Source organism: Hemiscyllium ocellatum, chromosome 17 (assembly GCF_020745735.1).
Source record: "Hemiscyllium ocellatum isolate sHemOce1 chromosome 17, sHemOce1.pat.X.cur, whole genome shotgun sequence".
In the NCBI taxonomy this organism is placed as follows: domain Eukaryota; kingdom Metazoa; phylum Chordata; class Chondrichthyes; order Orectolobiformes; family Hemiscylliidae; genus Hemiscyllium; species Hemiscyllium ocellatum.
Window position 1 is genome coordinate 41325956 of NC_083417.1, and position 72089 is coordinate 41398044.

A 72089-nucleotide genomic window follows, 5' to 3' on the forward strand; every position below is an offset into this window, starting at 1 on the left:
TGGTAAAGGTATGGTGAAACTTCTAGCCATGGTATAACAATGGCAGAAGAGCCACAGAAACCCAAGTCAAGCAGCATCAAAATGGAGCTGGATTTAGTTCTACCATTGTAGTACTAGCTGATGTGCCTGAAAGTCATTGACGATCTGATATGCTATGTGCAGGCCAGTTTGTAGTGACAAGATCATAAATGTGGGTGACTTGGGCTTATTGCTGGCTCACATAGGTGTTGGAGTCCTGGTATGGAGGACGGCTTCAACATTAGGAAGCTTGCATTAATGACAGCCAGTCCCTGAGTTTGAAACCATTGTGCAGGCTTTGGAAGGAAACTCTGCTGCTTAAATCACCTACATCTGGACTGGTATTGTTTCAACACAGAAAGATGTCCCAAACTGAGATGTCACAAGCCAGTCAGTGCATCTTGTTCAGCACTTGAAGATGAAGGAGGTAAAAGTAGATGATTTCTATGCAGCCAAAACCTTTCTCCTTCTTTGCAGGCAGCGTCCTGAGTATTGTCTTTATTGTGATTTAGATCTGAAACCACGTTAAGGGATAGGTCTTCCACACCTCTATTGTGCACTGCCTCTTCAAATTTAGGATAAAATACTCTCTGAGTTATGAATTTCCTACCAAGAGATAAAATCTTCAAGATCAACCCAGTCTCTTCCATGGACTCTCAAATAGAGTCAAGGAAGTTACACAGAATCCACCCACTTTCATCACACCGGTGACTGAAGGCACAAGAACCAAATGGGAGCTTCACTAAATCATGGAGCCAAGAATAAATTGCATCAAATTCCATTTAAATTATATGTAAGTGGGGAATTAAGCTTTCTTATACTCTTTCATGGATGTGGGCTTTGCAGGGAAAGTCCAGCATTTGCTGTGCATCCCGAATTGCCCTTGAACGAAGTGTCTTGCGTAATTATTGCAGAAGACAGCAAAGGGTCAACCACATATTGTAGATCTAGAATCATACGTAGGCCAAATCAAGTAAGGATGGCCAATTTTGCTCCATGAAGAGCAAATGGGCTTTATAACAATCAATTGTAGTTTCAAGGCATCATTACAAAGATTATTTCGATATTCTAAAATTATTAATTGCATCTAATTCCCATCACCTGTTGTCTTTTATTTTAACGTTCTTCCTCGGGATGTCAGTGGTTAGACCAGCATTTATTGCCCATCCATAATTGCCCAGAAGGCAGTTGAGTGTCAAGCACATTGCTGCAGGTCTGGAGGCATTGCCGTCCACAAGCATTCAATAAGTTTCCTGCCATTAATGGGCTAGCTTTGCCTATTTGTTACCTTCCCACCGCTGACTCAATCTCTTACGGGCCGAGATGATATGTAACCGCCTGCTCAATTCTCCGTGTTTATCTGTCACCTTGCTCAGTTCAGTGGTGGTTTCAGCTGTTCTTTCCAAAGAAGTTTCAAAAGATGATGAGAGCAGCTTGTGGAAATACACCACCTACATTTTTAAGAACTGGCATGAATCCCACTGAAAATGTTCAAGTGCCAGAGTCTTTTAATTCATTGATGTAGTTCGTATACATGATACACACAGCATTAGGCACAAATGCAAATGGGTTCAAGAAACACACAACTCGTGGGAACAGAAAATTGCATTAAAGAGTTGGTGATCAATGAAAGATGACAATCCCAACAAGAGGTCAATTTTCACCCTATTAACCACCCCTTCCCGAGCTTAAAGCAGGATTAAAACATTGCAGCACAAATAGAGAGAAATCCTAATGAGACAGGAAAGTGCAAGCTTGTAACAAATCAGCCCTGTGTTTGACTTATGATGAAGCCTGAAACCAAAGGCTTTACCTGCAGCAAGTGGCCCTGTAACAGTTGGCAAGCCCATTCACACAGGTCATTGTTTCAATATGCCTTGCAGCCCACAATTCTGTAGTCATGCTTCAGGGTAAGATGATTGTGCTGTCAAATGCAGCAACAGACACAATGTTGTTTTATAGCCCAGAATCCTTTACACAACAGCTTTGTTCAGTTTAGCCATCAAGCATCACTAGCTCTTGAGTACCCTGGCACATCTTTTAGAAATTCAAGCGCAACACGTCATGATTGAGGCAAATCTCAAGAATTCTCCAGTGAAATGGTTAGTTAGACAAGCACATATCCAAGAGACAAACATACATCTCAGCAATATAATCATGGATTCTCGCTCCTAGCTTCCTTAGGGACAATCAGCCTTCATTCACCAGCACTACATCTGCCAAAGTGAAGTAATTTCACCTGCGAATGGTTTTGAGGAGAATCTGCCAGTCAGGTTGACTTAAATGCATCTGTTCATAGATCATCATTTCTTCACAATACATCAATCTGGAGGGCTCCCATTGGAAAACTGCAATGGTATTAATGGTGCTGAGTGAAACAATAAATAATCAATAGACACTGTTTGAGCAGGAAAATAACAAAAGCTGAATCTTATTTTTATTTTAGCTAAGTATGAGCTGTATTGAGTTTTTTTTTTAAGGGATACCTGCCAAGCGGCTGAGCAGGTTTCTTGCTGTGTCTGAACAAACTTGCCACATTAGTTACCTACCCATCCCTAGGGCATTCCCAAGGCCGATTCCAGCCCCATCTTACCAAACCATTCCCGGAACAACTCACCACTCAGCAGATGTTACAAAATTCACTGGCACGCCTTGGAGCTACACCACTTTCACAAGGCTGTTGTGCACCCAGACAAACACTGTCAGTCTGGAGCTTCCCTGCTCCAATCCTGATGTTTGCCCCAAAACAGCAGACAGAGGGAGATTTGTGCCTGGCCCTGTGGACATGGACCTGAAGGTCTTGATGGATGAGCTGATACAGAGGCAGGTCTTTCTTGTGTCTCAAAACTATCAGTAGAGGCCACAGCACGAGACCATGCCAGTGTGGTCTGAGATTGCTGCTCAGGTTAAAGCAGACTCAGCCATCAGGAGGAGTGCCCAGCCGGTAAGAAGAATGTTAATGAACCTCCCACACCAGCAGCTTGAATGCCACCACCTTATCTCTGATACCTCACAGTCGCTTAACATGTCTGCTACTGTATCCATCTCCTACCAAGGCTCATGCCCCACCACGCTTACCATTGCCTGCAACACCTTCCCTCACTAATTCTCACGCACTCCAACACCTGATACTACTAACACGGCATGGGCAGCATGGTGGCTCAGTGGTTAGCACTGCTGTCTCACAGTGCCAGAGACCTAGGTTGGATTCCAGACTTGGGCGATTGTGTGGAGAGTGCAAAATCTCCCTGGGTGCTCTAGTTTCCTCCCACAGCTCAAAGATGTGCAGGTTAGGTGGATTGGCCAATCTAAATTGCCCTGTAGTGTCCAGGAATATACAGGCTAGATTGATTAGTCATGGTAAAATCCGGGGTTGTGAGGATAGGGCGATGTCTGGATGGGATGCTCTTCTGATGGTCAGTGCAGACTTGATGGGCTGAATCGCCTCTTTCCCCACTGTAAGGATTCTTTAATGCTATGATCTCTGTGCTACCTATTCACTTGCTCGCGACAGCTTCCCACCGACACCAAAAACAGCTGTGCCATCCATTTTCATCTCCTGCGTCTCTCTCATTTTGGAACAAATATAACCCACAATAGTGCAGGAAGTCACAAGAGATGAGATGAGATGCACAACAGTTAGCTCCTCACTTTCTTATACAGAGACGATACTGAGTGCTCTCTGACTGCGTCTAAGTTCCTGCACTGGGATTAGAGGCTGTCTTTGACTTACTGTGCCATGATCCCCTGACTGAAGGCTAACAATGATGGAAAGCTTCCTTCCTTTGCATCTGCACTGGGCAAGAGAGAAATTATATGAGCCTACCATCTCTGGCTAAGAGGGCAAAATGCAAAAATGGAAGGCAAGGCAATGCAATGCAGGGCTGTTGTGAGCATCCAGATGGCTCAGAATGATTGAAAGGGCGAGATGTAGCTGGTCCAGTCTATGAGTTGGGTGCAAGTCCCTGAGTGCACAGTATCCTTGCTGCAGCATTGTAGTGATAGTTGCCAATGTTGCCCGAGGTATGGCATTGAAGTCAAGAAGTGCACTGTAGGCAGATCAGGTATTTAGCATGAGTGTTTTTAGAGGCTGGCACAGGTAGAATGCTAATGTGCATGGACGTGGGGTGAATATGCCCAATGAGGAGCATGCCCCGACATATTGTGCCTGGTATCCAAAATAGAGAACCTTCAGAACAAACAGTGTGCTAAAATATTCAAGTACCTGCTCTGGTTTCAGTCACATTTTCTCAACGTCTAGCTTGTTTATCAAGTTTGGTAAGATAGAAAGATCAATATTCATGACCTGAGTTGAGCCATTAATGTGTAAACAAAGGGTTTAAAAGCTTTAATCACTGTTGGTTGGCAACTCACTGCTGCCTAGCAAGAATCTCACCACATCACTTAGGAAAATCTTAAATGACGGAGCAAGATGCTCCCAATGTTGATTGGGCATCACCTTACTTATCACCTGATTCTGCCACATATGTCATCATAACCCACAATGCTCAGACCCCTATAACATTCTATTTCAAAGTCGAAAGGCCAGGCTTTATACCCCATCCCAATTGCCCAGAGGGCAGTTATGAGTTAACCACATTGGTGTGGGTTTGGAGTCACATGTATACCAGACCAGGTAAGATCACAGCAAGCCAGGCAGCAGCAAGAGTCAACTTCTCCACCTCCCAGTGCTGCCTGGCTTGCTGTGTTCTAGCCTCCTGCCAGTCTATTTTGGATTCCAGCATCTGCAGCTTTTTTTTTGTTTCAGGCCAGGTAAGGTCCGCAGATTTCCTTCACTAAAGAACATTAGTGAAACAGATGGGTTTTTATGACAATGCAACAGTGGTTACATGGTTACCATGAGACTAAGTTTTCACTCAGTGCAAACTTCGCCATCTGCCATTGTGACATTTGAACCCATGCCCTCAGGAAACTATTCTGAGGTTCCAGTTTGCTAGATGAGTGACATTACCATGATGCCATAGCTGGCCCTCATTGAAGCAATAACAGGATGGAGGATAACAGGATGGAGGATAACAGGATGGAGGATAACAGGATGGAGGATAACAGGATGTGAGGAGGACCACCAGTCTTAGGGGGACTAACATCTCAGAGATTTTGTTCCTTCTACCCGGCTGAGGGTAAATAATTGCCTTCATGACTGAGTTTTCCTGGATGTTTGGCACATTGATACCCAAGAAGCACTACATCATCCAAATCAAATAGTCCAGTTGATTAGCAGCTCATCCGTTATCTTAAGAAAGTTCTCCACAGCTGGGAGTTCAATTCTGACTTCGGACCTGGCAGAGTGGTTCTTTTTGTGCTATAATTGTAACAAAGCCTCTGATTAATTCTGTTCCTTGTGTAATATAACTGTGACCCCAGGGTGTTTATCATGGTTAATGTTGGCATCTGAAACACTTCAGTACAGAAACTAAACCCCTGGCAGCTGATATCCAGTTTCAAATTTAACAGCTCAAATCTTATCTGCTTTAACTCACAACCCAAATCTGCTTCTGCTTTTTTTGCACCAAAGTGTATCAGAGATAAAAACAGAAGTTGCCGGAAAAGCTCAGCAGGTCTGGCAGCATCAGAAATTTGAGTTAACGTGACCCTTCCTGAGAACAGCATCCACAGTTCTTTCGATTTTTATTTTATATCATAGATAACTTTTAAATTTATAAGCAGGCATCAAAATATACTAATCTGCACTTGATACATTGCATTTTGCGGCATTTGTGTAAATCTGCAGTTACACATTGCTGTTTGTCAGCCATTATCTGATGCTTAAATTCAGCACAAAATAGGCAAGTCCTTTGAGATTTGCCATGGAGAAGTTGCAATAGATTTATTCCCTTATTATCCACGTGTTCATTTCTATTTGCTCTTCAAACACTTGCACACAAAGTAGAATATTTTGTGCAAGTTAGCTGACTGCGCATTTTAACCCTTGACAATCTTCAAAGTACCTCGAGTTTTATATATAATGTACATTTTTAGTAGCAATGTTGCATATACTGCAGTGGTACTGAGAATCAAAGTAAAGAGGAGATAGGAAAGTCAAACATTTGGATTTAGCAAGCTCATGTTTCACTTCAAAAATGTAATCCCATGAATTAAAGAGTTGCTTGGCTCTCAACTAATGTCCTGAATATTCCCATTTGATCCTTAATTGTATTATTCATAATGCTTGTGAAATGCTATTACATCATAACCATCTGACATGTTTTGTTTTGTGACACACCCATTAATTTCCCAATTGCAAACAATGCAAACTCAAAACTGGATTTCCTTTTTGGCTGAATGGAATTGAAGCTCTGCAGAATGAGTTACGTTAAATTGATAACATGTTAAGTTTTGCTTGCCTTTTTTTATAGCAATGAAGTTATCTTCTACAGCTGTAACGTTTCCCAGTCAATTTCTGTACACAGTGGAAAATGTGTTCAGCTAAAGTAGAGGTTCAGAAAAGAATACTTCACCATTATATACAAGTAAGAGCAAATACTGTTCGAGTTTGACCAAGTTAAATGGGATCAGTTTGGGTTTGTCGTAGATGTGAACTAAGCATCGAGATCGAGCAGAGTTTTTTCCAGTTTCCTCTGTTAATTCTCACACTCAGCAGTCTGACTGGATCAATAACAGCCCTTCCTGGCACTGGCAATGCTGCTTCTGGTGCAAGTGCATGATTTTATTGAAAGACAGAGCAGGCCTGAGGGGTCAGATAGCCTGCTTGTGCTCCTATTTCTCATGTTCACATGTACATGGAAGTCCAGAAACTCCATTTCTTAACAACAAGTAACTTTAAAATACTTGAAGTGAGCTGTTGTTTCTGGTGCAAAACCAAGATAGTTTTGGACTTGGCAACATTAAACAGGGGTTCTGGGGAAGGGTCACCGGGCACAAAACATTAACTCTGATTTCCCTTCATAGGTGCTGCCAGACCTGCTGAGTGCTTCCAGCAATTTCTGTTTTTGTTTGTGAATGTTAAGAGAGGGGTGTCTTCACATAAGGTTTATTGCACAGAATTGTCATGCCCGCACAGTTTAACTGAGCGTCATTATTCAGTGCCAATCTCTTGCTTAATGCCCATACACTTGCACATTGTTTTAAAATCAAAATGATCATCCATTGCCCTCATGAATGACTCAATTGAATGTGCCTCCACCACACTTCCAGCCAATACATTCTGTGCCCTAATTACTTGCAGAGTGCGAAGGTTTATCCTGCTTCCTCTTTCATTTGCAGATCACTTTATATCAATGTCTTCTCATTCTTTGCCAGCAGCAGCTTCTCTCTACCTAATCTCCATCAGATCTCCTCTTAGCCTTTTTCTTATTTCAGGAACTCATTCTTGCAAACAGCTTCTGCATTCTCTCCAGAGCATGTGATTCCCAGAATGGCACACAGTACTCCAACTGAGGTCTAATTAGTGTCCTACACAAGTTCACCATTACCATGTTACTCTTGTACTCTTATATTCCAATGAAACATATAGCGATCAACACTGGTACACTGATCACGGTATTGACTTCCAGAAGTCATTACAATGCATAGGCCTCAGAATCCTGACCGCGGTAAGAAAATTAAAGGGAATGCTGCTCTCTACTTGTCATAGGAGAAAGTGAGGACTGCAAATGGTGGAGATTAAAGTTGAAAAGTGTGGTGTTGGAAAAGCAGGAGAGTCAACATTTCAGGCATAAGCCCTTCATCAGGAATGAGAGGTATGCCAAGGGGGCTGAGAGATAAATGGGAGGAGGGTGGGGGGTGCGGGGAAGGTCACTGGGAATGCAATAGGTAGACAAAGGTGATAGGTCAGAGAGGAGGGTGGAGTGGATAGGTGGGAAGGAAGATGGACAGGTAGGACAGTTCAAGAGGGCGGTGCTGAATTGGGATGCTGGATCTGGGATAAGGTGGGGGTGGGGGGAATGAAGAAACTGATGAAATCCACATTAATCCCGTGCAGTTGGAGGGCCCAAGGCGGAAGATGAGGCATTCTTCCTCCAGACATCGAGTGGCTAGAGTTTGGCAGTGGAGGAAGCCCAGGACTTCAATGTCCTTGGCGGAGTGGGAGAGGGAGTTCAAGTGTTTGGCCACAGGGCGGTGGGGTTGTTTAGTGCATGTGTTCCAGAGATGTTCTCTGAAAAGTTCTGCAAGTTGGTGTCCTGTCTCCCCAGTGTCGATGAGGCCACATCAAGAGCAATGGACACTGTAGATAACAAGTGTGGAAGTACAAGTAAATTTATGTTGGATGTGCAAGGATCCTCTGGGGCCTTGGATAGAGATGAGGCAGGGGGGGTGGGGGAAATGTGTGGGCACAGCTTCTGCTGCAAACCTCCTCAAAAAAGGCTGCGATGTTTGCAATTTACGAATTTCCTGGCACCTCCCTGGGTGTAAGGGGGACTGAAGGATCGTGGCCACTCCCCCACAATATCTACTATTATTTCCTTCTGAATCTTTGGATGTACCTCATCTGGATCCACGCTTTATCAACTTTAAACATTGATAGTCTAACGAACACTTCTGTTATATCAATTTTGAGCTTTTTTAGTGACTGAGTTCCCTACTCTGTCACAGCTCTCTTTTCTGTAAAGACAGAGGTGGTATAATGGTTAGCACTGGTGCCTCAGTGCTGGGGACCTGGGTTTGATTCCAGCCTTGGGTGGCTGTGTGGGTTTGCTCTGGTTTCCTCCCATAGTCCAAAGATATGCAGGTTAGTGGACTGACCATGCTAAATTGCCCTGCAGTGTGCAGGCTATGTGGGTTAGCCACGGTAAAAGCCTCTTTCTGCATTCGAGGGATTCTGAGATGCAAATTATTCATTTTGCACCCCTCCAGGGGTAAGTCCCCTTTTGGTCCATTTTTGACCCTACAGTGTTTTGGTTTATTCAAAATTTAACATTGCATAGTTTTAGAATGAAGAAAAGCTGATCTGTTGTACATGTGCTGCCTGACTGGCTGAGAATTTCCAACATATTCATTTAACTTTCTTTTAGCATTCTGCCACCTCTCAGTATGTGGAGAGAGACAGGAGCAGGGATCTAGCCTGATTAAACCAAACCCATCTAAACTGCATTCCAATTTCCCATGTGCAGTCTGTTATTGAAGGCTAGAGTTATGGCATCCTTTCAAATGATCTTCTTATCCCAGAAATAGCTTGAACTTTAAAAGCAGAGCTACAAAATATTCTCAGCTGCCAAACAGGCAACAAAGCACAATTATAATTTAAACTACAATTCTTAGCACTTGAAATGTTCTAAAAAGTTTGGATTGTTAGTAATATGTATGCAATACAATGGTAACTACTGGTATTGAATTATATAGAGCATGGGATTTAAGGGACATGCCCTGAATTCTAGGGAACTGATCTTGTTTACTTCTCCAAACATCCCACGCTACCAAGGCTACCGAGGTGTTTGGATGGATGCCCAGTTCTATAACTTTTAATGAAACATTGCCCTCTTTTGACTCATGAGCTGTAATGCAAGGCTTGATCAGAAACAGTGATTAATATTCTAAACAGTTTTATTGGAATTATTAACAATATTAGGGAACTCAAATTTTTTTTCTTTGCACCTGAAACATTATGTTGTGATCTTAACAGGAAAGAATGAAGCCATAAAGCAATGATATTTAATTTTTAACCCCTAGGCCTTTTCTCCCCCCAAAGAGAAAAGGTGGTACTTGGGGACTGGTGTAAGATTATCTCCAACAGGGTGATTTATCTGATGCAGTATTGCTTAAGTTACCAATATTGCTTATTTCAATATTTGATATGGATATTGTGATTTTGAAGAATCCAACAGATATTTATTAAACTAATGAAAATGTACTTAGGCATTTAAATGTCTGGGCAATATTGAGGTATTAGGTGCTAAGGGAGTCAGTTAGATCAGATGGCTAGTTTGCAGCGCAGGTTTAATTCCTGTAATAGTTGATTCACCATGAAGGTCCCATTCGCTTGACCTTGCCCCTTGCCTGAGGTGTAGTGACCCTAAGGTTAAACCACTACCAGTTGTTTCTCTGTAACGGGAAAGTGGAACTATGGTGACTTTTTTTTTAAATTAGGTTACAACGGAGGAGCATGTTTGCAGTAGACTGACTTGCTTTAAGTTATCTGGTCAGGATGGAGTATGAACCTTTATAGTTTCAGGTCATACACTATGGTACAGCAATGACATCATAAGCATGTCTCTTAAAGGTATACTGACATACTGAGAATGAGAAACAACACAACTTGCCAATTTCTCCAATAGTAAAAAATTCCAAACAGATATTTTTGTTGTGCATAGGCAATAGTGTGATATTGGTCAGTCCCATTAGTACACCAGCCTGTTGTCAGACATTATCTGGTCTAGGACACTTAATGGCATTGATTTGACGCACATCCATGGCCCTTTTTCAAACTAAAATGATGCCAATTCATGAATTATACAAACAGAGTTTACAAGACTGACATTCCAATCAAATAAAGTATTGGAGGCTTGACAACTCATCCTCATCTGATGATCATATACAGATCGAGAGAGAGAAGTGTTGTGTGTTGTTGCACTTGGTTGATAGCACCCAGCAAGTTATTATTCAACATTGTTACATAATCAACACCAGAGTCATCTTCGTTATTTTCCTGGGTCTCAAAATGTTTAACGCTGAAGGTTGCTTGGCATGTCATTTACAGTTGCCTCGAGAGCAAAAGGTTGCACTGGGGATAGTAATCCCTCCTTCCTTAGTAGTGCATGAAAATTCAGCATTGCAGAACAAGAATCTTGCTTAATTGCCTGATAATTAAAGATCATTGATTTCATTGCATAGATTATATGCTTTGCTAGACAGTTTGAGCATGGATAATAGTGCAATGGTGAGATATCGGTCAGTCCCACTAGGACCCAAGCCTTCAGATTGTTTGTCACCGAATTGTAGTCTGTTGTCAGACTTTATCTGATCTAGGACACTTAATGGCATTGGTTCGATTCACATCCATGGCCCTTTTTCAAACCAAAATGATCTTCCTAAATGGTTTAATTTATGCAGAGGTGATGACCAACTCTGATAGTTCCTCTGAAAAAGTCATGCTTATGCCCTTCTGACAAACCCACAAGTAAACTCGAGCGGTTGCTGCCTGCACAACATCAGGATAAACAGATATCAATTTAAGTTCATTCTTACCCTGAACTGATCTTTAGGAACTTTGCAAATTGTTTCAGGATCTTTCTGGCCAACTCTAGAAAGAGCACTTGGATTAGTAAATCTCTTTTTAGAGCTCTTTTCTCAGGTTCATCTATCACTTGGTCTGAAAAAAATAGAGTGCATATATTCTTTGAACAGCTGTAATACACAAAGGCATCACTGCTTGCCCTGTCTATAATGAGGTTTCTACTGTCCATAATTCCGTTCAAGAATGTTATACTAGACCACCTTAAGACATGTGTCCTTGACTTTATAATAGCACAAGTTAAAACTGTTTCTTCTTAATAAAAAAGATTTTGAAATCGGTGGCATGAGATATTGTCATTTATGTAACAGCTGTCAGGAAAAGAGCAGTCTGACATTGCAACTTCCTATACCTCAATGTATTAGCTTTATGTTTCAGTTTAAGAAGCACACGATCTTTAAATTAAAACATTATAAGCAATCAAAAAACACAAATTCTAAACAAAAGAAAATAAGCTCTATCTGAAGATCTGTTCAGCTATCTGTACTTACAGAAACTGATGTTGCTGAAGGATATGAAATTCTCTCTGTATTTTCTGTTTTCCATAGCTATTGTCCAGTTGTTCTTCCATTAGTTTTCCAAATATCTACAACCAACATATTGAAATCTTTCACTTACAGCCACCACTACTACCATAATGTGAGTTTGCCTCCAAAATGTTTAAATTGATGGAGCAATGCTTGTGCTTACTGCCATAACATAAGAAACTATATGGATAGCAAGGCATTGACGATTCCAATAGAAATTTATTCCAGTAACTATTATATACAAATACGACATTCATCGGTCACTTAAGTGTCAGGGCTAACATTAATTTAGCAGGTCAAAACAGAGAAGCATGACTAAAGTAGTGTGGCATGCCTCAAGTGATAAGAGATAAGATGGAATATGAGAGGTAAGATGGAATATGAGATCTTTATACCCTCTGCTCACATAGTGCTGCAAGTTAAGAGACATCTCATGATATCAAAGGCATATTGACAAACATGACAGGGGCTGCATGTGAGAGCAGCCAATTCAAGACCAGCTACCTAAACATGGCTTCCCTGAAGCAGATGTACTGGGCAGAACCACAGCTAGGTTTTGAGACCACTTTTCACCTGCCAGACTCAATTGCAGCCACACACCATCCTCCATAATAATTGTCCAACTGCAGGTAAAAAAAAGATGTTTGTTACATTAAACCTAAAGAATTTCAAACAGTTCATATATAGTGTAAAATTGTTGAGTTTTGTTTTCCTTTTGTTTGTTGTAAACATTAATGTTTTATATTAAAAATACACAGGCAGCAGCTCGTGAAGATGTTGAGTGACTGACCAATATGGTCAACAAATAACTTTGGGATCTGAATTGTTACAGACATATAGCGATTGAGGTTTTACATCATGGAAAGTAGCCTTTCATGTCCACACCAGCCATCATTCATCCATCAGTTCAATTTTTTTTCAAGCTCTTAGTCCATAGCCTTGTATGCTATGTTGTTTCAAGAATGGTGATTATGATCAGTTGAGATAATAACGATTGAAGTAATAACAAACTAACAGAAGCATCCAAAAATCTTAACACAAGCAGCTGAAAACCCTATCATTATTGCTGCAGATCCAACAGATTATTTGCTTTTACAGGAACTAAAAAAGCAAATATTTTACTGAAAAGGTGGAAACTTTTAAATCTAGACTCATCCAGACATTTATAAAATGCCTTTTCACTTTCAAGTTAATCCTTTAAAATAACACATCATCATTTCCAAACTCTGAATAAAGAAATTCTTGAGAGACCAATAGAGTCCTTATTCAACAGGTCAGCCATTGGGAAGACTGAGCCAAGGTAATGGAATGCCTTTACCGATGTTATCTATTTGAGGTAGTTAAACCACAGAGCAAGCATGCAATTGTCTACAAAATTAATTAGTAAATTTTAATGGTGAATAATAACATCGAATAATAGCATTAAACAACAAAAAATTGCACAGAACCGAAAATATATCATTAACGTCTGCAAGTTAATTGTAAAGAAAAAGAAACAATTGAAGAGGTGAACTATGATTTTAATCTTGGAATTTATTTAAGAAATAGGGCAAATGAAATATTATCAACCGCTTACCTTTGATTTGTCATTTTGACTGTAAAGCTCCTCTAGCAAGGTCCAGGCAGAGGTATACCTTATAATACTCCTGTTGAAGTAGTAGAGTCTCACAATAGGATTAATATAATCACAGGACAGATGGAGCATTGTGAAAGAATCATGCTCAGAATGCATGTATCTAACTTCAAGAAACTTAGACTGAGTACAACCCAAAATGCATTAGAGTCATAGAGATCTACAAATCAGAAAAAAAAAAGGCCCCCCTGGGCCTGTGCCAGTCAAAAACAACAACCTTACTATTCTAATCCCACTTTCCAGCATTTGACCCTCCGCCTTCCATGTCTTGACATTGCAAGTGTACGGGGTGTAGGTTTGCTCACTGAGCTGTAGGTTTGATATCCAGACGTTTCATTACCTGGCTACGTAACATCATCAGTGGTGACCTCCAAGTGAAGCGAAGCGGCTGTCTCCTGCTTTCTATTTATATGTTTGTCCTGGCTGGGATTCCTGGGGTTTGTGGTGATGTCATTTCCTGAGGGATTGATAGATGGTATCTGGATCTGTGTGTTTGTTTAAGGCATTGTGATTGGAGTGCCAGGCCTCTAGGAATTCTCTGGCATGTCTGTGCTTAGTCTGTCCTAGGATAGATGTGTTGTCCCAGTCGAAATGGTGATTTTTTTTCATCCGTGTGTAGGGCTACGAGGGAGAGAGGGTCGTGTCTTTTTGGGGCTAGCTGGTGTTCATGTATCCTGGTGGCTAACTTTCTTCCTGTTTGTCCTTAGTCTTTGTGGCAGTCCTTGCATGGAATTTTGTAGATGATGCTGGTTTTTTTCAATGGGTTGTACTGGGTCTTTTAAGTTTGTTAGTTTTTGTTTGAGAGTGTTGGTGGGTTTGTGTGCTACTAGGATTCCGAAGGGTCTTAGTAGTCTGGCTGTCATTTCTGAAACTTCTTTGATGTATGGTAAGGTGGTTAGGGTTTTTTGGCTGTGTTTGGTCTGCTTGTCGTGGTTAGTCCTCGAGGAATCTGCGCACTGTATTTTTTGAGTATCCGTTCTTCTTGAATACATTGTATAGGTGGTTCTCCTCTGTTTTCCGAATGCGAGCTTGTTCCTGTACGTCACAGTCAAAAGCAAGGACAACGGAGAACTACAAACTTGCATATACAGAAAACCGACAAACACTGACCAAATACTTAACTACACCAGCAACCATCCCAACACACACAAACGAAGCTGTATCAGAACACTATTCCAACGAGCCACCACACACTGCAGCACGATGAACTTCGGAAAACAGAGGAGAACCACGTGTATAAGAAGAACGGATATTCAAAAAGTACAGTCCGCAGATTCCTCAGAATATTATGGGAAGCGAGTGCTGGGCCCCTTGCTGTGATACTTGTATCATTGAGACTGGAGATTTGTTAATCGGATACCATTACTTAAGAAAGGTAGGAAGGAAAAGCCAGGGAACTATAGACAAGTGAGCCTGATGTCAGTAGTAGGTAAATTGTTGGAGGGGATTATAAGGGGTAAGATTTACCTGTATTTGGAAAGGTAAAGACAGATTTGAGAAAGGCAAAAGTGAGTACTGCAGATGCTGGAGATTAGAGTCAAAAGTGTGGTGCTAGAAAAGCACAGCAGGTCAGGCAGCATCCAAGGAGCGAGAAAATTGACATTACGGGCGAAAGCCCTTCATCCCTTCAGATTAGAGATAGGCAACATGGCTGTATGTATGGGAAATAACGTCACATGAACTCAAAATTGAGTTTTTTAATATAAGTGACGAAGAATATTGATGAAGTCAGACCCATGCATGTTGTTTATAAGGACTTCAGCATGGTGTTTGACAAGGTTCCACATAGTAGACTGGTTAGCAAGGTTAGAACACATGGAATACAGGGATAATTAGCCATTTGGATACAAAATTGGTTCAGTTGTAGAAGACAGAAGTTGGTGATGGTGGAGGATTGTTTTTCTACTGGAGGTCTGTGACCAGGAGTGGGCTGCAAGGATTAGCGAATCAAAAACTGGTCAGTAAGGGTGCTCAGTCAGTATGAAGAGATCTTGATTAAGTTAAAATACTTAAGAAAACAGGCAACCACCTGAGTGGCAGTTACCTATCATTTAACTGAAATCTGTCGCAAAAATAAGGTATTAATTACTGTAGTTGGAAGTTCATCTAGAAAGCAACTTATTGCAGTCAGTGAAGGCACATGAACAATGTGAGGGAGACATCACCAGAGTCAGACAGACTGGGTGAGTATAATCAGGAAATTTGGTTAAAAAAATGGCAACTGCCACTTGGTGGTCTGGAATTGTGATTTTTGGAATTTTGTTTGTCCTGTCTAAACTCTTTTCTAAAGTATACATGTTAAATCATTTGACTTCTTCCTTAGTCATGAACGTGTGTTTGGGGTTTATACTTTTCTTATTAAAGTGTGCTACAATAGCTAATTTTACTGATACTGAACAACCTGATACAGTTTGCTTTTGTCAGAAATTATATTCAAAAGGCAAATGAGACTCATCTTGTCAAGTCTCCACCTAGAACATAGAATGTTACAGCGCAGTACAGGCCCTTCGGCACAACATTGAAAGCTGATCTGTGGAATTAATCTGATGCCCATCTAACCTACACCATTCCATTATTATCCATATGTATGCCTAATGCCTATTTAAATGCCCTTAAAGTTGGTGAGTCTACTACTGTTGCAGGCAGGTCATTCCACACCTCTACTATTCTGAGTACAGGAGCTACCCCTGATACCGGTCCTAAATCTATCACCCCTCAATTTAAAGCTAAGTTCCCTCGTGTTAGCCTTCACCATCTGAAGAAAAAGTCTCTCTCTATCCACCCTATCTAACCCTTTGATTGTCTTATATGTCTCAACCTTCTTCTCTCCAACAAAAACAGCCTCAGTTCCCTCAGCCTTTCCTCGTAAGGCCTTCCTTCCATAACAGGCAACAGCCTAGCAAATTTCCTCTAAACCCTTTCCAAAGCTTCCACATCCTTCCTATAACAGTGACCAGAATTGGATGCAATACTCCAGGTGCAGCCTTGCCAGTTTCTTGTACAGCTGATGCATGACCTCATGGCTCCGAAACTCAATCGTCCTACCAATAAACACCAACACACCATACGCCTTTTTGACAACCCTATCAACCTGGGTGACAACTTTCAGGGATTTATGCACCTGGACACCAAAATCTCTGTTCATCTACACTATGAAGAATTTTACCATTAGCCCACTACTCTGCATTCCTGTTAATTCTTCCGAAGTGAACTACCTGACACTTTTCCACATTAAACTCTATTTGCCACCTCTCAGCCCAGCTCTGCATCTAATCTATGTCCGTCTGTAAACCACAATATCCTTTGGCACTATCCACAAATCTGCCTTCCATAGTGTCATCTGCAAATTTACTAACCCATCCTTCTATGCCCACATCCAGATCATTTATAAAAATGACAAATAGCAGTGGACCCAAAACAGATCCTTGTGGCACACCACTGGTAACTGAACTCCAGGAATGAACATTTCCCATCAACCACTACCCTTTGGTCTTCTTTTAGCTAGCCAACTTCTGATCCATACCATTAAATCACCTTCAATCCCTAAATACTGTATTTAGGGCAAAAACCTACCATGTGGAGCCTTATCAAACACCTACTGAAGCCCATATACACCACATTAACAGCTTTACCTTCATCCACTTGTTTTGTCACCTTCTCAAAGAACTCAAAAGGTTAGTTAAGCACGACCTCCCCTTCACACAACAATGTTGATTATTCCAAATCAAAGCATTCCTTTCCAGATGATTATAAATCCCCACCCTTATAATCTTTTCCAACAGCTTACCCACAACCGAAGGAAGGTTCACTGGTCTATAATTGTCCCGACTCCCCTTCTTAAACAAGGGAACAACATTTGCTATCCTCCAGTCTTCTGACATTACTCCTGACGACAATGATGAAATAAAGATCAAAGCCAAAGGCTCTGCAATCTCCTCCCTGGCTTCCCAGAGAATCAGAGGATATAAGTCCCATCCGGCCCAGGGGTCTTATCTATATTCAGATCTTCCAAAATTGCCAAGACCTCCTCTTTGTCAATCTCAATCTCATCCAATCTAGTAGCCTGTATCTTGGTATCCTCACTAACATTGTCCTTTTCCAATGCGAATACTGATGAAAAGTATTCAATAAGCACTTCCCCATGTCCTCAGATTCCACACACAATTTCCCACTACTGGCCCTAATCTTATTCTAGTCATTCTTTCATTCCTGATATACGTATAGAGGCCTTAGAGATTTCCTTGATCCTATCTGCCAACAACTTCTCATGTCCTCTCCTGGCTCTTCTTAGTCCTCTCTTTAGGTCTTTTCTGGCTAACTTACAACTCTTAAGCCCCCTAACTGAGCCTTCTCACCTCATTCTCATATAAGCCTTCTTCTTCCTCTTGGCAAGAGCTTCAACCTCTTTAGTAAACCATGGCTCCCTCTCTCAACAACTGCCTCTCTACCCGATAGGTATATACTTATCAAGGACCCACAGTAGCTGTTCCTTGATAAGCTCCACACGTCAAGTGTGTCTATCCCCTGCAGTTTCCTTCCCTATCCTATGCATCCAAAATCTTGCCTAATCACATCATGGTTACCTTTCCCCTAGTTATATCTCTTTCCCTGTGATATATACCTATCCCTGCCTATTTTCGTCACCAACCAAATTGTGGTAACTATCGACAAAGTGCTCACCTACCTCCAAATCTAATACCTGGCCAGGTTCATTCCTCAGTACCAAATCCAATACAGCATCACCCCTTGTTAATCTGTCTAAATACTGTGACAGAAAACCCTCCAGCACACACTGAACAAGAACTGACCCATCTGAACTATTTGAACTTTAGTATTCCCAGTCAATGTTGGAGAAGCTAAAGTCCCCCATAACAACTACCCTACTACTCTTGCTCCTATCGAGAATCATCTTTGCTATCCTTTCCTCCATATCTCTGGAACGATTTGGAGGCCTATAGAAAATTCCCAATAGAGTGACCTCTCCTTTCCTGTTTCTAACATCAGCCCAAACTACCTCAGTGGATGAGTCCTCAAAAATCCTCAGTTGCTGTAATATTACCCTTGATTAACAATGCACTGCCACTCTACCCACACCACCCCCCCCCCCCCCCCGGCTCCCCACACCCCCCAATCATCATCTCTAATCTTAATGAGACATAAATCCTGGAATCTGCAAAGACCATTCATGTCCCTGCTCTATCCATGTCTCCAAAATGGCCACATAATCGAAATCCCAGGTACCAACCTATGCTGCAGGTTCACCCACCTTATTCCGGACACTCCTGGCATTGAAGTACTCACATTTCAAACCAACATCTTGATTGCCCTTGTAAATCTATCCCTGACCTCATTATGGGAGATTGAGGGTACACTGGAACTACAGTGCAGGTTCCCACCCCACTGCTGCATTAGTTTACCCCCGGCACCGAAGAGCATTAGCAAATCCTACCGCCTCCCCCTCTCCCCGCCCCAGGATATTGGTGCTGATCTGAATCAGATGAAGACCGTCCTGATTGTAGAGGTCCCACCTTCCCCAGAAAGAGATCCAACTATCCAAAAATCCCAAACCCTCCATCCTGCACAATCCCTGCAGCCATTTGTTCAACTCCGCTCTCTCCCTGCTCCTCGCTTCATGGGCAACAAACCAAAGATAACTCTTTTTTTCTAGCTCTAAGCTTCCATCCTAGCTCTCTGAATTTCTCCCCAACCTTCTTCCTACATGTGTCATTGGTGCCTATTTGGACCACGAATTGGGGCAATTCCCTCTCAAAGATCCTAAAAACATGATCAGAGACATCATAAACCCTGGGAGGCAACTTACCAATTGTGAGTCTCTCTCTCTCTCTCGTACCCACAAAACCTCCTATCTGTTCCCCCAATCATGGAGTCCCCAGTGATGAACGTTCTGCTCCTCTTCCGCCTTTCCCTCTGAACAACAGGGACAGACTCTGCACCAGAGACCTGTGCCCCATTGCTTACCCCTGGTAAGTTATCTCCTCAACAGTATCCAAAACTGTAAACTAGTTGTTGAGGGGAACCACCACAGGAGATCCCTGCACTGACTGCCGGTTCTCTTTCCTACCTGATGGAAACCCATCTACCTTCTTCACGTGGCTGTGGAGTAACTACCTCCCTGTAACCCCTCTCTATAACTCTCTCCGCCTCCTGAATGATCCCAAGTTCATCCAGCTCTAGTTCCCTAACACTGTTCTCGAGGAGCTGGAGTTGGATGCACTTCCCACAAATGAAGTCAGCAGGGACACAAGAGGTGACCCTTATTGCGCATATATTGGAGGAGGAACATTCAACTGTCCTAACCTCCATTCCTACTATTCTAAATTCCCAAATAGACTGCTGAAAAAAATGAAACATGAAAGAAAACACTTGTCACCTTACCAATCAACGCATAGAACTTTTCTTTTGGTTAGAGGAGGATGGGTGGGAGACACTACCCGAGTAGTGTTTCGGGTAAAGCAACTGCCTGAACATGTAATCTTGTGACCTCTCCGACTGCCTCCAGGAATTGGTCAACGCCAAAGCTAAAAGCAAGTGATTTACATCATATAATCATGTTTCCCGACAGACTCCGCTGCTCCTTGGCGACCTCTCTGACTGCTAGGAACGGATCAACCTATACACATTCTCTAAATGCAGGATCCACATCTTGACAAGCAAGGGAGGATGAGTGATGTTGCAAAAGCTGAACTTCCTCATCTACATTTTGAGAGGGGAGCCTATCATCATCTTCTTAAAGGCAACAGATGCTGGTCCCACCAGTGACACCAAATTTCATGTGTGTTTCATCACTCCATAAATTTAATTAAACAATTAGTTTGACAGAAAGTGAGAAGTTATCTACTTTGCTACGGGGAGATGCTGAAAAAAAAACTCCTGGTTAGAGAACATACCATTCAGGGACAGCCAGTACAGAGATGAGGACAATAATATTAATTAAAAAATAGTTCAGAGTTTTAGGAATTCTCCATGCCAGAGCTGTGGATGGACCATTATTAATTACTTAATGTTGAGAGATGTTTTGGATGTGCAAATGGTAGAATGAAGGTAGATCAGCCATTCACAGAACATAGAAAAGTACAGCACCGCAGTCTCACGTCTGTCATCTGCAAGGGGTTAGAAAGGATTCTGAGGGATAGGATTTATCACCATCTGGAAAAGCATGTCTTGATTAAATGCAGTCAACGTGGCTTTGAGAGGGGCAGGTCATGCCTCACAAACCTTATAGAGTTCTAGTCACATCCTCAAAGAAAAGTTGATGAGGGTCGAGCTGTGGATGTGCTGTACATGGACTTCAGCAAGGCATTTGATAAGGTTTCCCATGGTAGGCTCATTCAGAAGGTCAGGAGGAATGGGATTCAGGGGAACATTGCTGTCTGGATACAGAATTGGCTGGCCAAGAGAAGACAGCGAGCGGTAGTAGAAGGAAAATATTCTGCCTGGAAGTCTGTGGTGAGCGGACCCAATATATCGACCACTGCAGCGGACAGCTGAAACTGACAACCGGAAGCGGCAGATTCAAACCACTACAAATGCCAGAGGAAAGATCACAGAAGCGCTTCACAGGAGGCTCCCAAGCACTGAGGATGTCACCTAGACAGGGGACGAAACGTCTGCAACACAAATTCCCAGCTCGGCGAACAGAATCACAACGAGCACCCGAGCTACAAATCTCCCAAACTTTGAACATCCAAGTTATGGCAATGGTAAAGTCCATAGCTTCAAATTACAAAGTAACTACCATTTATTTTTAAATACTGCATGTTGAAACTAAACCTCATCACACAGAATGAGTTGAATGTGACCACTCTTTGCTGTATTAATTTGATCAGTTATCTTTGTAATTGTACATATACTTTAAAAGGAGGTAACTAGCTATGCACAAAGCACCAAACGTCAAATCCTTGAGGTCCATCAATTTCAACTTCTTCCAATTATTATTGTTGCTTCTCATTGTCAAATAAAAACACCTCAAAAGTATCAGAAAATCTTGCTCCTTTGCCACACAGCATAGGATCAGGTAATCTACATACTTGAATGTTGCTGAAAAAAAAATTCTGCTGAAGCTTCTCATCTTGTACTCAACAGATAATTTGTAAGAATACCAATATTCGAAAAAAAATTATACAGAATAAGAAGAGTGTTGATAGGTTAGCAAGTGGATTGTGATTCATTGAAGCATTGGCATAGAGAGTGCAGCAGCTAACGTTAGTGGTACAGTACAAATGCTTATTCCCTTTTATTGAAATCTTATGAACTGTCTTGGTGAATTCAAGATTAAATGCTTTGAATGGTCTTTCTCAGCAATACTCAAGTTCTGTACTACCAAATGACCAGTCTTTTACATAACTGTGCTTGATGAGAGTTGGCATACAGATCATAACCCTTAAAGAATTGAGACACAGCACTTTTGGAAACTGGAAATTTGGGACTTCCTTCAGTTGAATTCAGTAAAGTGCTGAAGAGATAAAACTGTCAGATGGTGGTTTTAAGGGAACATCCAGCAATCCAGCTAACATACACAACAGGAAGTACTATATCTTACTCAAAGTGACTGAGTTGACTTTGCCCATTAAGGATACAAATTAAACTTAATGAATTGTAAAGTATAGCATTTGTACAACACTACAAAATAGGTGAGATTTTAAACTTAAAAATAATTTAAAAATGTTACTGAATGCTTTGGTTTCAGATCAAATACACAAAATTGAATGAACAGCCATACCATAAACTACCCTATGAAGCAACAGAATCACTTTCAGAAATGTAACAGAAAAAGCAGTTTAAAATGTTTCTCATTTTGGCACTTGTTTTAGTTAGAAAATAAAGTGCTAAAATTATTTACAAACTTAACAATTTTACAACCGGTAAGAGGTAATAAACACCATACATAATATTGGGTAAAGAAACCAGTTTGATGAATATCCTAAATGAGGCGATGATAAAATATTTGAACTATCAAGATTTTGTTGATTAATCTGCCTCAGATAATTGTAAGGACATTTCAATGCACATTACTCATTTCTTTAAAAAATCCAAAATGTAATGGCAAATAATTTCATTCTTTCTAGAGCTACAAAAGCATTACCCACACTCCATTATAGCAAAAATATTATCAGTTACATGAACCCACAATATGACTAGTTAATGCAAAGATCAGAAGTCAAAACTCTGGATTATCCTAGTCTGTGTGGTTCTGTTACTGGATACATGTCAAGATTAGAGTGGTGCTGGAAAAGCACAGGTCAGGCAGCATCCGAGGAGCAGGAAAATAGAGATGTTTCGGGCAAAAACCCTTCATCAGGAATGAGGCAGGGAGCCTCGGGGGTGGAAAGATAAATCTGCTGTGCTTTTCCAGCACCACTCTAATCTCAACTTTAATCTACAGCATCTGCAATACCCGTTTTTGTCTCACTGGAAAGATGTGCAGAGATAAGAGAAACCTCCCATTCAATTACCAGCTACTGTCCACTGACAACGTTGGGTGATGCTACATTTTAAAAATTGGTTGAGAAACAAAGAACAAGCATACTAGAAAATAAAGTATTAAAGTACAAATTTAATTGGATTTTTGGCATTTGGTAGTGATTGATTTTTGACTTTTTCAATAGTCATGTTTATAGCTATGGTTTTAACAGATTCTATTTAACAAAATACATTCTCAAAAAGTTTTGCCATCCAATCAGAACCTTTGAAATTTACACTTGAATCTGAACAAAAATATATACTTTTTGTAATATTTACATATTCCTTCAGCCAGTAGTTAAATAAAATGTCACCCAGTTTATACACTGCCTTTCTATAAATATTATGTCAATGAATATTGAATATTTGCAAATCTATTACTAAAACTTATTTTGTAAATATTCTCTCAGTTCTTACTATGAATAGCAATATTGAAAGGCTAAGTGAAGAACATTATGGCTTCCCCACACTGTTCTTTACGCTATTTCCGTCACCCCGGGTCCTTAACTGAAAAACATCCAATAAGATAAAAACACGTTTGACTCCATTACTTCAGCTGTGACAGAGGACGACTTATAAGCTGAAGTAGATTCATCAAAATGAGAATCGTGGCAGCTTCTTCTGTCCCACAGAAAACAGTCAAACCACTGTATTTTTGTCGTAAGGGAAATTTTCTACTTCAACTGAGACAAGCCATTGTGTTGGTACAAAAAGAAAAGTACCTTGCCGTTCGACAACTGATTTGGGACTCCCAAAATATTCTAACATTATCAACACTTCCAACATTCATGACAAGTTATTCTTGGTCCAGCACCATTGCAGACAGTGCATTAGGGTCCCTCATGTGTGGGTGTGCTGCCAAAATCTGATCAATTTTCTGTCTTTGACTGACTTCAGGAAATATCTTCAACAAGTTTTGTTTTAGTTGATCAGTTTCCTCTCTTGTTCGCAAAGGGGGCATTTCAGGTCGTCGCGATTCAAATGTAAAGGTGGCACGTGGTACTGAAAATGGTACACTTGGATGAAATTTGACATTTGTCTTCTCTGGCAAAGCCCTAAAGGGGAAAAAATTGTGAAGAAGGCATTACTTTTAGTTTAAGAATTGCTAAATCTGCAATTTGCTTCGTTATGGATTATAGCATCCCATAAGCATATATCGGCATGATCATGACTTTAAGCCCTTCAAAACTCTTTTGGTTGAATGACCCATTTTCAATTGAATGTAATCTCAGACCCACCATTTAAATTTATAATGAAGTAATACAACATAATGTAAAAGCTTCACCTTCCCTTCAGATGAAAGGTAACCCACCCTCAGAAAAAAAATGATTTGCTGGGCTGATTCCTGGAATCAAGAGGTTGGCTCACCAAAGATGGCAAAATAGGTAAGATCTTAACAGAATAAGGTTTAGAAGAATGAAGGATCACCTTAGTGAATATAAAAGAGAGACTTCACAGGGTTGATGTTGAGATCATGTTTCCACTAGGGGGAAATCTTAAACTAGGTTGAATATAGTTACAGAATAAGAGACACTCATTTAAAACGGAGATGTGGAGGAATTTGTTGCTCTCAGAAGGCAGTGAAAGTTTAGAATTCTCGCCCAGAGAGTTGTGGTGGCTAGATCACTAATGTATTTAAAGAGGAGGTTGACAGATCTTTGAAACACAGAGGAATTGAGGACTATGAGAAGAAAACACTAGAGAACTTGAGGCACAGGCCAGATTAGTCAGAGTTTTAGAATAGCAAAGCAGGCGTAATGGGCTATCTTTGCTCCTATTTCTAATGTTTTTAGATCCAAAGGTAAAACCTCTCACAGGTCTGGACAACACCCATGGAGAGAAAGAGAATTAGAGTTCAATGTGACTCCTCTTTGGCTCCGAACAGTCATATTGACTCGAAACATCAATTCTGCTTCTCTCACCACAGATATGGCCACATCTGTGGAGTTTCTCCAACGCTTCCTGTTGTTTTTATTTCAGATCGCCAGCATTATAGCAGCATAACAGTGCATGTGTGAAGTAAAATAGACTCCTGATGATCCAGTGCTGTGGTACAACATATCAGGGTCTACTTAAATGCAGCATATAACTGAACTGAAAATAAACACAGATTATTACAAAAACGGATGACAACTTTGCATTGGCTCAGGTGGTTTAAACATTAAACAGCTATGAAAACAGTTTCATAGCCTCTCCTTGAACACTGCTGACTCAGTATTTTTGAAAATTGATTGGCCATAACTAGAGTCAATACCTAAGGAAGACAAAAAAACTTCAATGTTTTGTGCGGGAACACGAAGGGATAATCAGGCAAACATACAAGTGTAACTCCCACTGTTGCAAATATGACAATATCTAAATTAAAGCAAAAAGAACTATGAGCAAATACTGCATATTCCTAGTGCTATATTGCAGTGAGTTAGTACCGACAGCACAACAAAAAAATCAACTACATAAAAAATACTTAATTTACTCCACAATTTTCTTATCAGCCAAAGTAATTCGTTATCTAAACATGTGATAAGTAGTCTAACTGTGACAAGTACCTTGAAACATCCACTTGATGCAGAAAAGCCTCCAATCCAGGACCATGCCTTCCAAGGGGATCATCTGGTAACATAATTAAATCTCCAACAAATGTATATTGTAGTAACCTAATTTATAAAGAAAGAGTTCAGAGCTTATCAAATCATACCAAGTGAATATTAAAATAAAATAAAAACAGGAATATTTCCAGGTGGATTTCAGAAAAGCAATTGCTCATTTCTTCTTCAAGGTGGTGGTAAGGGGTTGTTTTTCAGACTAGACGCCTGTGATCAGCGGTGTGCCACAAGGATCATGCTGGATCCACTGCTCTTTGTCATTTTTACAAATGACTTGGACGTGAATTTAAAAAGGTATGGTTAGTATGTTTGCAGATGACACCAAAACAGGTGGGGTAATGAACAATGAAGATCATCTCAGATTTCAATGGGATCTTGGTCAGATGGGTCAATTGGCCAAAGAGTTACAGCTGGAGTTTAGTTTAGATAAATATGAAGAGTTGTGTTTTGGTAAGGCAAATCAGGGGAGGACTTATACAGTTAATGGTAGAGCCTTGGGAATGTTGCTGAACATAGAGGCCTAGGAGTGCAGGTGAATAGTTCCTTGAAAGTGGAGTCGCAGGTAGACAAGGTGCTGAAGGTGGTGTTGGCACTCTTGCCTTCATCGACCAGAATATTGAGTATAGGAGTTGGGATGTCATGGTGGAACTGTACAGAGCATTAGTGAGGCTACGTTTAAAAAACTGCTTACAGTTCTGGTTGCCCTGCTAAAGGAAGGATGTTGTTAAACTGGAGAGGGTGCAGAAGAGACTTACAAGGATAATGTCAGGACTGGAGGGTTTGAGTTACATGGTGAGACAGACAGACTGGGGCTTTTTCCATATGGCAGAGGCTAAGGGGTGAGTTTATAGAAGTTTATAAAATCATGAGGGGCATGGATAAAATAATAGACAATGTCTTTTCCCTTGGGTGGAGGGAGTCCAAAACTAGAAGGCATATAGGCTTAAGGTGACAGGGGACAGATTTAAAAGGGACCTGAGGGGCAACGTTTTCCATGCATGCACCACCATCTAAGTGAACGGGTTGCCAGAGGAAGTGGGGGAGGTGGGTACACCTGTTATAAAGGCATCTGGATGGGTATATGAATTGCAAGGGTTCAGAGAAATATGGGCCAAAGGCTGGCAAATGGCTCTAAGGACAGATTGGGATGCCTATTTCCATGATGACTCTATAAAGTATTAGAATATCTTTAATTTCACCATAAAGCTAAACGTCTAACATTATAGCATTTTACTGGGATTCTCTCAAACATTCAAAATTGTATTGATTGAAATTATAAACATTAGTTTCTAAACTTAAAAACCAAACTTTTAAAAAGATAGCTCCTAATTATATAACTAGCTAAATGCACCATTTAGAATGGTCCTATACACTATATTACTGTTACTGTTGTATCTGATGCCAAATTATTATGGTCTGCAGAGCTATATAACCTTAGTCAAACAATGATCACTGCACTACAACTGAAACTTACGACTTTGAGCAGTGGAGAAAGTAATAAAAATATAAGCCCAGCTCATCAGAAACTGACATGCAAGTCTGGAGACTCTCAACTCTCTGATCAGCTGACATTTCTCAAGGGGTCAAGGGTGAAGTCCACTGAACTAAAACTTTGTCCACCAGAGATAGCCTTGCTGATTTCCATTAGGGCGCTTAGCTTCTCTGTCCTGTCAAGGAACACCTCTGTTGACAGAAAGCATTAGGCCCCAACCTTGACTTGGATGAAGCACTTGCAATATTCAATGTTATGGACCTAGTGAGAGCAAGTGGGACTAGTGTAGGTAGTAGTATATTTTTGGTGGTGCAGATTTGATGGGCTGAATGGACTTTTCTGTACTGATTGATTCTATGATACATAGGCAGTTTTCCTGCTTCCAATTACAGTTACTTCTGCTTGAAAGTGTATTTGCATAGTCAAACCACAAGGTGATGCTGTACTTTGTGATAAAGCCAACTAACATCAACTAAGTCAATCACTACGATCAGAGGACTACCAGTGCCTGTAGAACAATATCACATTATCCTTTTAGAAGGAAGGAAATGAGGAGCATTGAAATTCTTGCATATCACACAAGAATATTTCTCCACAAAGCTTAATGATATTAATTTTGAGCTTGGCTTTTTGCAAATTAGAGCATTTATTTTGAAAAATCAATACACTATACAATGGAGGAATTCCACTGAAAGGCAGAATCATACTTCTCAAATTCAGAGAGGAAAAGAGAATTTATTTGCCATTTCCAAGTTTTGAAAGATACAGGAGTACTCAAGGTAATTATCAAAAAGTAGTTTTTCTTACAACAAAAAGTGATCTCAGCCAAGAGTTGCAAATTGTTAATTTTCAATAATATTTTTATTCATTTTAGTTAACTTATTCTAAACCAGTATTAAAACATAAAGATCTTTTTGCAAATAACAAAATGAGAACTATATAAATGAACTTGTGATAGGACTATTCTTCATGGAAATTAGTCTATTAATAATGGAGAAAGTCAGCCACTTATCTAACAATAGCACACTAAAATTGTCTATTTTTTGTACTGTTGAAATCATGAAAATAACAGTTCGTAAGGTGTATTTGTGGTTTATAGTTTCTAAAGACTTAATTTTGTAGTAACAAGGAACAGAAAAGAAGGGTCCAGGTTTTTGGCGCTGAAACTGGCTGCAGACACTGGAGCATCTACAAAGCCAAGAGAATCGTAACAGCACAAAGAGAACTGGCTACACTGCAGGCTAAGACTCCACAGTCAGAAAGGGAACAGGTGACCATGACGCAGATTAAAAGGATTAGGCAGGGAGTGCAGGAATCCTGTGGCCCATTCCCCCGGAAAACAGATATACTACCTTCAAGTGTTGAGGGGAATGGTTTCTCAGGGGGAGAACTGTAACAGCTAAATTTGTAGCACAACAGATGGCTCTGCTGCACAGGAGAGGAGCAAAAAGTGTGGAAATGCAACAGTTGTAGGGGATTCAATTGTAAGGGGAATAGATAGGTGTTTCTGTGCCCTCAAACAAAATTTCAAGATGACCTGCTGCCTCTATGGTACAAGGGTCAAGGATGTTTCAGAGCGGGTACAGGATATCTAAAGGGAAGAACATGAATAATCAATGGTCAAGTACACATTCATACCAATTACATAGCTTAAAAGGTGGTCTGAAGGCAGACAACAGGAAGATAGGAATCAAACTGAAAAGTAAGATTTCAAAAGGCCATGATCTTAGGATCACTATCAATGCCACATGCTAATCAGAGTAGAAATGACAAGATATAGTGGCTGAATATGTGGCTCAAGTGACAGAGTAAAAGGAATGACTTCAGACTCTTGGGACATTTGGCCTGGTTCTGGGAGAGGTAGGACTAGTATAAATTGATAGGTTACACGTGGCCAGGACTGATGCCCTAGGATAATATTTGCTAGAGTATTTGGGTAGGGTTTAACTAAATTGTCAGCGGGGTAGTAACACATGCAAGGAGTTAGAGGAAGGGAAATTAAGGACAAGAACAAAAGACAGCAAGGGCAATACAGAAGTGATACACAGAGCAATCAAACACCAAAATCAAACAAGGCCACAGTAAAACATAACGTGGGAATGGGACAAGAAATGTTAAAAAGACAAACCTTAAGGCTTTCTGCCTGAGTTCACAAAGCATTCAAAATAAAGTGGATGAATTAATGACGCAAATAGATATAAGTGGGTAGGATACACTCAGAGTGATGAGCCTCGGAAATTCAGAAAGTGTCTGCAGCCCAAACATTGTTTTCAGCAAGGTGTTAGATATAGCTCTTGTGGCTAACTGGGTAGAAAGATATTTGGGGGTGGGTGCAGGAATAGGGTACCAAGCTCAACGATCAGCCAAGATCATATTAAATGGCAGAACAGGCTCGCGGAATCACTGGCCTACTCCTGCCTCCATCTTTTATGTTTCTATATTTCTATGTAAATACATAATCAATACGATCCAATTATTTTAAGCAGGCGGCTGGTACTTATAAAGCAGATATCATGAAGACAGAAACTGAGTTTAGGAAAAATGATGGACAAGACATTCAAAGAAAATTATGAATGGTTTACGAAAGATAGGACAATAATGGCAGTACACAGAAGGCGTTGGGTCTGAATGAGAGCAAAACAGAGTCAAGAGTGTAGTGCTAGAAAAGCACAGGTCAGGCAGCATCCGAGGAGCAGAAGAATCAAGAAGAAGGGCCTATGCCCGAAATGTTGATTGTCCTCCTCCTCTGTTGCTGTCTGACCTGCTGTGCTTTTCCAGCACTAAACTCTTGACTCTGAGCTCTAGCATCTGCAGTCCTCACTTTCTCCTGGTTAGAAAACCAGCACTGGCAATTTGGGTCAAAGTCTTCTAGCATTGTTCACTGGTAACGCTGTTAAACCTTGCTCCACTCAGTGCCAGCTACACCAAATAATGTCACCAGGCATTGTGCCTTACTCAGGTGTTCTAAAATTACTGCTGGACTCGAGAATCACTTTCTGGGACTTTGTATGTTAGTACTCAAATTTCTAGACTGCTTTCTCAATATTCCCAAAACTTGCAATTGCCTCCAAATTTTTGAGACCAAGCTGCCTTCTTAATGCTATCAGATCCGATGATCCCTCTTGGTAACTCCTCATGCCAAGGCATGCCCTGACATAAATAACACCCTTTACTTCAAGACATATCTATCATGGTAAATGGATTAAAGTGAAATAATAAAACTGCTACATGGTTACCTGCCCTGAATTATTGCTTTCCAGGCTGGAGACTCATACACAAATTCTTTGAGGTTGTCATTGGTAACAATAATCCCACCAGTTTTCTCAGCAAGATGCAATAAAAACCTGTAAAAGGGCAAACAAGTATTTTGGAAATATTAGAAAAGACTGTCAATTACAGTAACAGAAGATGGGAAATAGTTCAATATACCTCAAGTTTTGGACTTTGATAATCTACATTCAACCCATCACCATTCTTCAAATTTCCAACTGCTTTGTCACTACCTCAGACTTGAACTTCCTATAAAAACAGGCCACCGGCAGTGAATCTCACAGCAAGTTATTTCCACAATGCCGGAATAACAAACTTCAGTAATCAATCACTATTTGGTTTGGTGCAAGGACTTCTTGTGACATTTTGTTAAAGATGGAATATGAAATGTCATTGCATTAATACAGAAGCTATGATAAACAGGACGTAGGAACTATATGAATCATAAACATGAGAAAAGTTTGACCTGTATCAATAATGGTCTCTAGATCACACTACAAAATTAATAAATTTCTATCAGAAATGAGAGAAGGAAAATAGAATAGCTCATACCACTGCAATTTCTAATATTCCATTGTGACTTTTCTCACTCCACTACATAAGAGAAAATTAACTGCTGCCAGTTATTCCTGCTGTTGGTCTTGGATGCTGCTTTTCTCTGGCTACAATGTCATCCATTACAACAATCAACTTTTATTATATTTAATTACACTTTAAGACATCCAATGTAATTCTTATTTCATAATTTGGTTGCAGCCAGCAGTTGCATATATTTTAAAAAGAGAGTATATACTTTTGGATGTAGGTGTGCACGCTGAGCTGAAAGGTTCATTTCCAGATGTTTCGTTACCCTACTAGGTAACATCTTCAGTGGACCTCATGTGAAGCAATGCTGAAAATTCCTGCTTTCTATTTATATGTTTGGGTTTCTTTGGGTTGGTGATGTAATTTCCTGTGGCGAAGTCACTTCTGGTTCCTTTTCTCAGGGGGTGGTAGATGGGGTCTAACTCGATGTGTTTATTGATAGAGTTAACACGTCGAGTTAGACCCCCATCTACCACCTCCTGAGAAAAGGAACCAGAAGTGACTTTGCCACAGGAAATTACATCACCAACCCAAAGAAACCCAAACATTTAAATAGAAAGCAGGAATTTTCAGCATTGCTTCGCATGAGGTCCACTGAAGATGTTACCTAGTAAGGTAATGAAATGCCTAGAAATGAACCGTTCAGCTCAGCGAGAAAACCTACATTCAAAACTTCAACCTGAGCTACAAATCTTCTCAAAACTCGCAAAGAATATAGTATTGACAGGTGATCAAATTTTACATTTTGAATAGCCTGTATCCATTGTCATGAAGTTGCAGAAGGGCCAAGTTTTATGTTTCTTTACTTATATTTATTTCTCACCTTTCTTTGTAGTTTTCAATCAGTTCAAATTACTTCTCTGTTTCAATATATTTACTTTATGGTTTCCCAGTTTCCACTGTTTGCTGTAGATGGATCTTTGCATCTACAACATTTTTACATGATTCTTCTCAGGACTACCGTGTCCACATAGCAAATGAAAAAGCATGACATGGCAAATGCTATTTGCCGCCAACTCAATAAGTAAATGCTAAAATTAATTGTCTGTCATTATGGGCAATTGGTTCAGAGCACATTTTATTTGGTTGATGGGTGGGCAGGAAGCAGTGAGACATGGACATTTGTTTTCAATGGAAACCTGAATAATAGTTATTTTAACATTGTTATATTTGACTCATTTTAATACAACAGGAAGTTCAAAGTTAAAAATCAGTGTAACTGTTAATTTTTAATATAACAGATTTATTGCAGATTTGTATAGTATATGAAACATTATGTTAATACTAAATGTGCAATACTTCAATTGATTCAAACCTTGTTCTATTTTACAGAATTTTAAAAGCTGCAATTAAAAGAAAGAAAAATCAATACCACAAAATAACCAAGTTCCAAAACCCAGTTTGTCATCAATGGTCTGAAGTAAAGAACACAGGGCACATATGTTGGACATGTAATTTTACCTGTCATCATGTGATGCAATTCTTACTCCACATACTGTTCTAGCTGGTGTAAAAGAAAGGACACCAAGATCTTCAAGCTCAGTTAAGAAATGCTGCTCTGTTAAAAAAGAGAGAATACGTATACTAACCTTGAAATTTGGAGACCAGTACTTCAAAATGAAAAGCAAAAAATTATTCTACTGAAAAATCAATGACTGTCAGATTTTTAAAAAATTTATGCAGGCACATACATACATGAAGCTTTGAGAAGCCAGAGATTAAAAATAAATAATGGCTCATTCTGTGCAAGTCCGAATAGAATCAAGAATATTAATTTAACTTTAGCTTAACTTTGAACTGCTCATGAGAAGTTCTAAAGAAATAATAACTCTTTACCTCAAGAAAGTCAGCACAATTATATTAATTTTCAAATTACAAATATCCCAACATTTTCAACATTTATTGCAAGTTTAATTTTTCTTTTGAAACATACCTGTAATTTTGGTATCTCGCTTGGTTCTCCACTGAGGAACAAACACAGTTATATTTCGGTGACCACGATTCCAAAAACATTCTACTGCAATTGCAATACCACGACAGGAAAATATTTTTTTCATTCCATGGCTGTGAGAATAAAAAATATAGGATACTTGTAAGTCTATTGGGACTCAAAATACATAACTGTGTCACATTCTTGCAATATAAATTCAAATCAACCCTAATTGATGCATAGGAGAAATATCTGGAGATTCTCCATTTAACCATAACTATCTCTCCTATAATCCCATTTACCTTGAGCCCTGAACTGCATTTTTTTGCTATCTGCATTAACTACTGTGTGGTAGACAGTTCCCCATTCTAACTAATCTCAGCTAAAGAGATGTCTCTTGAATTCCTTATTGAATTTATTTGGGGTTCTCATATTGCTGACTCCTAAATTTGGATTCCCCATTAGTGGAAATACCTTCTGTGCAAATATTATTTTCAAACTTGAGAATTTTAAAGAGATGAATATGGTTGCTTTTCAGTCTTTTATTTGTTGAGAGATGCCAAGCATGTGTGGTGTTTTCTGCCAGTTTCTAATATCGTCCTTCTTACTAAATCCTTTCAGCATCCTCTTCAGTGCCTCTAGTCTTTGTCCTCTCAGCAATATGGAGAGCAGGCCGCAATCTAAATATGATCTAACCAAACTTCTGAACAAGCTTAGTTTTTCCAATTTTACTTCTTTTGTTCTAATTTTTTGAATTTTCTTACATAAATTACATAAAATGACAACCATTTTGTCTTAGAAAACAAAATTGGATACATAACTGAACTAAATATGAAAACTAAGAAACAGCAATGACAGATAGGCACCAAAGAGTGAAAAATGTAAAAGGAGTCAGAGAATAAGTGGTACAGAGCTGGAAAAGGTAAAATCATCGAGCTATTGTAAATGACGTGATCAGAAAAAAAGAACAATAAAGTGGTGATAAAACGCGATGCATCATAAATGGTCTTACTTTTAATCAGGAAAAAGGATGCAGTCTAGAGGTGCATGCATAGAGATACAAAAAGAAATGCATGGGGGTGGGGGTCAAAACTTCTAGGTTGTTCTGGATTGAACTGCTCAGCTACAGTTGATCACTGCCCTTTCATTATACAGGTCACTTCTTAAACATGACCACTTTGGCCTGAAGTCTCGTGTGTTTACACAAAAAAAAGGCCTCTCAATACCCTTTAATCTCTGTACCAAACCAATTTAATTGCAGCTGGGAGCGTTTATTGCCCTCTGAGAAAAACCAAGAACACAGTATCATTCAGAAAAGAAACATCTTTTAGAAAAACGGGACCAGCTTTGTAACACATCAAATACATATTCCTCTTGTGTTTTAACAAATGATAGTGGAAATGTAATAGTGCATCAGAAGACATGGAACAAATAAAAAGGGAATGGTTTCTGGATTTTTCTTTTTTTTAAAAAAAAAGACAGAACTCCAGATAGATAGGTCACAGGTCCAGATGGCATGCTGCCTTTGCTGATGAGAAACAAAAGGGAGATGAAACAAAAGCAGAAATTGCTGGAGAAACTCAGCAAGTCTGGCACCATTTGTGGAGAGAAAATAGAGTCAACTTTTGAAGCTCTGCAGAAAGATCACTGGACCCAAACATCTATTGCTTTTTCTCAACAAATGCTGCCCAACCTGCAGAGCTTCTCTAACAACTTCTGGTTTTCTCTCAGATTTCCAGCACCGCAATTCTTCATTTTTAGAAGGGAGATGACCAAGCTTTGGCCAAAATTTGTTCATCTTATAATTTTCTAAATTATGGAGTCAGACATAGATGTGGTCAATGCAAGGAGGAAGAGAAGTACAAGCCTGGTAACTATTAATCTGCTATGATTTTGAATCTCTGTAAAATTAACAACATATGATTTGATAATATTACTAATCTCAAGGATTCAATAAAAGCAAATTACTGCAGATGCTGGAATCTGAAACCAAAGAAGAGAAAATGCTGGAAAATCTCAGCAAGTCTGGCAGCACGTGTAAGGAGAGAAAAGAGTTGATGTTTCGAGTCTAACTGACCCTTTGTCAGTTAGACGTGAAACATCAGCTCTTTTCTCTCCTTCCATATGCTGCCAGACTTGCTGAGATTTTCCAGCATTTTCTCTTTTTTGGTTTCAAGGATTCAATATTGACTTGAACTGTTTTTTTAGGATTTTACCTGAACCTTTAAAATAGTCTAGGCAGATTTGTTTTCTAATCAACTTGCTCAGAGATGTTATGAGACACTTTTGCATCAGGTGATGCTTGAAGCCAGGCCTCCACAGCCTAGAGGTAAGGATACTACCACTGTGCCACAATGGCCCTCCAATAGTTTAGTCTGATTTCCTGCCTATTGAGTGAGACAATAAAACTGTCAAAACAACTCAAGAACAATTCTCCACATGTGAGAAACTACTCTTCTTGATAAGCTAATGACTAAGTAGCTGTATCAGTCTTAACTACAGCATGTTCAATTCAAGGTCACTCATTTGGTTTTAAAGATATAAACAAATTTCTGGTGTGCAGTTTTATCTTAATGTAGCTTACTGACTGTAACATTCTTGCTGGATGGGAACCATGCATTTAAACTCAAGTTAGGGTCACTAATACTTTACAATAGATATGGTTAGTAGATCAAGGTAAGGTAAAAATTGTCATAGTATACCAGACCATAGGACTATACTCTCACTAGAAAGATAAAACTGGTGGTGATTTAACTGGAAGTTATCACACCTCAAGCGAAGGGAGAGGTTGAGAAGTCTTTAACCTTCATTTGTGCAGCCATTGAATCAATGCTGTTGATAACACACTGCATCACAAACTGGCCATTCAGGCAAATGAGCTAACCAAACTCCATCTATTGCATAAAGGTATCAAATCTTCATGAAGTTATCTTGCGTTAGTTTACTTTCCTTTGTGATTTTCACAAGTGTACTTTACTAATATCTGTTATGTAACCTCAGGAAGACTGAGGGAAGAGATAGATATTTGTCTCTGTCTGCAAGACGCTGGCTATACATGTGGGGTGACAAGGCGATCCTTGAGCAAAGAAAGGGTCAATTCAGACAATTGCCTAATTTAGACTCTTGAAATTGGGGATTAAGACTGAGAACACGAGTCACTATTGACACAGTTTCACCATTGCTTCAATGGTCTCACCGCTCTTTCACACAAGATATCATTTCAAAGAAACAAACAGCACTGCAATGTCCACAGGGTGGGTGGATGAGGAGGGGTGTGAATAGGCGTAAAAGAGAATATCTTTGCTGTTTGCAGTGCCATTTTGCTGAGAATAGCTAACATCCTGCTCAATAAAGCCTACTTTATTTCATCACATCTGGTTGCTCTGAACCTTGTAGATCATATTTGACCCATAATGTTGCAAGTTAGCAATTTTGATATTGGTGTTTTATCTAAATTTTTGACTAGAAAGCAACCAAGATATCCTACCTAAAGGCATCAAAATGGCTTAGAATTCCCGCAGTCATTGCAATAACTTGACTCAAAATTCACAACCAGTTTGAAACATATAGGCTTATCAAAAACAGCCAGAGATGTGTTGGACATCGCCTTCAGTCAAGTTTTCGTTTGAAGACAAGACCAATTAAAGTCAATACAACAGAAGCAGAGTACAGCATATAGAATGACATCTGAAAACCATTAAGATTTTTGCTCACTGTCCAACCATCACCATCTTATTCACATTGTCACACTTCCTCTCAGATTGCATATTTATAACAGCATGAATGGAAGGTTTGTTGGTGCACAGTAAAACGTTAAATGGGCATTACTATGTGGAAGAGAGGAGTAAAAAGTGGCATTAGAAAGCAATCTGAGCTGGGTACAGTTATTTTAGATACAAATTTGAGAATAAGGAATACATTTTGAAATCTGATGAGCAAACAAAAATTTGAGAATTGTCAAATAGTGCAGAGACCAGTAAAAGTCGAAAGGAATGACTGATGGGCTTATGCCTGAAACGCCGATTCTCCTGTTCCTCTGATACTGTGTTTTTCCAGCACCACACACTCAAATCTGATCTCCAGTCCTCACTTTCTCCGAGAAAACGATAAAAGACTAGCTAGTAGAATGGTAAACCAAATTATGTGGCAAAGTATATTTTGAGAGATAAATCAAGGAACAAGACTACACCTAAAATGAAGAACTCCACAAATCCAACTCAGTATCTTTCCAATAACCTATAAGCAACTTCCTCCTCCACAATCTAACACTTTATAACTATCATCTTCTCAAATGCAAGTAGATGCGTACAATAATTTGTGCAACGCCAATGATGCTAGTTTCTCCATGAACAAATAACTGTTCCTCCACCTTTCAAAACCTCCAAGTTAGAATCCTGCAACCTTCGAATTATTGCAGCAAACCAGTCCTGCTTCAACTATCCAGTGACCATGCACCTAAGTAAGTAGAGTAACTCACCCTTTTAGCCCTGAACCTCACTGAAACAATACAGCAATTTCATTTCTCTTGGATTCATTATAGTGGAGGTCATTAATTTCAGCAGCACTTGTGTTGTAGGTTTGAGATAGAGAAGCATAAAGAATATGTGGCATATGTCTCACTGGTGGAACCATGGTACTCATTAGCAGTAAAGGAATGAAGAAAACATGCATCAAGCAGCATTGTTGAGGAAAGTTGGGGCCAAGTTTTACACATTTGGGAGTATTATTCATCTCATAGTTCACTTGTAGTGAGGTAAATCCAAACATTAAATCCGATGTCATGGGACTGCAATTCCCGGTCAAGGTTTCACTAGCTTTCAAACTTTGAACGTTTTAATAAATGAACAGAACTTGAGGCAGGACACAGCATAAGTTATATGTGAATTAAGCTTGTGAAAGCTGCCCTTGTGCTTGATATCAAATAATTTTGATAAGCAAATGTCCTACAGGAGTCAGGTAGAAGCACTGTACAATTTGTTGATTTAAATGCTACTGTACTCTTGGGAAACTGCTTAATCCACTGGCAGACTGCAAGATTGGCCTCAAAACATTTAGCATTCAAAATCCCATGCTATCAAGAAAGACATAGAATATACCAAAGATGTAATGAGAACTTTTAAACAAAACAACTAATTTACTTTGAAATATAAGAGCTATATTTTCATTAAAATGTTATTTTGAACATCAAAAATATCATACAATCCATAAATTGTATTGAATCATTTTTCCACCCCAGAAAGCACGGATTGGTCCAATGACCTATTCACAAACTGCGTCCTCAAAATGGATGTGATACATTGATGCTTTCTATTGCCCCAGATATAGGAGATAATGTTTGTGAACAAGGAAAGCTTGCATTTGCAAGGTATATATCCAGAGTTCAGAGGCTCTTTTATAATATATTAGACAAACTGTAGGGCTAAATAAACACATTTGTGGAAATTCCTCAAGTACGTATCAATCACCACTTTTAAGGTAATCTCCATTTATTCAGCATGGATAGATTACATTTCCTTAGGTCAAAACTACACAATTGTGTTCATTACCCATAGTTTAAAATTGCAGCTTTTATGGAAGAACCACACAAGGGTGATGTAAATAAAAGGTAATATTATTTCCAGCATTGCAAATCAGAACTCTCTTCCTTTATAAAACAACAAAAATCAGTTCCCCAGAAACTCAGTGTTAGAATTTCAACAGGTGAGTGTAATAGGAAAACTTGCAAAGCCAAATAAAGGTTTTAAAAACATTTCTCATAATTACAACCTACGGAAGCAATTGTCAAAAGTTGTCTCATCTAATTGTGGGGAGGGAAGGAAAGTACAGAATACCAAAGATTACCATAAATATCACTGTTTCACAGTAATGTGGTAATACGGGAATTCCCTAACCAAAATACCAATGGTGACCCACTGACTCATTCCACAGAATACCAAATAGTTTATACCTGCACTACACAACTACGTGACACAAAGAATCGAGTTATGATTCAGACTGACATGACTATCAGCTTTTATTACTATGAATACTACCTCTATGTATGAACTTATACTGTGGATCAATACACCAACGCCACTTCTTCACAATTATGCAGAGTGGAGTGTAAAAAATGTTAGTCATGTTGAGGTCATCAAAATATTTGGTAGAATTTGTTTAAAAGGTAGGCTCATACCTCAGTTGAGACTCAATGTAGTTTTAGTTGGGTAATGGAGAATCCTTTTGGTTTAGGATTTTGAGAAACTGAAAATCGCAAACCTGACTCAGGCAAAACAACTAGACAGCTACACAGACCATGACCTGCAAAATTATAGAAATGAATTGAATTTTGAGTAGTTGATAAACAAATGTTGTTTATGAAATAAATGATTGATTTTGGTCTTGTCTGAAATAGTTGAAAATTAAATGACAGCTTCTTTTTGCAACAAGTGAGAAATAGGTAAAAACAATGACTGCAGATGCTGGAAACCAGATTCTGGAGGAGAGTGGTGCTGGAAAAGCACAGCAGTTCAGGCAGCACCACTCTACTCCAGAACAAGTGAGAAATAGCAAGTAGGAAAACAGGATATTCCAAGTTTCTAATTATCCTTAGTTGGCATTTTTCCACAAACACACTAATGTTGTTAAAATGTTGAATTAAGCAGTTTAACAGGAAACCAAATGTGGCATAGCACAAAATAAAAGAATATGGAATTACTACGTCTGAAAATTGAAATAGTTGAAAGCCAGGAGATATTTAAACCTGTAACGAAAAAAAATCACGATTTCAATCTACATAGCAAATGTCACTTGCACATGTTCAATTTACTTAGTAAGTATTGGCTTTAGCGAGATTCATTTTTTCCTTAAAATCATCATGCTTGCAGATGTTATACTTACTTTTCAATATTTCATCTCTCTCAAAACAATGCACCTAATTTCAAGTTGCCAGTTAACTTTTTTTTAAAGTTCTTGACTTTAGCTGACAATGTAAATTATGGCTCCATTGATCGGTTTTAATTTTCACAGGCAACAGAAACTTAAATAACATTCATAGCAAATGGGATAAAGTATAAATTAAATGATAAGTGGAGAGAATGAAAGTAACATGATTAGATGCTCTTAAGAATGTCAATGGAATTGGGATTTACCAAGAAAAGGAACTGAAGAACTCATGCAGCTCTTAAGAAAAATGAACAAGATTCCAATATTTTCTGGGAATTTCAAAAGTAAATTTACACTGGTTCTTCCAATTTCCTCTTATGTACTAAAAACTCGCGATTCCATCGTGGAAATGTTTAAAATTTTAAATATTTATAGTAAGTTCAAATAGGTCGGATATTATAATTTAATAATCTAATCTAAAAATGTATGACAAAAATTTTCAAATAATTTAAATACATCTTAACAGGCAGATTAACAAAATCAGAAGGACTGCAATGAAATAGTGTGTGTAATTCTGGTCACTTTCCTATCGGAAGGATGTTGTGAAACTTGAAATGGTTCAGAAAAGATTCACAAGGATGTTGCCAGGGTTGGAGGATTTGAGCTATAGAGATGCTGAGTAGGCTGGGGCTGTTTTCCCTGGAGCGTCAGAAGCTAAGTGGTGACCTTATAGAGATTTATAACATCATGAGGGGCATGGAGAGGGTTAATAGACTAGATCTTTCCCCTGGGTGGGGGAGTCCAGAACTAGAGGGCATAGGTTTAGCGTGAGAAGATATAAGAGGGATCCAAGGGGCAACTTTTGTCACACAGAGCGTGATGCATGTATGGAATGAGTAAACAGAGGAAGTGGTGGAGGCTGGTACAATTACAGCACTTAAGAGGCATCGGGATGGGTACATGAAGGGGAAGGGTTTAGAGGGATATGGGCCAAGTGCTGGCAAATGGGACTAGATTAGGTTAGGATATCTGGTCGGCATGGACGAGTTGGATCGAAGGGTTTGTTTCCGTGCAATACATCTCTATGACTTTTTAAACCTTAAACAAATCATATGCCATCATAAAAAGAGTGCTCAGAACAAACACCAAGAATGAATCTCGGGAATCAAGTCAAACACCAAAACGTTAGTCTAAAATTAATGATAATATCAGTTCAAAATTGTTAAAAAGCATTACAAAAGGTGATTTTGAATTCTATAAATTGTGCAAGACTAAGTCAATACAGTGAACTTAGGTGACTGGTATCAATTTCTTGAGATTGTGGCAAGTTAACAATGCTAGGAATTGATAAAAGATCAATTTGCAAAGCATTTAAATAAGTAGTAACAAACACTTCAAATCTCTAAACTTACACGCATGACATCTTATTCGACAGAAAATGTTGAAGTCTCATATATAGCTAATTTGTTTGATGACAACCTGTTTGTGCTTCTCTATACTGGTCAGGAAAGATTTTGGTATGAGACCCACTATCTGGGATGGAGTTGATGCAAGTCAGCTGCAAAGGTGAAAGCGAAATTCATGCACTTCAGCTACTGTGGAGAAAAATCTTTCTGTAAAGCTGGAAAAAACTAGAGGGCTATCATCTGGTGAACTCTGTAACTCAAGGTCTGTTGTGGCCTTCATGATGTCCAATAGCATTATTTTCTATAAAATGGTGAGTTAACTGATTCCTGGTGTAGAGAGAATAGCCACAAGCTGTTCTATAAATAATAATTAACAAAAAGACATCACACATGGCTAAGAATATTAGGGGAGGGTTTAGGGAAAGAAAGTTGATAAAACTCAAATCACGTAAAAGAAAGTGCTGCAAATTAACCTTGCTGCCTGTTCTTTCAAATTCACCCCAGGGCTTACAAGGAGTACATTACATGTCCAGGGTGCATTAACTAAAACTTAAAAGAAGATAAGGGTAGTCTAATCAAGAACTAATACATTAAATTAAAAAAAATAGTTGAAGAGTGGAGCTCTCCTGTGTCAAAGCACAAAGATGTCAGATCAAAACAAAAGTCAAAGTATTTTTAGTAGGGGATCAAGGGGTTTCAAAAAACATGGAGCAATGGTGTTAGAGGAAGTGAGGAAGTCACAATCTAAATGGTGGAGAAAATTCTTGGGGCTGAAAAGTGTCTTTGTTCCTAAGTATTTCTAGCACATTCCACTGTTGTTTCATGTTGGCTGAATTGTTTAAAAATTCATTTGTAATGGGTTCCAAATTGGTGTTGATCTGCTCATATGGGAAATTGAGGGTGATTAGAGTGCATCCAAGTCAGATGTGTTTGTTTACTGAAGTCAGCACAATCATCAACTCATTGTCTGTACAGTTGTAAATGGGTTGTTTTCTGGAGTGTGTCTGCAAGTCTAATTATATTCAAGTCAGAACAAAATGCAGGACAATGGCAGATGTTTGTAAATATTAGAAATGTTCATTTGTTGAGTTGAGTTTTTAAAATTATCATGTATGGGATTCCCATAAGCACAAGCTTAAGTTAACGGTCATAAATCAGAGACCTACGTTGGCTAGGGTGACAAGCTAGCAATGCTTCCTAATCCAATAACAGGAACAGTGTGTCAAGGGCATATCAGAAGCACTTTCAAAAGTTCAGATACAAACAGTCAATCATCAGCAGAACACATAACCAAGCTAGCATCCTAGGAAGTACATCTCAGATCACAAACTATTCTGTGCTAATTAATGAATAATTGCTTTTCCTCTGTGGGGAAAATTAATGCAAAATGGGTGTATATAGAGGGAGCAGGTGGAGAGATACAGGTGAAAAGGGACTTTATCTGGAAAGAAATTCCACCAGGTTTATTCTCTTTCAACTAAAGTGAGGTTTTCAACATGAGGTTACCCCCCACTCCCTGCTTGCCAGTCCAAAACGAAAATGGTCAGTTGTAAAATGTCAAAACTGAGATTTGATATTTGCTGGGGAAGGCAAATAAAGGGTATGGAACAAAGGCAAAAAGGATGGATTGAAGATACAGATCAGAGAGTTAAATTGGTTGGCATGGCAAGTAATGCAGCCTTATTCTTGTTCAAATAAAAATTAACACTCCCCAAATGGCTCAAGGAGGGACTGCAATGACAACCAATACGCCACAGCTTCCAAGAAGGTATCCTAGGACAAAGCCTTTTATACTCTAATTCTAAAGCATGACAGAACAAGTAATGAAAAGAGATTTGACATGATTCTAAAATTGCTTTACAAACCAATCTTTAAATAATTAAGAATGAAAATCAATGAAAGATCAAAGAGGGAACTGCCAAAGGACAATTTTTCTAAAAATCTCAAGAAAACTCTTGTCTGTCACAAAATGAATTTGCCCAATGCAAATATGGCACCGTGATTCATCTGCACTTGTTCAGTTGTATCTGTATCATCAGGTAAAAAATGAGGTCTGCAGATGCTGGAGATCACAGCTGAAAATGTGTTGCTGGCTAAAGCACAGCAGGTCAGGCAGCATCCAAGGAATAGGAAATTCGACGTTTCGGGCATAAGCCCTTCATCAGGAATCATCATACTAGATCCGCAATCCATTTTATGTCAGGAGACTCAACTCATTAATTTTATGACAGTGAGAAAGAAAGATAGACTGTCCATCTAACATTTATACAAACAAGAAAAACTTAATTCACAAATTATTAAATTGATCAGAGGTTCCTTGCATTTTCTCCCCCAATGACTTTTCAGACAGCAAATACTTTTAAACAATAAAAACATCCCATGTCATCAAAAACAAACAGTGAATCAAAAAGTGCTATCGCACAAGTATGCAAGCTGCCACGTATTCTATGACAATTGGCTGTACATTTTTTCCATATTAAAATCTATTTCTTATCCCTCACACATCATATTTCAAATGATAATTAGGACATATTAAGAGATCAATGATTTAGTAATCAGTAGTTGCACTACAAGCGTCCTCTATTTTTTGGCTTAATTTTTACTTTGCACTTTGACATCACACCACTTATGGAACTAAAGTCACCTTGCCTGCAGGTGCAGTATTGCTGTTTTTGATCAGCTACCAGGAGGCCCCAGAAGAACTGGGTACCGATTTTGCTTTTCTTTCTTCAAATTGAATAGTTCTTACGGTACAAGCTTCAGGTGTGTCTACTTGTGGATTTTTATTTGATTCTTGTATTGAACTTACACAAAAGCTACTTGAACCAGCAGCCTGAAAGACAGATGGGAGTCGCGCATTGAGACACTGCAGAATCCCATTGCAGGAGACGCTAAAGGAACTGTCTCGGAAATTGAAAAACATGTGGGCTATTTCCTTCAAGCCAAAGACACCACCAAAAGTATCCATTTAATGGGAAAATGTGGAGGGTTCCACAGCAGTCAAGCAAATAGGTACTCAGGGAAAGTTGGACAATTAACTCTAACTAACTATTAAATACACACGAAACCATCTCATTACCTGCCATCCATTCTGACATGGGATCTGACACCACACCTGGAAGCAGAGCTTACCTGACCCAAGCACCACTTTTCCCCTACTCCAGACCAGATGATCTGCCATCTACTCTGACCTACACTAAACAATTTACCGCATAGCTGGACCCCTTGCAACTTAACCTCATGTTTATCTTATGAATTTAACATTTCACAGCAGCTGTCAAAAAGATTGCCTGTGATTCTGGAGGTCCTTTAAATTTCAGAACTTGACAATTACTTGCTGTGAAAATGAGGGCATAGTTCGCCTTCCTCGACTGTCCTACGCTATGAGATTAGGCAAAATATATGTATATCCTTTGCATTTCTGATCAGAAGCTCCTTTCAGAAATGTGGAACTTTTTCTTGTCAGCACACAATTTCTCAAGTAACAGGGAAAATCATAATTTAAATGTAGCTTGCTTATGGGAGCCATTTGGCCAAAAGAACACACTGCACTTCTTTGAATAGTGCCATGGAATGTTTAGTATTAACATGGAACCCACCGGCCTCTGGTGAGTATATCGCTAGCAATGTGGAATTCAATAAATAATGTAGTAGAATGATTAAATGCCACAATATTATTCAAAGCAATGTTCCATAACTTGGATAAACAGCTGTCTAAAATCTTGCCAAATGCTGCATAATGCACAAATTGGAAGGCAATTTAACAATACTCACGCCATTGCAACGTTACTTCCATCAATTATAATGTGCTTCAAATTTGGTTTCCCAGGATCACTTGTTAGGTTTAGTTTGTAAGGGCTTTTCAGTAAATCATGGAATCGTTGAAATCCAGTCACTGAAGCACTCACTTGACGATTGGAAAACACTGGCAATAGTGGCTGTTCAGAGCTGCCTCTTGCTACAATATCACTTTCATTTAACAATTTCCTCTCATTAACTAAGGCATGGATGAAATGCTTCGCTGAGTAAAAATTCGCAGTGTCGTTAATTAACTTGGCTGCAGGAGGCTTTATTAAGACTTCATCTTTGTTATCCTGGGCAATGACAAACATTTCATCTACAGGCTGACTGCGTTTTTCAAGTCTCTCATTTTTCCATTGATCTTGTGACGAACTGGGTACCGATTTTGCTCTTCTTTCTTCAACTTGAACAGTTCTTACAGTACAAGTTTCAGGTGTGTCTACTTGTGGATTTTTATTTGTTTCTTGTATTGAACTTACACAAAGGCTACTTGAACCAGCAGCCTGTTGTACGCAAGTGGTTTGTTCATCCTCTATGTGTTTACTTTCTTCAACAATTCTTTTAAGCAATAACATAGGTTCTTCATTCTGCCCCATTTCACCAATAACTCTTTTTATTACATCATTGGAATAACCCATTGTTCTAAAAAATTCTACAAGCATGTTGAACTCCATTTCTGGGGTAGTAACTGTTGAGTCCTCTTCAATTTGATTATCCTGCTGTCCAATTAAGGGAACATTGCATGCAGGGGGCTCATCAGTGACCACGTTAGTACAAAGCACTTTAGTTGTGGTATTTGTTGCAAACTCAATGTCTCCCGAAAACTGGCGCTTTGTATGTCTGTCCTCGCTGTTAGATGATCTTCTTTTGCATGACAGTCTCTCCTTTCCTACTGATGCCGCCTCACAAGATGGTTGTTCTATTTCTGGAACAAATGATTTTTGACTTACTTGTGTAAGCATAGTGTCCATTTGCTGAGCAAGTTCAGATACAGGCGTGCCAGCCTGTCTTCTAGCTTCTTCAAAGTAGGGCAGATCTTTAGATTTTCCTTCAGAGGAAGAGTTAAAAGTATCATGATTAACAATTTGGGAATTACCATCAAGTTCTAAAGTCAGATCTATAGATTCTTCATGACACAGTGCATCTTCAGCAAGATTCACAAGTTCCTCCTTTACAGCGCTAGGCAAGAGTAGCAAATCCATTGAATATTTATCAGCATTTAATTCTATAATGCGCTTAAAGTTTCTTTTAATTGAAGATTCTCTTTTGTTAGGTATGCTTTGGTTATCTTTGAACAGCTGCACAAACTGCTGTATTCGGGTTTTTGCCATAATCACTGCTTCTGTACCTCCTATGATGCTAATTACTCCAGCACTTGCCATAGAGATATCAGCACAGGTATCTTGTATAAGACACTTGAGAAACAAGCCTTTAGCTCCTGCAAAAATGCAATGCATCTCCTTTGGATAACACTCAATCTGACGAAATTCTGGATTACAAATTCCCTTGATATATTCCTGCAAAATGTAAAAGAAAATATTAAGCAGTTAGCTGTTAATGAATAATACACAATTAAATAATACTATGACTTGTTTTCAAAACTTTAATGGCATTGAGGTGGGCTGTGCAAAAATCAATTAAGTGCAGAGAAGACTTTGAACCAATTGTATGGAATTAATGGAATGATCCTTGCTGATTCTGCTGACCAATTCAGAAAATAATTCTGAAGAACAAAAACAGCAGGAAAAACATAGATCAGGTAACATCTGTGAGGAGAAAGACAGTAAATGTGTGAACAAACAAATTAGGAGAAGACTGCTTGAGCCTACAACCATTGAATAAGACCCAGATATGTAGAGTAAAAGATGCCAGTGACATCCACACCACTCAATAGACATTGACGACATTGATCCCATTTTCCAGTCTACAGACCATAACCTTGCAGACTACTATCACTTTCTGGATGTGAAACTTTCTCCCAAACATCCCTCTTAAGTCTTCTACCTCTTTCCTTAAATATACGATGTCCCTGGATTATTGATCCCTCCAGTAATGGAAAAGTGTCTTCCTATTCACTCTACTCATGCCCTTCAATTGTGCACACCTTTATCAGGTCCATTCTCAAGCTTCAGTATTCCAAGGAAAATAACTCCAGTCTTTCCAATCTTTCCTCATGACTCAGACCTTCCAGTCTAGGCACTATCCTGGTAAGTCTCCTCTGCACCATCTGGTATAACCTGCTTTTTTATACAATTCCAGTACAACCTCCCTGCTCTCGTATTTTATGTTTTTGTTAATAAAGTATAAGATCTAAGGCAAAGAGGCACGGTGAACCAAAAATTTTCCATGACTGAAAGTGTTTTCTCCTTGGAATTCCTTGTTGGGGGGCTATGCTGGGGTCTTTGCAGTTTTGACATGCATTTTAATGATTTAGACTTGAAAGTCAGGGCTATGATCAAGATTTTCTCGACCAGTCTGCCATAAGAAAACTAATGTGAAGCCTTGCTAAAATTCATGCAGACTATATCAAATTCATTACCCTTATCAACGCTTCTGGATAACCACCCAAATCTGATCAAATTTATCAAACATGGCCTTCTTTTATGAAGGGCATACTGGCAAACCCCAATGGCTCATCAACTGCAGATATTAAAATTCTGAGGGACAGCATATAATTTAATCTTATAACCATTCAGGTTGGACTAAGCAGCCAGCGATTTCCTGGTCTATCCCTTCCTTCCTTTTTTAAAATGACATGACAGCATTCACAGTCCTCCCGTCCTCTACCATCTCACCTGCAGCTGAAGAGGATTTGAAATTTCCATCCTTCCCTCACTTTCATCTTTTTCTCTCCCCTTTCTTAGCAGAAAAAGGTGACAGTGAGGGAAGAATGGCAATCGTGAATAAAGTCTCTGCAATTTTCCAATTCATTGCAAGAACCAGGGGAGCACTGAGTGCAAGTTCATAGCTCCTTGAAAGTGCAGTCGCAGGTAGATAGGATAGTGAAGGCGGCATTTGGTATGCTTTCCTTTATTGATCAGAATATTGAGTCCAGGAGTTGGGAGGTCATGTTGCGGCTGTACAGGACATTGGTTAGGCCACTGTTGGAATTTTGCATGCAATTCTGGTCTCCTTCCTATCGGAAAGATGTTGTGAAACTTGAAAGGGTTCAGAAAGGATTTACAAGGATGTTGCCTGGGTTGGAGGATTTAAGCTATAGGGAGAGGCTGAACAGGCTGGGGCTGTTTTCCCTGGAGCATTGGAGGCTGAGGGGCGATGGGGCTGTTTGTGTGCATGCGTCCCAGAGATGTTCTCTGAAATGTTCGGTGAGTTGACGTCCTATCTCCGCAATGTCAAGGACATAACATCAAGAGCAACAGACACAGTCGATGTGACGTTTGGATGTGCAGGAAAACCTCTGCCGGATGTGGTATGATCTTTGAGGCCTTGGATAGAAGTAAGGGGGGAGGCGTGGGTGCAGGTTTTACAAGGGAAGGTGCCGAGAGTGGAGAGTGGATTGGTAGGAATCATGAACCTAATGAAGGAGTTGTGGAGGGAATGTTCTCTGCAGAATCCTAAAAGGAGTGTGGAGGGAAATATATCTCTGGTGGTGGGATCTGACTGTAGGTGGTGGAAATAGCAGAGGATGATGTGTTGTATCCAGAGATTGGCGGAGTGGAAGGTGAGAACCAAGGGGGTTCGATCCTCACTGCGGTTGGATGGGTGGGGTTGAAGGGCAGGGGGACAGGAAGTGGATGAGATGTGCTGGAAGTCATTGCTGACCATGTGGGAGGGGAAATTGCAGTACCTCCACCTTGGGACCCTCCAACCGCACAACATCAACATCGGCTTCACTAGTTTCCTCATCTTCGCGCCCCCTCCCCACCCTCCAACTCAGCACCGCCCACTTGAATTGTTTTCATTCCCACCTATCTGTTCCAAACTATCACAATCACCCCCTCTCCCACCTGCATTTACCTATTGCCTCTCAAGCTACCTTTGCCCCAGCCCCAACCCCTCCTGATTATCTCTCAGACTCCTTCCCCCACACCCCCTCCATATTCCTAATGAAGGACTTATGCCCGAAACATCAATTCTCCTATTCCTCAGATGCTGCCTGACCTGTTGAGCTTTTCCAGCACCACATTTTGACTCTAAAATATTGAGCCAAATATACTTTGTATGTAATTTTAATTTGTACTGATAAAATTTCCAATTTAGATGTAGATTTTATTTTCTGCAAATTGACATTTACTCCCTTATAGCAAAGGCAAATTAATAAATATTAATAAATGTCACTGTTCTTGATAGTGGTCTCTCAAAATACTTACATTTATAAAGCTATTTCACATTATGCATATGGTCAATCAAATTTGAAAATATGCATAGTACTGAGGTAACCGCGATGCAAATTACATGTCAACACCAGCATGACAATTCAGCAGAAATACTTATTTTGCAATTTCAGATACCCAGCCCAACCAAATTTAGATTTACACTAAATGGTTGGCTAAGACAAAATATGTTCTGCCTACTTCCTTTTGGCTACTAGACAAATTATTCTCCAAATGAAGATATATGATCTTGGCTTTCAAATGTTGCAACCATGGGATTTTTCTGTCACGATCAAGTAATCCAAAGACAACTCCATAGAATAGATTTGAAAGGCATTCAACATTTCACATCGGGAGATTTAGGACTTTTTTTCCCACGGTTCAATTTAGTTACCATCGGTAATGAGTTAGGTTGAAATTCAGCAAAATAGTAATCAGTTACAACATTTTCTATGCTTCTGTGATGGGTAAAAAACTGCACCAGAACTTAAAATCTTCAGGTTGGGAATAAAGGCAAAGAAACTCGTTACAGAGTTTGCATTCATGCTCACATCCACAAAAACACTATTATCAACAATGCCGGAATTTTACCGTGTAGACACACAAATTAAATGTTCTGGAGTAAATCGAAGTTAACATAGAATTCACCCCACTGGACACGATTATTGCATTCTTAAAGTAAGCGGAGCACCCACAATTAAATGATTCAACCGTTAAGGGTCCTTCACTCCCAAAAGTAACCCCTAACCCAAAAGTCCCCAATAAGCAATATCTCCAAGTCCGGGGAAACACCAGTCTAAATTTCCTGCTCAATACGGTCACTGCACGACGACCGAAAAAATACAGAGAAAGAGCTCATTCTCTGCACTGTTTACTTTCAAAGCTTTCACAACTCCTGCCTGAACCTGACATGTTTCCGGGCCTGCTCCTCCCCCGGTATAGACAGACCCAGAGATGGGGGGGGGTGTTGGCCTTTAGGCCCACTCCAGTCCTCCCCCAAGACGTACCTTGGCTTTCTTCACATGTTCCCGTCTCCCCTTCAGCTGCACCCAGACTTGCTGGGGGCCAGGAGACGCCGCCGCGTAACGAACCATCAGGGGTACCGAGATGACCAGGACCACTTTGAAAAGCTCCTGGATGGAGGCGGTGCTGCCCTCCAGATAATCCTTCTTGTCGCTGCACACCGCGAACTCGTCGCTGATTTCCCCCGGGCCGCCGGCGTCCGCTTTCCACCAGGGAGCAGCGGGGCCGGCCGCCTCGGGGACAGCGAGAGGCCTACTGGCCTGTGCTTTGGCTCGGTGACCGCTCGAAGCCGCGACGCCGGCCATGGCTGGATCCGATGACTGAGGGAGGGTGGGGGAGGTGAGATTACAGGGAAACGAGGAGGCCCCGACGAGACGCTGCGCTGTTGACCGAGCCGTCCACTCCGACACAAGTTCCGCCGTCTCCAGTCTCCAACATCCCGGCCCGCGGTGGGGAGGGGGGAGGGGTGCGAAAAGTCCCCAGCGCGTGACGTCACCGCGCCGCCGACGTCACGGCTGATGCCCCGCCCCAGGAGCTGCAGCAGGGACTTTCCAGTTACTCAGTGCATGCATGACAGTGACATGGTAGGGACTTTTTCAATGTAGTTATACATGCAAACAGGACTAAAGCTACAAATGACACAGTCTGTCACGAGAGCAACAAAGTCAGACTCAGTCTGGTTATTATTAAGTGGAGAGTGTATGAAAGACTGCATCTTAAATAAAAATACACTGTGAGAGTGTCATCAGGTCGCATGGGGTTCCTTATAGACAACTCTGCTGGCAGACATCCCTTGAGGTTTGATTCTTTTTACTATTCACTCTAGAGATATGAGTGTCGTTGGAAAGGCCAACGTTTTACAACCCTAATTTTATGTGTCCTTAACCCTGACTTAGGGGTGAGCTTGCCACAAGGAAGGGGATGCATGATGAATGATAGGAACCTGGGAAGTAGTGGTGCCCATGCACACCAGTCCCATAAGGTATAAAGACATGTGGATAAAGTGGGTAAAAAGGCATATGGAGTCTAAGAGCAGGAAGTTATGCTGGAACTGCATAAATGTTAGATCGGCCACAACTCGAGCATTGTCTGCAGTTCCAGAATCCATATAGGAGAACTGTGTTAGCACTGGAGAGGGTGCCGAAGATATTTACAAGGATATAGCCTGGGTTGGAGAGTTTCAGTTATGAAAAGAGATTCAAATGGTTGGGGGATTTGAGCTATAGGGAGAGGCTGAATAGCCTGTGGCTGTTTTTCTGGACTGTCAGTGACTGACAGGTGACCTTATAAAGGTTTATAAAATCATGAGGAGCATGGATAGGATAAATAGACAAAGTCTTTTCCATGGAGTGGGGGAGTACAGAACTAGAGGACATTAGTTTTGGGTGAGAGGGGAAAGATATAAAGGGACCTAAGGGGCAACTTTTTCACACAGACGGTGGTACATTTATGGAATGAGCTGCCAGAGGAAGCTGGTACAATTTTAGCATTTAAAAGGTATCTAGATGGGTATATGAATAGTAAGGGTTTAGAGGGATATGGGCCAAGCATGGGACTAGATTAGGTTAGGATATCTGATCGGCATGGACACGTTGGACAAAAGGGTGTGTTTCCGTGCTGTATATCTTGATGACTCTATAACAGACTGGGTTTTTTTTTCAGACCAGAGGAGTTTGAGAAGGGATATGATAAAGATGTGTAAAATTATGAAGAGCATAGACAGACCGAAAGAATGTTTCCCTTGACTAACAGATTAATGTCTAAGGGCATAGGATTTGCTATTTACTATTCCTTCTGACCTTCTGCCCTCTGATGCTGAATGTTCATTACTCAGCAAAAAACCTCAGTTTTACCCCTCTGCATCCATGGTGGGACCTTAATGAATTTTGGACACAATATGATAGCGAACTCTTCATCCATCGCAATTGCCTCTGTGCCAATTTCTTTGGACAAGAATCATCTTCCTGTCCCTCAAACCCCTTCACCCACTTCCAACACTCTCCCTCCACCTGGACCACTCCCTCTGGTCTTCTACTTGCACTCGACCTGTTCATCGAGAACATTCAACGTGACATTGGTCACTTCAATTTTTCTATCCCACCCCTCACCCATTTCATCCTGAACTGACTGCACCTCATGTACTCAGATCCAATTTTGACTCTGAAATTAAGCCTGCTGACAAGGATTGTGCTGTTGTTGGCTCCAAACCACCCTCTACATTGCAGAGGCTGAGCACCAGCTCTCAGATACCTCTTCCTATCCCTCCCTGGACCATGACCACACCATGGCACATTAGACCATTGGGTCCACCAACCTCATTTCATCTGGCGATCACCCCACTGCCTTCAACCTCATAGTCTCTCAACCCCTCTCAGCTCGCTTCTACCTCCTCTCCAAAATCCACAAACAGGATTGCCTGGGCAGACCCATTGTTTCTGTCTGCTCCTGCTACACGGAAATTACTTCTTTCTACCTCTACTTGATTTTTGTCTCCCCTTGTCCAGTCCCTTCCCACTTTAATCTACAATTTCTCTGACACTACAGTTTCCGAATTTCCAGTTTGCGGGGTCCAGCCGCCTCCTCTTTATCATGGACATACAATCCCTTTACGCATCTATTCCCACCAGGATGATCTCAGGGCAGTCCACGTCGTCCTGGAGCAAAGGCCTGAACCATCCGCATCCACTACCACCACCCAGCCTGACCGAGATCGTTCTTACTCTGAACAACTTCTCTTTTAACTCCTCTCATTTTCTTCAGGTCAAAAGGGTGGCCATGGGTGCTCACATGTGCCCCTGTTGGGCCTGTCTCTTTGTGGATTTTGTGGAATATTCCTTGATCCATTCCTATTCTAGTCCCCACCACAATTTAATGATATCATCAATGCTGCTTCCCTCTCTCATCCAGAATTCGAAAAGTTTATCAATTTGCTTCCAATTTCCACCCTGCTCTTACCTTCACCTGATCCATCACTGACTCCTCCCTTTCATTCCTTGACATTTCTGTTTCCATTTCTGAGGAAAGGCTGGCCACAAATATCCACTCCAAGCCAACCAACTACCACAGCTATCAGGACTATATATCCTCACACCCTGCTTCCTTTAAAGGATTTGTTGAATTATCCCAGTTCCTTTTTTTCTGTTGCATCTCCTCCGATGCCAAATTCAACAAGATGGCCTCCTAAATGTCCACATTTATCCTCAACAAAGGATTCTCCAGCACCATAGTTGACGGGGTCCTCAACCAAGTCCAACCCATCTTCCGTACTTCTGCCTTCACCCCCTCTAATCCCTTCCACAATAGTGATAAGGTTTCCTTCTCCTTACCATCCCACCAGCATCCACATCTGAAGGATTATTAGCTGCCATTTGTGCCACCTCCAGTGAATGTCACCACCAAGCAAATATTCCCCTCCTTTTCCTTGTCAGCCTTCCACTAGGACCATTCCTTCAGTACACCCTAGTCCACTTCTCCTTCACTTCCGACACCACACTCCTCACACATCCCAACAAAACCCTCCCCTGCAACTGCAGAAGGTGTCACACCCTCCTGTTTACTTCCTCACTCTTCAGTCTCTAAGGGCCCAAACACACCTTTCTGTTAAAGCAATCTACTCAACTGCACTCATTGCTCACAATGTGGTCTTCACTACACTGGGGAAACAGAGTGTAGACTGATTGACTGCTTCGCAGAACATCTACGTTCTGCCCGCAAAAAAGACCCTGACCTTTCAGTTGCCTGCAACTTCAACACACCACCCTGTTCTCTGGCCTACATCTCTGTCTCAGGCTTGCTGCAATGCTTCAATGCAGCTCATCACAGGCTGGAAGAGCAGCACCTCACTTTCCACTTCAGAATTCTCTGGTCTTCTGGAATCAATATCAAGTTCAACAATGGCACCTTCTCCCATGTCCTTACCCCAACCCTCATACAGCAGGCCTTGTTATCACATGGTCTTCTACTACACACACACAACCTATTGTAAGCCACTATTAGTCTGCATTAATAGCTACTAATTCACCTAGGCTGACCATTATCCATTCCTTTGTCTGTCCAACTGTTCTTCTTTCTCTTGGGGCTCTACTGTTTACTCCTTACCCCCTTGCCCACCAGTATAAAATACTTCTGCATAAAAAACATCATTTTTCCTAGCTACCATCAGTTCTGAAGAAAGGTATTAGGACCCAAAACATTAACTGATTTCTCTCCACAGGTGCCACCAGACCTGCTGAGATTTTCCAGCAATTTCTGTTTTTGTTTAAGAGTCAACATTGTTTGTTTTAGGTTGGGTGTCACATTAAGGCCTTGCTGGAGAAAGGCAGAACAACCTGCCAAATCTTCTTGTTTTCTATTAGATTTGAACAGCAGAAGAATACAAGATCTATCAGACTTAGTTTTACTAACAATGAACAACTTGAATTACTGTGGCATCTTCAATATGTCAAAGTGTCCCAAAACTGCAAGTCTGTTAGAAATTAGGAAAATGCTAAAGATAAACATATGTTCAGTGGTAAGCCAAAACTTAACAAAGGGAAATGTCAGTGGTGTAAGTACTTTCTTTCTTCACTTTCTTGGAAACTGCTCAAGTTTTTGTTTTCATAGAAAAGAAACTCAGTAGAATGTTTATTCCTCAGTGACAGCTGTGGCTCATCCAAAACTGAATGTAGTCAGTCAAGGCCTGAGTTCAAGTTCCGTCCATTCCAGAGGTGTGTCACAGCATGCCTCAACAGGCTGTTTAATGTATGAGAAGCACTGAAGGAGAGTCACCATACCGAAATGTTCACTCTACTTTCTCTCCACAGATGCTGCCAGAGCTGCTGAGTTTCTCCAGCAATTGCTGTTTTTGATTCAGATCTTCAGCATCCGCAATTCTTTGTTTTATCTAAAGTGAGAAACCTTGTGGGATATCAGTGTTATATCAGCGGACAGAAACTTCTAAGGTAGATCCATGGTAACAATATGGGATAGTTTGAGAAGTCAGAAAGAAGGTTTTTTTTATATATATTGTAGCCATCCTGCTTGATGTGCAATGGGTCTTAGTATTTGATATGCTGTCTTCAACTTTGATAAAAATCAAATTGCTGACAATATTGCAATTGATTCCAATTGAATATCATTATTACACATTGTGGTCAGACAAACCTGTAACACCAAGCCAAAAATGAGGTATTCTGAGGAATTTCTGCAATCTGGTTAAAGAAGAGTCTTAAGGGGAAGTGGCACAAAGATACAGCAGTTTAAGAAGGAAATTCCAGCTCTTAGGTTCAAGACATTCGAAGGCACTGATGGTAATACTGGATAAGTTAGATCCCAGTGTGAGACCAGATTTGGTAGATGATAAGTTTTATCTTTCTTTCTCTTGTCTTCCCATTTCATGCTTTCTTATTTTTATATCTCTTTTCAGTTCTCTTTTTTTAACTCCCTATACTTCCATTTCTCTTTTGTCTTTCCATTTCTATTTGTCTCTCACTCTCTCTTCTCACTTCTCTTTACTTTTCTTTATCCTATAATTCAAGTTATTCCTTCATTTCTAATTGAATTTTAGCTAATCCTAGTGATGACAGGTTTCCCCTCCTTTAACTCTCAATGGTAAATAATCACTTTAAGGATCTCATAAGATGTTTTTATTTACATCTCTCTCAGGCTAAGCCTTGGTCATTGACCTAAAATAATGTACTGTTACAATCTTCTACTTCCAGAAAGGTCAGCAACTGTCAAAGTGTTCTGCTGGGCTTAAAGTGATATGTCAAACCAGATCATTAAGGTTTAATTGGATATGACTGAATAAAATGGAAACACATAAACAGGTCCAGGCAGCGGGCCGTGGAGGGGGTCGTTAGGGCTGACTGCCTACCCCTCTTCCGCGATTACGTTGGAACCCGGGTGTCCTTGGAGGAGGAGCACGTGGTCTCCACCAACACCCTGGAGTTGTTCAGGGAGAGGTGGACGCCGCAGGGAGTGGAGTGCATTATTTCCCCCTCTAACTCTATTTTGATTTAATCCCTGCCCTCCCCTTCACTGTTTTGATCACACAGCATTGCCTTTTGTGAAGGGCACTGCTTGTCACTGACATTTCTTCCTGGTGGTGGAAATTGAATAAAGGTTCGTACACCTTGTCTCTCTCACTGTGTTTCACACCTGCACACACACACAACATGGGTGCTGGGGAAAGAATAAGCACTCCAAAAAAAAGAGAAAAGAAAAGAAAAAAAAAAGTAAAAAAATAAAATGGAAACACAGCCTAGGCATAGGCCAAGTGCAAAAACAGCCTGTGGTGGCTGGGAGTAACTGAATGACCTTGGTGGGTGGAAAACATTCCTTGTTGAAATGCAACAACATCTGGACAATAACCTAGCTTAGGCTGACAAGTGGCAAGTAACCTTCACACTACATAAATGCCAGGCAAAAACCATGTCCAATGAGAGGCAATCTAACCATCACCCCTTGACATTCAATGGTGTTACCATAACTGAATTCCTCACCATCAACCTCCTTAGGGTTACCATTGACCAGAAACTCAACTGGACTCACCGCATAAAAACATTGGCTACTAGAAACAGGTTAGAGGCTCGGAATACTGTAGTGAATAACTCACCTCCTGCCTGCCCAAATTCTGTTTACCATCCACAAGGCATAGGTCAGGAGTGTGTTTGAATATTCCCCACTTGGCTGGTTGAGTGCAACTTCAACACCACTCAAGACTTTTCACACCATCCAGGACAAAGTAGCCGGTGTGATTGGCACCATATCTACAAATATCCACTCCTTCCACCACCGACACTCAATAGCAGCAGTGTGTACTAACTACAAGGTGCACTGCAGAAATTCACCAAAGATCCTTGAAAAGAACCATTCAAACCCATGACTACTTCCATCTCAAAGGACAAGTGCAGCAGATACAAGGCAACACCGCCACCTGCAAGTTCCTCTCCATGCCACTTACCATCCTGACTTGGAAATATATCAGTGTTCCTTACTGTTGCTGGGTCAAAATTCTGGAATTCCCTCCCGAACAGCATTGTGGGTCCACCTACAGTGAACTACAGCAGTTCAAGAAAGCAGCTTCTCACTACTTTCTCAAGGGCAACTCAGTATAGGAAATAAATGCTTGCCAGCCATCGAAGCCTATATCCCATGACTGAATAAAAAATATTTGTGCAATTAACACAAGGCTATCTGGAAATATTTTTCAATTTGTTTTATGCACAATGGAATGCCTTGAAAAGTTTTGAAAGTTCCAAAATGGCAATAAGAGACTTTGCCCCACTCATGGAACCTGGAGTTCACGAGACTGGTCCCACAGAATCTGTGATAGGATTCAAAGTGCTGCCATTGCCAAAGATCCCCAGTGTGTAAAAAGGCAGTCTGAAACTTATTTGTTTAAATTTATATCAGTGCTTAAGCCTAACCATTCAGCTCTGATATATACTAATAATGTAAATTAACAGCTATTCATTCAGATATGTATTAAGTATTTTAACTCCAAATATTAGATACATTTGGAGTGCACATCTTCTTAAATTCATTTTGATCGACCATAAAATATCCATCATGCACTTTTTGCACAAAGCCAATATGAAGTTCTAACCCATGTAATATATTTCACAATGCTCCTGTTTCTATGACCAGCGCTTCCATGTTTTTAAAGCTTCGTGGATCCTGCTTCAATCCGATATATTTTTTTTAATCCCATAAAGTACTTGGTTATGATCATAGCTGATGACAATACTGGACAAGTCAGATCCCAGAATGGTATTTGGAAGTGAATAAGTTTTACTTTTTTCCTTTTTGTTTACCATGGAGGGTAGCCAATGAATTCACCATCCAAGCTTGCAGAGTCATAGAGTCAGAGAAATGTACAGCATGGAAACAGACCCTTTAGTCCAACTCGTCCACGTTGACCAGATATCCCAACCTAATCTAGTCCACCCTGCCAGCACCTTGCCCATATCCCTCCAAACCCCTCTTATTCATCTACCCATCCAGATGCCTTTTAAATTTGCAATTGTAGTCAGGACAAATATCTTCAAGTTATCAGAGCTGAAGAAGTTTAGGCCATCAGAATTGTGAAAGGCTTATGCCAGTGGACCCAGAAAGGAATTGTAAAATTGTCTCCTTGGGGAGGTGATGGCATAGAGGATCTGAGTTCAACTTATAGCAGATGGTAGAAGTTGTTTTTTTAATTATAGAATTAAAACTGTAATGATAATCATGAATCAATTGTCATAAAAATCATTTCATTCATGAATATCCTTTAGTGTAGGAAGTCAACCATCCATCATCTGACTTACATGTGATTCCAGACCCATTCCTGTGTGGTTGTCTCTTAATTTCCCACTGAAGTGGCCTTCCAGGTCACTCTGTTGTATCAAAACCACAAAATGTCCCAGGAAGGAATGAAATCAAATGACCTGCAATTGACCTAGACACCAGTAAGAGCAATGGCAAACTCAGCCTTGTGAACTCTACAAAGTCCTCTGTCCTAACATCTGAGGGTGAGTGCCAACACTTGGAGGACTGTCGCACAGACTAAACAAGCAATAGCCTTACGTAGTCAAACTCACAATATCATTCCATATGGATAACCTCATCACTCTGGCTATATACCTGTTCATTTGGAGGATGATCTCACTAGAAGGGACTTCACCATGGCAAACAATTGCAGGGAATTGCCCTGTTAATCCACGACCTTGACTCTGAACCTCATGAAGTTTCATAGCAACAAGTTAAATATGGGCAATGAAATGTCATGCTGATTACTATGTCCTGCATCCTCTCCCAACCCACTCAGCTGACACATCAATATTCTTGATGAAGGACTTTTGCCTGAAACATTGATTTTCCTGCTGCTCGGATGCTGCCTGACCTGCTGTACTTTTTCAGCACCACTCTAATCTCCAGCATCTGCAGTGCCCACTTCTGCCTGCATTAATATTCTTCCATATTGAACAGCACTTTGATGAAGCACTGAGGGTATAAGGGTATAGAATACACTTTGGTTTGAGGGACTTCAATGCTTATCACTAACAGAAACTCAGCAGCACCATTACTAACTGATCAAGTCCTAAACGATGTTGCTGATAAACTGGATCTGTTAAAGGTGTTAAAGGAACTGACAAGGGAGAAAAATTTGACCTTATCCTTAATAATATCGATTCCAATGCGATGTAGTGCATTATGGGCTGTCTGTTTGAGGTTACAATCCAGGAAACTTTTTGTGACCTTCAGATTGTTATTTGAGGTAGGCTTCCCATGTCATGAAGAACTTTTACTTTTTACCCTTTTCATAGCTTGCATGGTATATATTAGTTATGAGCTTATTACTATGTGATTTAAGATCTTGAATTTATTCATTTTTCTAGGTTTTCTTCACCTCCAACATTTGTGTATTACTGTCAAGTGAGTTTGATGAAATTGTTACATTCTATGTTGCATGTTTGGAAGAAGTAAATACTCTCCACGGGGAGGCTGTTATATAGCGGCTGTGTCACTGGGCTAGTTAGTGATTCAGAACCTCAGGCTAATGTTCTGGGGTGATGGGTTTGAATCTCTCCATAGCAGATGGTGAAACTTGGAGTACAGAACCAATTTAACATTAACTATTGTGACTCAATTCCCACATCTGTATGGTGGAATCTTAACTGCCCTTCGTTAGGGATGGGAAATAAGTGATGCTACATCCTATGAATGAATAATAAAAGTGCGAAAATATGAAATAAAATTCTGCCAGATTTGTATGAAGAAATGTTTCGTCTATCAGAACAAATTGCATTAATGTGTAATAATGTTTCATCTACATCACTTCATCTGTATCCTTATACCATGAGATCCCAGAATTGTTTTCATTGAGAAACTAGGCTTTGGGGGAAGGATAAATTTGAGAATCATGAGGAACAGGGCTTTGTTTTATTAAAATTTGTAAAGATAGAACTTTCAAACTACTTCCTAGACTTTCAGAATTATGATAAACTTTGATACAGCATATGGAAAAAACCTTATTTTCACTAATTGGTCAGTCATATTTAAACTAATTGCATTTACTGAGCACTTTTATGACCACTGGATTTCCCAAAGCGTTTTACAGCTAATAAATTACTTTTGAAGTAGGATTAATGTTGCAGTCTGAAAAATGCAACAGCTATTTGTGAACAGTAAATGCCAAGAAACAGCAATGTTATGATGGCCAGATAATCAGTTTTTGCAAAGTTGATTGAGGGATAAGTAATGAACAGGATACTTGGGAAACTATTTCATTAGATCTTTTACATGTTGGTACAAACATGACATTTGTATAATCACAATATTTTGGGACTGTGTCTTTAATTTAACGTAAGCTGGAGGAATGAAAGACCCTTGTGACCTGCTCTGAATTCATCTGACAATAACCTGTGTTGTTTGGCTGTTAAAGTTATGGGGAGGTGTGGTCTCAGTCGTTTCACAGTCAGAAAGTGCAAGATAGTCACATTTCTAAACAATAACCGGAAGAGTTGTGCTGATGATGATAGATTGCTGATCTCCAGGTCCCAGAGAAGTGTTTGGATTTCAGGTTTCGGAGATGGCTATACTATAAATTGTCCAATTAATTCTAATTCTGGGTGCTCCGGTTTTCTCCCACAGTCACAAAGATGTGCAGGTCAAGTGAATTGGCCATGCTACATTGCCCATAGTGTTAGGTGCATTAATCGGAGGGAAATGGGACTGGTTGGGTTACTCTTCGGAGAGCTGGTGTAGACTGGTTGGGCCGAAGGGCCTGTTTCCATACTGTAGGGAATCTATCTAATCTAATAATCCAGTCCTCGATCGTATAGTGGTTAGTATCCCCGCCTTCATCCAGGCGACCGGGGTTCAATTCCCTGCCGGGGAGTCTGTGGTATCTGGGTGGTATGATGGCACAGTGGTTAGTACTGCTGCCTCACAGCACCAGTGATCCGGGTTCAATTCCCACCTCAGGCAACTGTCTGTCTGGAGTTTGCACATTCCTCTGGGTGCTCCAGTTTCCTCCCACAGTCCAAAAATGTGCTGGTTTGGTGAATTGGCCATGCTAAATTGCCAGTAGTGTTAGTTGAAGGGGTAAATGTAGGGGATGGGTCTGGGTGGGTTGCTCTTCGGAGAGTCGGTGTGGACTTGTTGTGCCGAAGGGCCTGTTCCCACACTGTAAATAATTTAAAATAGATAGAGTTGGAAGTGTTCCAAGAATACCCAAATAGAACTTCTCTCTTGGTGCAATGCTGATGTAGTTTATGTTGTAATAGTAGTGGGCTTTCCAATGAGAAGTGTCCATTTGAAGTCATTGCAAGTTTGTGTAAATATCACTAAACCTGACAGAGCTGCAGTTTAATGTTTCATTGGAAGGAGAATACCTTTAACATTGAAGCTGAACCTCAGCACTGCACTGAAATCTCACTCTAGAATATTATGTTCAAATCCTTGAGTGAGACTTAAATCCATAGTCTTCTGATGCGGACTTGGGACTACTACAGCTGATTCACAATGGACACATTAAGATTGCACATTTAGATATTAAAAAGAGATAAATTTATATTTATGACCAAAAGAACAAAGGTAACACTTTCTTTAAACATAGTGTTGTGTCTGCCACACAGTATGTTTAAACTCTTATTCAGAGCCAAGAACTGCAAATTGACTCTTATAAACAATAATATTCATTTATTGGGCACAATTAATGTGAGAACAGCAAATATACTATGAGCTAACGATATACACTTCCACTCTACTTTACTTAACTTTATATGATCGTATACCACCACATTAAAACTTGGCTGGGCTCCATGTGGTGATGTCTTCTTCTTCTTCTGATGGTCTTGGAGGTGTCTTCTCTTTTGGTGGTTATTCTCAAGTTACCTCACTGAGCAGGATTTGGAGATGATTCTTATCCTTCTGAGTCTTCACACCCTTTTGGGAATGTCTTGAGGATCTGCCAATGGATTGATCAGGTTCGATTACCCTGATCAATCAGATCCATCCAGGGGTTGGTATGTTGATGGCAGGGTAGCCCTTAGGTGTCCAATATGGTAGGAGCTGAGTGCACGTAGCCTCCTCCAAATCAGGGTGCTAGGTGCCTCCATGTCTGACAAATGACTCAATGCTTCCAATTGTTCCATGGGCAACATTCCATTGTCCCATTCAAGTCCAACTTAAGGTGTACAAAATTAAAAATCACACAACGCCAGGTTATAGTCCAACAGGTTTATTTGGAAGTAATAGCTTTTGAGTGCTGCTCCTTCATCAGGTGATTGTGGACTCAACCACCTGATGAAGGAGTAGAGCTCTGAAAGCTAGTGCTTCCAAATACACCTGTTGGACTAAAACCTGGTGTTGTGTGATTTTTAACTTTGTCCACCCAGTCCAACACCAGCACCTGCAAATCAAAACTTCAGGTGTGTATTGCGGGATCTGCAGCTATCAAGTTTGTTTGCAAACCGACTGTGGGCAGCTGCAGCCTATCTGGATTCTGTAACTTGTGGATTGGCACAGTCACATTAGTCAAGGCTTGCTTCCATGTCCCAGCATGCTTTAATTTATGGCCAGTTTATCGAAGTTCATCATAAATCAATTATTTTGGGTGGCCTGTCCAGCCACAATAGAGATGATTAAAAAAAGGACTGACTTAAGAGAAATTAGGGAAACCAAGTCATACAAAGTTTTTCAATATAAAAATTGAAAAGTAAAATTAGCAGGAAAATGGGGCCGTCAGTGAACCTACATAACCTTGATGTGGAGGTGTTGGTGTTGGACTGGGGTGGACAAAGTTAAAAATATCAGACGACACTAGGTTATAGTTCAACAGGTTTAATTGGAAGTACTAGCTTTCAGACCACTGTTTCTTCATCAGGTAGCCATAGAACAGGATCATAAGACACAGAATTTATAGCAGAATATCACAGTGTCATGCAACTGATATGATATATTGAACACATCTAGATTGCTATTAAGTCTTTCATCTTTTAGAATGCAATTACAATTCTGCAAATGCAAATTCATCCCATAGGCTTATGTGTGTGTGTGTGTGTGTGTGTGCGCATACAATCTTGATAAGCCAAATGATGCCCTGACAATAAAATTGTATAATTTTATAGGACATGATTTGTAGTCAAAATAAGCGAGACGCATATAAGTAGCACAGGAACTTCAGACATATAAAAGATGTATAATTAACCCAAATATCAAAAAAAAAGTTCTGAGATGCATCGTTTCACAATTACATTTTGCTCAGCAGTGTCACCAGCAGATGTTCACTAGTAGTGCAAACATTTCTGTCAGCCTCACCATGAAATGCACTGAATGGTTTGAAGTGGCTGTATTTTCATTATAAGTATAAACTAAATTCACATAAAAAGTTGTGTTTTCTTCCTAAACTCCCATTTATATTGTGGTGAATATTAATTACTACCAATCAAACTCTCTGGTACTAAAAAATATAGTGCTGATATGCATTTTTGTTCTTTGCGGTTATAGTTACGAGAGAAAACAGAGATTTTTTTTATTTTTTCACTCTCTGACTCCAACCTTTATCTATCACTTTTACTTTTCTTTCTTTATTTGATTCTACTTTGAATTCACCCATTCTAATTTACAGTTTCCACTTAATCCATGCATCGTTGATTTCACAACCTACTATTCAGATGCTTACTTTGTTCACTCAGATCCCAATGCCCTATTTCCCTTGCTGTGATCAGTTCACACTTGCAATGTAGCACCCTAAGTGAGCAAAGCAAGTTGAGATAACAACAGAAACCATTAAATGCCCTGCCAAAGCAAAAACTGGCTCTGTCTGTCATGCTGTGTGATCTTATTTTCTATGTGTGATCTTATGTTCTGAGACCATAAGATTGAAAACCTTAGATTAAGACAGAAAATGCTAGAAATATTCAAGATATCGGGCAGTTGCTGTGCACTGAAAATCGCTTAATATTGTTGGCTTACTGTCAGAAGACTTTATCACTCCAAATATGCTACCTGACCTCAGTATTTCCAGTATTTTCTTCTTCATATTACGTTTTCAGTATTCACCGTACTTTGCTTTTGAAAACCTTTGGCTACTAACCTTAGTTTGTCAATAATAATAAGGTTCAGGCCAGAAGAGAGAGAGGAGCCAACAATATGAAAAATAAAGCATTATTTTGATGTTTCTAATAATTTGAGAGTCAAACAGAAATCCAGCAAACTCCATAAATGTTTCTTTGCATATTTTTGATGACTTTTGCATTTTTGAATATTAATACAATTATGATCCATACAAATATGCAATGGAATATGCCATTAAATAAAAGCTTCAATACCACTAGCTTCCTACTGGTGGTGCGCTTAAGCACCATAATCAGAATTGCTCAGCAGTGTCACCAGCAGATGTTCACTAGTAGTGCAAACATTGGCAACGTTTGTCGATAAAATTGCCGAGTTGTTGCAGGCTGCAAGTTTTAACAGCTTTTTCCTCGAATATTTCTCCAAAACTTGCTCGCAAACAATTTTATTTATTTTATTTAAATAAAGGAGGTCAATTTACATGCAATCTTTCAGTTGTACTTCTCAATTAAAACTTCCATTTCAAACATACTTTTATTTGAGTGTTGAAACATTGTTTTACATGTATTCTTCCTACAAGCTTTACAACTCTTAGTTTTAAAAAGTACATATCTGGTGTTTCGAGAGTTAGGAGAAGTTTCCCTTGACCTTCCTGAAGACAAGTTGCATACAGATTTTTGACTACTCTTGTAAATACTTATATCAGGCAAAAAAAATTTGCAGTTATTAGTTCAGGTCTTACATAGAACATAGAACATAGAAGGATACAGCGCAGTACAGGCCCTTCGGCCCTCGATGTTGCACCGACCGAGTCCTACCTAACCTATACTAGCCCAATAACTTCCAAATGCCTATCCAATGCCCGCTTAAATGAACATAAAGAAGGAGAGTTCACCACTGATACGGGCAGGGCATTCCATGAACTCACAACCCGCTGTGTGAAGAATCTACCCCTAACATCTGTCCTATACCTACCACCCCTTAATTTAAAGCTATGTCCCCTAGTAACACCTGACTCCATTAGCGGTAAAAGGTTCTTAGTATCTACCCTATCTAAACCCCTAATCATCTTATACACTTCTATCAGATCTCCCCTAAACCTTCTCTTCTCCAATGAGAACAGCCCCAAGTGCCTCAGCCTTTCCTCATAAGATTTTCCTACCATTCCAGGCAACATCCTGGTAAACCTCCTCTGCACTCTTTCTAAAGCTTCCACATCCTTCCTATAGTATGGCGACCAAAACTGCACACAATACTCCAGATGAGGCCTCACCAGAGTCTTATACAACTGCAACATGACCTCAGGACTCCGGAACTCAATTCCTCTGCCAATAAAGCCCAGTACACCATATGCCTTCCTCACAGCACTATTTACCTGGGTGGCAACTTTCAGAGATCTGTGTACATAGACACCAAGATCCCTCTGCTCATCCACACTACCAAGTAGCCTACCATTAGCCCAGTAATCCATCATCTTGTTATTCCTACCAAAGTGAACGACTTCGCACTTAGCTACATTGAATTCCATTTGCCACATTTCCGCCCAGCTCTGCAACTTATCTATATCCCGCTGTAACCTACCACTTCCTTCCTCACTATCCACAACTCCACCGACTTTTGTGTCATCCGCAAACTTGCTTACCCAGCTTTCAAGTCCTTCCTCTAGATCATTTATAAAGATAACAAAAAGCAATGGTCCCAAAACAGATCCTTGTGGTACACCGCTAGTAACTGCGCTCCAAGATGAACATAATCCATCAACTACTACCCTCTGTCTCCTTCCAGCCAGCCAATTCCTAATCCAAACCTCTAATGTATCCTCAATGCCATACCTCCGAAGTTTTAGCATTAGCCTACCATGGGGAACCTTATCGAACGCCTTACTAAAATCCATATACACAACATCTACTGCTTTACCCTCATCCACTTCCTTAGTCACCTTCTCAAAGAACTCAATAAGGTTTGTGAGGCACGACCTGCCCTTCACAAAACCATGCTGGCTATCCCTGATCACGTTATTCCTACCCAGATGTTCATAAATCTTATCCCTTACCATTCTCTCTAAGACTTTGCCCACCACTGAAGTCAGACTCACTGGCCTATAGTTACTAGGGCTATCCCTACTCCCTTTCTTGAACAATGGGACCACATTCGCTATCCTCCAGTCCTCTGGTACTATTCCCGTTGACAATGACGACATAAAAATCCAGGCCAATGGCTCTGCTATCTCCTCCCTAGCTTCCCATAGGATCCTGGGGTAAATGCCATCAGGCCCAGGAGACTTATCTATATTCATCCTTTCCAATATTCCCAAAACCTCTTCCCTGCATATTTCCAGGGCATCCATTCTAATTATTTGTGATTCCATATTCACATCAGCAACAGTGTCCTGTTCCTGAGTGAATACTGATGAAAAGTACTGATTTAATGTCTCTCCAATCTCCTCCACCTCCACACACAACTTCCCATTACTATCCTTGACTGGAGCAATACCTACCCTAGTCATCCTTTTATTCTTGACATACCTATAGAAAGCCTTTGGGTTTTCCCTAATCCTACCAGCTAAAGACTTTTCATGTCCCCTTCTCGCTTTTCTTAGCTCCCTCTTTAGCTCCTTCCTGGCTACCTTATAACTCTCAATCGCCCCTACTGAACCTTCACGCCTCATCTTTACATATGCCGCCTTCTTCTCTTTCACAAGGGACTCCAATTCCTTACTAAACCACGGCTGCCTCACAAGGCCCTTTACACCATGCCTGACTGGTACATACCTATCGAGGACACGCAGTAGCTGCTCCTTGAACAATCCCCACATCTCATTAGTGTTCTTCTCTTGAAGCCTGTTTTTCCAATCTTCTTGGTCTTCTCCAAGGAACATTCATGCCTCAGGTCGGAAAGTCAGGCAAGTAGTGTAGAGACTTTGGATGCCCATCATGTCTGAGAATTTACTGCTGTTGTATCCTTGTGAATGTTCCCCACTAATGCCCTGTGTCATCAAATTAAGATGTTAACTGGGACAGGCATAATAAACTTCAAACTGCCCAGACCAGCTCTTAAGCACAAAAGGATGAGGAAATTTCCCCTGATATGTAAAGGATTTTGGCACACAGACTCTTTTTGTCAAAATTAAACAACAGTTTATTTATTCAGACTGACAGCCAGTTTCCACTATTCAGATGTAGGTAGTAATGTATTAATGTTAACCCTATGATTATGGTTAAATGCTAAAAATAAATCCAAATTCCCCAAGGCCGATCATTTGCATAACTACTTATGCAGTCAGATACAATGTAGGAAGTACCCTGGTTCTGGTCAAAAGTGTATCACAAATATTGAATTTTTAAAACTCAATGCAAGTTTAAATTAGCGTTATTACAAGAAAGTGGAATTGGTATAAGGACGAGAAGATGACTGAAAAAAAGATTACCAACATAGTGACTCATCACAGAGATTAAACTGGAAGGTCAAAAGAAGTCAAACTGTTCATACTATGAAAAAATTTTAAAAGAAAGAGAATATTCCAACTTTACACATATCAATTATAATCTGAAAATTTAAACACTGACACTTTGAAAACTTGTAAACCGAACCCTCTCACATTGCACAGTGATCAAGTTCTGTTTTCTGGTGATCAACAGGATCTAGTTACTGCTGAGACACTCGTGCTTAAACTACATTTTTTTCTGCACTGCCTTAGAGTCTGTCTATAAAATATACCTAAATGCTGACTTAATTCTCCCTGTTCATTTCACTATTGCAAAGATGTATAAGCATATGAATCTCTATGCTAGATTTCAGCTCTGACTCTGGCGCAAAGAAGTAAACTCCTTTCACAGGTATTCTATAGCAATTGATTCAATGAGTAACTTGGACTGAACATGTCATGCTTGGTGAAAGTGAGGACTGCGGATGCTGGAGATCAAAGTCGAGAGTGTGTGGTGCTGAAAAAGTACAGCAGGTCATGCAGCATCCAAGGAGCAAGAGAATTGACATTTTGGGCAGCAGCCCTTCATCCTGATGTTAGTGTGGCTCATGCAGAGGCATGCAGAGTGGTCAGAATGAGAATGTAACGCTGATTTGACTCTAGTCTAGCAATTTTGGATCTCCCATGTCTCCCATATTACCTCTTAATTCAGCAGCATGAAAGCTCCCCATAACCATGGATGTTCAGCTTAGGTGCCTTTGATTTCTTTTGCTTTTGCTGTGTACCATTTTACAAACATACAAACTGGTGAATTAGGAGCAATATTAAGTCCACCAGTTCCATGAATCTGCCCTGCCATTTAATAAGATAAATGCAATATACATTTAAGGGAAATACTCATTCTGTCTTTGCCATGTCGTGGCTTGTGATCTCATGGTATAAGGCTTTCAGTTTTCACCTTACAGAACTCTGTTCCCTTGCAGCATGATACACTGGTAGATGCATGTTCCAGCACATCAGGACTGCTTAACTTGAGCCCAGGCATGCAAGTATCTGTGATTGAAAACTAGGAGGTCTAATAAAAGTCCATTTAATTCATCAGTATTACGTGACCTATGTCACATCCTATGTTACACTAACAAAGGCATCCAACATGAGGGTGGCAGGTCATCAGTATATTTCAGCACCTTATGTCACTTGCCTGATCCAATGGTGATCTCAGCTTCAATTTAGTGCTTACACCCTGTACCCTTTGATTTCCTTATTAATCAAAAAATTAACACTGCCTTAAAATCCATCACCCTCTGGCAAAAGAAATTACACAGACTCACAGTGCTCTGAGAGAAAAAAAAATTCCCTTATTGCCACCTTCAATGACAGACCTCTTATTCTTAAACTGTGGCCCATAGTTTTCAACTCTTCCATGAGAGAAACATCCTTTCAAAATCCACCCTGCTAATTCTCAAGATGTTGCAATTGGATCAGCTTTCAATCAACTTAACTCCAATGGATAAAAGGCAATCTTTCTTCATAAGATAACCCCTTTATCCCAGGAATCAACTGAGTGAGCATTCTCTGAACTGTTTCTAATGCAATATGTCCTTGTTTGAAGAAGAAAGATCAAAACTGTACATAGTACTCCAGATGTGGCCTCACCAATGCCCTGTGCAACAGTTGCAACAAACAACAAAAGAGCCAGTTATTTTAGAACTAGTATTGGTCAGCAAGAAAGGACTGATTCATAATTTTGTTGAAAATGAGCCTCGAGGGAAAAGTGACTGTAATGTGATGGGTTTGAAAGTGATATACTTCATTCTGAAACTTCATCTAAAAATAAGTCTAGCATCTTAAATCTAAACAAAGGAAACTACTAAGGTATGAGGGGCAAATTATCTGAAGTAAGTTGATAAAAGTTATGATGATAGACAGGACAATGACTGACATTTAAAGAACTAATACACAGTTTCCAAAGATATTTACATTCTTATGAGGTTAAAAATTCCATCAGGAAAAATATTCTGTCCTTGGATAACAAGAGAAGTTAAAGATTTTATTAAATCAAAACAGAGGCTTATAAAGTTTCCAAAATAATAGTATAAAGAAGGGGAAGATGACTTTTGTGTGTGGAGTCAGAGGAGATAGGGGAAGCGCTAAATGAATATTTTTCGTCAGTATTCACACTGGAAAAAGACAATGTTGTCGAGGACAATACTGAGAAACAGGCTATTAGACTAGATGGGATTGTAGTTCACGACGAGGAGGTGTTAGAAGTTCTGGGAAGTGTGAAAATAGATAAATCCTCTGGGCTGGATGGGATTTATCCTAGGATTCTCTGCGAAGCCAGGGAGGAGATTGTTGAATCTTTGGCTTTGATATTTATGTCATCATTGTCTATGGGAATAGTACCAGAAGACGAGAGGATAGAAAATGTTATTCCCTTGTTCAAGAAGGGGAGAGAGACAAACCTGGTAATTATAGACCAGTGAGTCTTACTTCGGTTATGGGTAAAGGTTGTAAGAGATAGGATTTATAATCATTTCAATAGGAATAAGTTGATTAGGGATAGTCAACACGGTTTGGCGAAGGGTAGGTTTGGCCTCACAAACCTTATTGAGTTCTTTGAGAAGGTGACCAAAAAGGTGGATGAGGGTAAAGCCATTGATGTGATGTATATGGATTTCAGTAAGGCATTTCATAAGATTCCCCATGGCAGGCTACTGCACAAAATATGGAAGCATGGGATTGAGGGTGATTTAGTGTTTTGGTTCAGAAATTGGCTAGCTGGTGATTAATGGGAGATGTTCATCCTGGAATTTAGTTACTACTGGTGTACTGCAAGAATCTGTTTGAAGTCCACTGCTGGACCTGGATGAGGGAGTAGAAGGATGGGTTAAAACATTTGCGGATGACAGTTGTGGATAGTGCTGAAGGATGTTGTAGGTTACAGAGGGACCTATATAAGCTGCAGTGCTGGGCTGAGAGGTGGCAAATGGAGTTTAATGCAGAAAAGTGTGAGGTGATTCACTTTGGAAGGAGTAACAGGAATGCAGAGTACTGGGCAAATGGTAAGATTCTTGGTAATGTAGATGAGCAGAGAGATCTTGGTGTCCACGTACATAGATCCCTCAAGTTGCCACTCAGGTTGATAGGACTGTTAAGAAGGCATATTAGCTTTTATTAGTAGAGAGATCGAGTTTCGGAACCATGAGGTCATGCTGCAACTGTGCAAAATTCTGGTGTGGTCACACTTGGGGTATAATTTGGAAAGGGTTCAGAGAAGATTTATTAGGATGTTGCCTGGTATGAAGGGAAGGTCTAATGAGGAAAGGCTGAGGGACTTGAGGCTGTTTTCGTTAGAGAAAAGAAGGTTCAAAGGTGACTTAATTGAGACATATAAGATAATCAGAGGGTTAGACCGGGTGGACAGTGAGAACCTTTTTCCTAGGATGGTGATGGCTAGCATGAGGGGGCATAGCTTCAAACTGAGGGTGACAGATGTCAGAGGTAGTTTCTTTACTCAGGGAGTCATAGGGTATTGGAACGCATGCCTACAACAGTTGTGGACTCACCAACTTTATGGGCATTTAAATGATCATAAGATAGGCATATGGATGAGAATGGAATAGTGTAGGTTAGATGGGCTTCAGATTGGCTTCACAGGGTGGTGCAACATTGAGGGGTGAAGGGCCTGTACTGCACTGTAATGTTCTATGTTCTATGTCTGTACTGCAACAAGGAACAGTGACATTGACCACCAGATCTGTGAGTATGGAAAGTGCTGTCAAAGGAAGTGGTGAAGGCTGGTACAGTTATAACATTTAAAAGGGTATATGAAAATGAAGAGTTTAGAGAGATAGGAGCCAAATGCTGGCAAATGGAAATAGATTAATTTAGGATATGTGATTGGCATGGATAAGTTGCACTGAAGAGTCTCTTTCCAATGTTGTTTATCTCTATGACTCTATGATTTTACATCATGGGTGTGTCAGTAAGTGTTCTCATGGGGTTTAACATTTTCATGTTGGAAAAGGTGAGTTCTAAGCACTGTATGAAATCTTGTATTGTGAGTTTATGCTCGTTGACAGTGGTATTAGGCTGTTTGGTGGGCCTATCAATTTGCCATCCTATCTATATCATCTTCAAGTCTCTTACTATCCTCTCACATTTCACAATACTTCCAATGTTTGCATCATTTTCAAATTTTGAAATTGTGTACTATACATCCCCACCTAAGTCATTAATCTAAATCATGAAAAGTAGCAGTCTTGATTTCAGTCCCTGTGAAACCCTACACCTTTCTCCATTCTAAAAAGAAGAACAGCACGCATGTGCTATGAAGAGGGGCTGGATAAGCTTGGGCTGGTTTCTTTGGAGCAGAGAAGGTCAAGGGGTTACCGGATTGAGGTGTACAAAATTATGAAGGGCGTAGCCAGGGTGGATAGAAAGCAGC

General features: G+C 40.1%; 1 protein-coding gene across 1 annotated transcript; it reads right to left on the minus strand.

Moving 5' to 3' along the window:
• Positions 1 to 22434: 22434 nt before the first annotated feature.
• n4bp1 (nedd4 binding protein 1) lies at positions 22435 to 50626 on the minus strand. The gene is made up of 7 exons (XM_060837701.1): positions 50157 to 50626; positions 44789 to 46332; positions 32751 to 32881; positions 32279 to 32375; positions 30199 to 30306; positions 25414 to 25521; positions 22435 to 23922 (listed from the first exon to the last, which is right to left on the minus strand). Exons 1-7 carry the CDS (start codon positions 50475 to 50477, stop codon positions 23664 to 23666), a joined length of 2568 nt encoding a protein of 855 aa, XP_060693684.1. The 5' UTR covers positions 50478 to 50626; the 3' UTR covers positions 22435 to 23663.
• Positions 50627 to 72089: the final 21463 nt, after the last annotated feature.

Bases quoted from the DNA above. Each gene is read 5' to 3' on its own strand.
- n4bp1 (XM_060837701.1), bottom strand. From the start codon at position 50,477: ATGGCCGGCGTCGCGGCTTCGAGCGGTCACCGAGCCAAAGCACAGGCC. The intron at 46,333-50,156 runs GTACGTCTTGGG...TACATTTTGCAG, and splicing joins AACATGTGAAGAAAGCCAAG to GAATATATCAAGGGAATTTG. The intron at 32,376-32,750 runs GTATGTTTCAAA...CTTTTTTAACAG, and splicing joins GCGAGATACCAAAATTACAG to AGCAGCATTTCTTAACTGAG.